Source organism: Abrus precatorius, unplaced genomic scaffold, assembly GCF_003935025.1.
Source record: "Abrus precatorius isolate BTA unplaced genomic scaffold, Abrus_2018 Scaffold2, whole genome shotgun sequence".
Lineage (NCBI taxonomy): Eukaryota > Viridiplantae > Streptophyta > Magnoliopsida > Fabales > Fabaceae > Abrus > Abrus precatorius.
The window spans coordinates 31,190,650-31,262,738 of NW_020874362.1; the positions used below are offsets into that span (position 1 = coordinate 31,190,650).

The window sequence follows — 72,089 nt, forward strand, 5'->3', positions numbered from 1 at the left end:
TATATATAAGCCGACTTGTCAGACTTAATAAGTTTTATAAATAGTTTAGGGCTGACTTGTTTACTTAAACAGACCTTAAAAAAAAAAAGCATAAACCTTATTTATTTATTAAAAAGGTTAGGCCTAAACCAGGTCAGGCTGCAGGTTCCTGTCAAGCGATCTGACTGTTTCCATCTCTAAACTTGACTAAATGATAATAGGAGTAATGAATAAAAGAGATGTGGTTGAATGCTAAAAAATGTAGAAAAATAATTCTATGTAACATTCGTTTAAACTAATTTTATATAGTGATGAATATACAAATTTTATTAATATTCACTTAAAATGACATTGAATAATTTATCAATACAAAAGTTGATTTTCATGATGAATTGAGATTGTGAGAGTAGGTGTAGAAGTCTTAGTCATGAAAATCATGAACTTCAAATATAAATTTTGTAGAGAATCTTAAAGATCTAAAATGACATTTATTATTGTATTAATTTAAATTTTTTTTATTATAAATTGAATCTGTATCAATGCATGTGAATGCAAACTTTCTTAAAATCACTATAGATACAAGATACAAGATTTGCTTGAAAAATATGAAAAATTAACCATTAATATAATTATATAAAGACATAAAATAATAAGTTTTGAAAGTTTCAAGAGCAATTCTACAAATTTTTTTTGAAGGATTAATTTATGAATATGTAAAAACTGATATTATTAAGTTAGAGGTCAAAGATATAAACTGCTTATATTTTAAAATATACATCTAACAGGTTTAAAAAGATTCACTCACTTATGGACCACTTAATTGCTAACTCATGTTAACTGGACCCTAAAATGATAATTTTGATGCATAACTACTACTTTAATAAAATTTTATTTAAGTTGTGTGATATCCATTTTAGGTTTAAGAATTTTACGTTCAATTTCATGATTTTTTTTTTCAGTGTTAACCTTCTCAATCCTTCACATAATGTGCCATACTTTGCAAATGTAGGACTCAACATATTGCAAGCATTAAAAAAATTCCAGAAATAATAACTTCATGCTAATAAACAGAAGTCCAACAATCATGACAAAGACTTGTACACTTACATAATATTCTATGAAGAAAATGCATCTTCCCATTAACACTAAAAAAACATTTGAAATTTAAAGAAATGAAGCAGCAAATCATAAATATATTCTATCAAAGTAAAAAACGAGATGAAGTGTTTTAAATTTTTTCAATGTACATCACTTTGAGTGATTTCATGAAAGTGTGTGTTTATTTATGAAAGTGTATTTGAACTGGAACTCCACCCGTTTGTTATTACTAGGGGTGAACGTTAACCGTAGACCCGATTAATACTCGTTCAAACTGAAATAAAATTACAAAATTAGCCATTTTGGGTTGGACTTTGGTTAACGCAACCGATTTAGTCCCTCAAATTAAATTATTACTTTTCATGTAGGTGAGCATAACTACAGCTAATAATACTACGCCTCCTTCCTCTCTCATATTTGCTTTTCTCTTAGGCACAGCCGGGCATCCTTAACTATCAACAACGTTCTTCCCTTCTCTTTCATTTTCATTTTTTTGTGTTGCACTGATGATGTTTCATCTTTCCCCAATCATGCTTCGTCTTTCCCCAACTGTATTTTATCTTTTAAATCAGTTTAAACCACCCAACTAACCCGCTGCTTGTGTCACCCACCACCCATCCAACTCTTAAGATTAGTCAAACAGAAGTGGCTCAAATTGATAAGAAATTAAATTATTTCAGTTCCATATTTTTGAACTCAAACCCACCCATACCCGACCACTGCCCAGGCTTAGTTCCTACAATTCAACTACTGCCCTTAATGTAATTTTTCATCACATCAAGCATCCTCGAAAATTGATAACAGACTCACTTTCTTTGTAACGGACACTTTTATTTTAAAAATCATTCTTCTAAAATAAAATTTATATAATTGCACAAGTCTCATTAAATTTTAATTAATGGTCAGTAACAAAAAATGTTAAAAATAAGCTATATTAACAAAACTGACGGTTTTGATTAATTGAAAGGAAAAAAGAAATCATGTTCTCAACGTTTTAGGTCAATTTTGAATTTTGATGATTAGATGGGTAAACCAACTGTTTTATTTGTTTAGAACATCAATTGTAAATCACTACGGTTTAGAGAAAATAATATTTAACCTTCGATTTTCAAGCAAAAATTGAACCTCGAAACCAGCTACAATCCGTCTCCTAAGACCAGCAAAGCCATTCGCTGATACCTATCCATTGTTTTGCTTGTGATCATTGACGTTGTTAGGTGCGTTGAGTCATAATATTTTCATTGTTTGACAAATTTTATGGTAGGGAAGTGTGCGACGGCTCCACAATCTCCAATTCATATTCTTCACCAAATTATTTACATATGGATTTTTTAACAATTAACCTTTGGAATTGATGAACCGCATCAGTTATTAATTGAACCTACCCTCAAGGGATTAGCGACTGTAGTTAGTTTATGGACTCGCCTCTTTGAAAAAATTGAGCCCGGTATAGGAAGGTACTAAACAAGAATGCCAATGCATGATCCTGAAAATAGATCATCATTGACGCCTCCTTTGATAAAGTGAATAACCAACAATGGCAGACATCAGGAATGTCCATAGAACCTGCTTACAATATCAAATAAATAGAATAAGCAAATTGATAAAAACAAGTACAGTGATTTCAGAGTCAGGTGAAAAAAAAACCAAGCACTTTGGAATAGGGTTTTGGGAGTACCGTATTTATAGCAAGCCACCTTTCAAGTCTTCTAATCCTTGATTGCATCTCCTCAACAATCCCTTCAATTGGAGAGACTAACCTGCTTGGTGAGGATTCAGAAGCCGAACTACACCCCTGTTTATTTCAACATAATTCCACTAAATGACGATGCCTAAAAAATGATATTACATGCTTCAAACATGCAAAGGGTTGTCCAGTGCCGTGTAGGCATGCATAGTGTTAGCATAACAGAGAACAGAAAGGAGTAGATCCTGAGGTGCTATTAGGTTTAGGATAAAGCATGTCAAATAGCTGTACTACCCTTTCCGATCTGACTTCACTATTACATTGGGTAACATTAACACCTGAGACTAATTTTAAACATCTAAGGATGTATTTGGTGGCCAGATAGGATAAAAAAGTTAAGATAAAAATAAAATAGGATACGAGCCTAAAAAGCTTTTATCCTATATCCAATATTTGATTTACATCAGATAAGTCAACATATAAGATAATACTATTCTATCTTGTGTTTTTGGTGATCAAAATAATTTTAGTGTATGATAAATTTTTATACAAATAACAAAATTAACCTTCTATCAAAATTATACTAACTTCTAATATATTTTAAAAAAATTTACATATAATTCATTTATAAATTATAAAAAATTGTAATGGGTGCCATATATTAGTGGTAATGGAAGGTGACAGGCGACAATACTGGTGATAAAGGGTGGTGGGTGGTGGCAATGGAGAATGTCAAGTGGTGGCAATGAAGAATGCCGGACACATTGATATTGAAAGGTGGTCGGTAAATATGCAGTGGTAGCAACGGAAGGTGCTAAGCCTCGACAACAATGGGGTTGTTGGGTGACGGAATCATTGGAGGGTAGTAGGCAACTACGATGATAGTGAACGGTGCTGAGTGATAATAGTAGATGGTGTCAAACGGTAATAACAGTGGAAGGTGCCAGATGGCAATGGTGGAGTGCCAAGCAGTGATAATGACAGTGGATAGAGGGAGTCAAATGGTGAGGGTGGAAATGGTTGGGTGTCAGTGGAAGGTGTCAACACACATCGACAACGGAAGTTGTCGAATGACATTGGTGAAGGATTTGGTATTCCAGCAAGAGTGTAGGGTGTCAAGTGGTAATGGCAGGAGTTTTAAGAGATGGTGGTAACATTGGATAGTGCCAATGACAACAATGATAGGTGTTGGCAATGGTGACAACGTTAAAAGTCTGCCTAGTGTTAATGGGCAATGGTAGAAGGTTCAAGTGATGGTGAAAAGTATTTTTTTTCCCGAGTCATTTCTAATCCAACACTCCCCTCAAGATGAAGTTCATACTAGGTCAGTAAGATAGAATAATTAACAGGATAAATTTATTATATTTGATTAGTTAAACAAATGCTTAATTAAATGCAATATGATAACTTATCTCCCTTGTACTGATTACCAAACAAGCCTTTAGATGATAATTTTTTATTCAAAAATAAAGTTTATTATATCATAAATACAAAAGCATAAAAATTGATTTTTCCTAATAAAAACTTGGCACTTCTATATCCTAAAAATCAACACTAAAGGTTAATGTTAATAAAACTTGTATATATGCACTGGTTTGCTCTATAGTTGTCCTGGGTAGTGATCCAAACTTCCTCAATTGAAAGATCTATGCCTCCAACAACTAACATATGTCAAAATTATCACTTTTCTTTCTCTACCATTTAATATTAAGTCTAAAGTTCATGAGTGGATGTATTCCAAGAAGCATGTTTATACCACTTGCATAAAGATTAGTGGAATTAGTTAGAGTATCTAGAGGATATCTCATAATATCATGAACATATATTTAGAATAGTTTAAGAGTATCTTTAACAATCTATTAGGAATAATTTCCATATTTCTTCATATTTCATGATTTGTTTTTTCTATTTAATTAAGATTACAGTCTAGTATTAGTACTATTAAGATGTCCTACATTGGTTAAGAATAGAGTAAGAATACTCCTTATAAGGGCTAGGATAGTTCTCCTCCTATGAGTTAGCTTTTGAGAGTGAGTGAAGCCAAATTTTTTAACATGGTATCAAAGCCTATTCGGATTGAACGTTGGGCTGCCCACAGATGTCCAGTCTTGTTGGATCCACCCACACAGATGTCCAGTCCTGCAGACTTCACGCACCAGATGTCTAGTCCTGAGCGTGAGGAGTGTGTTAAGATATCTTACATTAGTTGGGAATAGAGCTAGAATATTCCTTATAAGAGTTAGGGTAGTTCTCCTTCTATGAGCTAGCTTTTAGGAGTAAGTTAGGCCCAAATTTCTTAACAAGTACAATTAGTGCTTAATACTTTGTTTTATGTATTACGTTAAACTACATAAGAAAATAATTATCTTGCTATTGATTTTTGACCAAATTCAATAGTATTGTGTGATCCATGTATGGATCTAACCTCGTGACATAGGGTTTAATTGTTGTTGTAGTCACTTTTATCTCTCTCCTCCACTAAATCCCTTTAATTTAACGATAGCATTAGAGTTATACCATTCTCCCTAATGTATTTTGTCTATTATGCTCTAGAGTTTCCTAATATTTGGAGCTATATAGTAACAATATCATTGTTATGATGTCTCACATTGTCTAAAAATAGAGTAAAAAATACTTTTTATAATGACTTGAGTAGTCCTTTTCATACAAACTAACTTTTGGGAGTGACTTAGGCCCAAGTTCCTTAATATGGTATTAGAAGCTATCTAGTTTTAATGTTGGGCCACCATAGATGTCCAGTCATACAAACCTCATGCACTAGATGTCCAACCTTAAGTGTGAGGAGTGAGTGTTAAGATATCTCACATTAACTAGGAATAGAGCCAAAGTACTCCTTATAAGGACTTGAATAGTCCTCCTCTTACGAGCTAACTTTTGGGACTAAGTTAGGCTTAAGTTTCTTAATAATTTTCTTCTCGCCAGTTATGCACAAATTCTAGTCACACCTCTCTCAAGTTCATCGAGAGCTTTTATGGAATCCCTGGATTGGTTTGTCCATCTACTGGGTCATCTTTTTGACAAACAGGTTCTTACCTTCCACAACAACTTTTTGTATAAGCTTCCCCATCAATCACACCATTAGAATTGTCTCGTCTAAAATGGCCCTATCTATGGTGGTTTAAAGTTAAGCCAACCTCATCCTGCCATCTGGCAAAGCTGCCCATCACCACCCAACAATTTTAGGCTGACAAACCCATTGTAGGAATCACTTGTCCAAGTTGGCCCATTTTTTGTGGTTTAAAGTTGAATCAACTTCATCTCACCATCTGCCACTGTTGCTCACCTCTGTCCTTTTAATCCTCACAGTTTCTGGCCAACAAGCCCACCATAAGGTTCATCTCATCTATAGATTGGCCCATCTTCACTGACTTCATGATAGAGGATCCACATGTCATTATTGTCCTTTGCTACTAGTCTCGCTGTAGCTCCTAAGACACATGGAGGTACGTTAGGCATCATTCCTAGCTGCCATTTACAATACCATGCTTGTTGCTCTCACCTCATCCAATCTACATTGTTTAGGTAGCATGTCATTGATAACGGTTGAGATTGCATATCAGCTACAAATATGACTAAAATTGAATTTATAAAAGTCTAGGCAATCCTCACCTAACAAAGTAGCTTTTGAGTAAAACCTAAAGCCCAAACTCTGATGGTATCTAAGCCTATCATAAGATTTGATATTGGGCTACCCTCAACTGTCCAAAAATCAACTTGGCCCCATGGATTTTTAAATGCACTTAACCTGACCCTGCAATTTTTCCAGTGCAATATTAAAAAAAAAAAAATCTTACAATCTCCATGCTCCAAATGTCAATCCTGGGTGTGTTCAGATCCCACATCCACTATAGATATGACTAAAGTAGAGTTTATAAAGACTCAGGATCTTAGGTAGCCTTAGCTTGTGTCAAACACAGTCTGGTGGCTTACTGGTCATTGTCCCAGATTCAATATGGCCTTGTCTTTTGTCCCAAACACAATCTGCCCCAACGGTCTAGTCCTAGACTCAATCTGGTCCTGTCAATCCCCAACCCCATCCCAGGAGCTGCCTCTATCTAAAGTCCCAGATACAATATGGCCATGCCCATGTCTATTCCTCACTCATTAACATTTATTCTTCTAGCTGCAATCAGGTTGTCTACCCAGATGCAATTTAGCCTTATCTATCTCAAGTGCAATTCGGGACCCATCCCAAACCTATATTCTACTTCCAATTTTTGGGTTTCTTAATTGTTTTTTATGCTATTTGAAGCTTCCAAATTTTTTTTTCATATTGCTTTGCAGGAATTTGCATTTATGACCATTCCAGCAAAATTTCTTCTTTCTTGGCAATTTAGCATTCCAATCAGCTCTTAAAAGTTGCTGATTATTCTTTCCATCTTGCTTAGTTGTTTTTCCAGTAATACTTATCCATCCAAAGTCTCCACCATCCCTAAATTGCCCTTCCACCCATGTTTTGTGGGGTGCATATTATATCGTATGGTAGTAGATTCAGTTATTACAAGATACCATGATTATATCTTAGAATAGTGTAGAGTCTTGGATAATCTCCTCAGAACAGTTTTCATATTTCTTTATATTTCATGATTTGATTCCATCCATATTTAATGAGGATTACAAGTCTAGGATAGTTTGAATAAGAGTTAGTAGTTTATCTTTTGTATCACATAAAAATACATGAGAATACTATTCACTTTCTCTTTCCCTCCTCCATTACTTAAATCCCTATACTTTCAACAAAGTTAAGTACTTAAATGGCTTGTATTTGATGAAGCCCTAAAAAATAGACCAGAATCTGACCAAAGAGTAAAGGCTACCTGAGATTGAATAAATTCAACAATCTCTAGCAGCCTTGCTGATTGCTGAGAATGAATCCCACCAGAAGTTCTCTCTATTGCTGGTAGTCTTTCCAAGATTATATCAAGATAACTCTACAAAATAACAAACAAGAACAATAATAAGTAACCACCATCCAGACATCATGATGTACTTGATTGATTCAGGACCTGCAATATGCACCAGAGACAAAAAGTGAACTACATTAAAGCACAAAAGTCAACACCTTAGTAGTATATGAACCATCCAATTTAAGCATTGAACCTGCTGTTGCCACTGCATCTTTATTAACACCCTTTATTTGAATGTATGGGCCAGGAACATCTTGTAGATGATCAACCTCAATCAGAATCTACCGCAGGAAAAAAAGAAGAAAACAACATAAACGAAAAGCTTCAATGGCAAGTCAGAAGCTCATTAACCATAAACATTTATTCCAATGCATATGCAACAGATTTGGTTTAATTTGCTACCATGCTCATTCATCAAACAAATTTATGCATTGTATTTTAACATGTTTAATTTGCTTATTTCTTATTTCCTTTATACTACAGATTTGGTTTGATTTATTCCTTATTTCTATATTTATTGTAATAGGGCTTGTGGGAAACCAAGTAACTTTAGGAAACAATAATTTAGGAGATTTATTTATTTTTGTAATCTGTACAAATATTTAGGAAATATTCCATGATTCAAGGGAGCCTAGAATAGAATAGGGAGTTATTATGTTTCCCAAAAAAGTGTAGGTCTGCTGTATATATTTGTATAATGTCTCAATGAAATATACAGGAAAACAATTAACCTATTCTTTAGAGGGCTTGTTTTGATGCCCATGATTTTAGCATACTTTTTATGATCGTAGTTGTATATATAGACACATTGTACCCTGAAATACCGTTCAGAGTACTTATTTATTCTTTGTATCTTGCATCTCTCCTATATTTTCCATTCTCCTTCAAATTCTTGTTTTTCAACCTATAATTTTGCATTAATAACCACTTCTATTAAAAAAGAGTGATCAAAAGCTCCACTTTTCAGAGTCACAATAGAAGAGGTATCAATATTTGGTTAATAATTCAAGAATTCATAATGATAAATCTAATCTTGAGTTCTGGTCAACAACTCAACATAATCCTTTATCAAAATTCAGCTGTTAAAAATGACTTGAATCCCCATAGCATGATGATCAGCCAAGTTTAAGTTTAGGAAAGAGGCAAACTGGGAGAAAAAAAGTCAGGATCAAGTTCCTTTGAGTCTTACAAATTCTACAAAATAATTACTGGAAACATGTATTTTCATCCAGATGCAAGTCATAAGATAAGTCATGCTACCTTTCCATCCTGATAGATGAATGCAGATGCTTCAATATAAGCAACTGCTTGATACCTGACAGAAAGTGTTACCAATCAATAATTACCTAAACATACTGTCAACCGAATAAAGAAAAAGGAAGCAATCAAGAATTGTGTTACAGATTACAAGATCTATTATAGGCACTATTTCCTATACAGTACAGATTACAAGAACTTGTAACTTGAAGAAATAATACAATGTATATATAAAGCATAACAAGCATGTGCATAATCCTAAAACTGGCCTTAAGCTGGAGCACATATATCATATGCATAAAACTTGTTGCAAACAAAGTCCAGTAGATGTCCAGTCAGGGATTTAGTAAACATATTTGCTTGTGAATAGTAAGAGTTGACAAAGGCCATAACACCTCACATGAATGAACCTTTCCTTCAATCTCTGCGTTTGGTCTTTCCATGCAAAACTATGCTGGAGCCAAAATGCAAAGCATCTTGATTGTCACAAATTAATTTCATGTTCTTTACATCCCTCAATTGAAGCATCTAAAGCCACTGCTTTAGCACATAAATTGACAGATTGCTGCAACCATCAATGCGGCACTTAGTAACTGCACTGGATCTAACAACAATGTTTTGCTCCTTCCTTCTCCACGGAACCAAGTTTCCCCCAACAAACCCACAATAACCTAAAGTTGATCTTCTATCTAATGGCAATCCTGCCCAAATCAGTACCATTATAACCAACTTTAGCATTGCCTTTGTTATCATATAGTAACTATTTTTCTGGTGCACTCTTAAGGTATCTAAGAACACAAACCACAGCATCTCATTGACTATCATAAGGAGCATTTAAAAACTGACTTAGTTACAACAAAAGTAATGCCTAGTGTAGTCACTGTAATGTCAGAAATTTGGCTTTCTTGCTTTCCTTCATTCTATTCCTCTCAATAAATAATACATAGCATGTACAACTATTAATGACACTTGATCCTAATTCCTGATTTGTACAACCAAAATTAGGAATCCTAAACATACACAATTAATAGGCTGAATAATATTCCTAATTTATAATAGGAAATAAATATACATATAACAGAACAGCAAATTGTTAGAAAAAATAATAATGGTCCAGCAGATTCCTTCCCTAACATCCTCCCTCAAATTGATGCAGGTGATCAAGGAACATCAATTTGTTAGTGAGAAACTGTGCAAGGGACGAGGAACAGCCTTGGTAAAAATATCCGCTAGCTGAAGTTGCAAGCTGTGAGGAAGAAAGACAACACAAGTATCAAGAGTCTCACGCATGGAATGACACTCAACTTCAATATGTTTGGTGTGTTCATAGTGGATTTGCAACAAATTGTATAGTTTAGTATTGTCAGCATAGAGAGGGGTAGTCTCGGGTTGAGAGAAGCCAAGTTCAGCTAAAAGTCCACGAAGCCAAATAATTTTAGAGAAGGCTATAGACTTAGCACGATATCAGACTTAGTGGAAGACTTAGAGACTTAGGCTTGCTTTTTACTCTTCCAAGAGATGAGCATAGAACCTAGAAACATGCACCAACCTGTGACAGATCTTCGAGTATCTAGACAGCCTGCCCAATCAGCATCATTATAACCCACCATATTAAGAGATGTCCCATTAGGAAAGAACAACCCCTGATGAGAAGTACCTTTCAAGTAACGAATGATATAGCGGACAACAGCTGGGTGAAGGTGGCAAAGGGTGTGCATAAATTGGCTAATTTGCTGGACCGCAAATGAGATGTCAGAACATGTAATAGTCAAATAATTAAGACTACCCATTAATTGCCGATACATCAAAGGATAAGGCAGAATGTCACCCTCATCACGAAGATATTTAACATTAACTTCGAGAGGAGTATCCATAGGAGCAGCACAGTGAAGACCAGCTAAGGAAATTAAATCTTCAGTATAATTGTGTTGATGGAGAAAAAAGCCTTTGGGGTGAGAATGAACCTCAAGACCCAAAAAATAATGAAGATTGCCTAGATCCTTCATATGAAAAGAAGCTTGAAGCTGCTACTTAAGGTGCTGTATGGATGCATGATCATAGCCAATAATGACCATATCAACATAAATAAGAGGAATAATACCAGCTGCCATGGTTTGAATAAATAAAGAAGAATTATGTGGACTTGAGTAAAAGAAAAGCCAAGGAGAGTAGTCCGAAAATTTTCAAACCATGCTCAAGGTGATTGCTATATGTATATAAAGAACGTTTGAGCTTGCAGACACCTATACAAGAAGAAAACAAACCCTGGGAAGGGGTCATATAAATATCTTCGACTAAGTTACTATGGAGAAAAGCATTCTTGACATCCATTTGATGGAGAAACCAGCCTTGGGAGGCAGCAATATAGAGTACAATTCTAATTGTAGTCAATTTTGCTACAAGTGAAAATGTTTCATCATAATCCACCCCATATTCCTGTTTGTTACCCAATGCAACCAATCGGGCCTTGTACCGATTAAGAGAACCATAAGAATGAAGTTTCACAGAGTGCACCCATTTGCAGCCAATGGTTTTGACACCGGGGGAATGGAACAACACCCCAAGTATAGTTTTCTTGAAGTGCCAACAACTACTCTTGCATAGCTTTGACTTAACACACATCCTTAACAACTTGTGAATAACAAGTGGGAATAGGAATGCTAGATAAAGTGGTAGTAAAAGAAGTAGGTGAATAACCACAGCTATTCGGTGGACAAGAAATACGGCTGGATCTATAAGTGCTATGGGCGTAGAGTTAGGTGACAGTTCAGGCACAGGAAGGGGTGGGGCAAGCTAGCATCTAGTATATACATAACCTGGTTTAAAGCATTTTGTAGCACAAGAAACATCCCACTCTACTGTAATCATTTACAAAAAAGTACATCATGGATAGTACCATCACAACCTCTGCCCCATGCACCCCGGTAGTTGGACTCAAACCAAACCAGGGCAAATGACTTAACTAACATAGATGGTGAAACAAATTGAAAAGGAAAGTTGCAAGAGTTCTGAAACAGTATCATAAGAGCAAACTATTGAAGTCCTACATTGTATCTAAAGTAGAACTTATAAAGGTTAAGAAAATCCTCATCTTACGAGCTAGCTTTTGGGTTGAGTTAGGACATAAACTCAAATTTACAATGGTATAATAGCTTATCATAGATCTGATATTAGGGTCACCCTTGACAGGAAAAAAAATTTGAGCTCACTAATTTTCTCAATGCAATTAATTTAGCCCAATGGATTTCTCAGCACAACCTACCTGACCCTGTGACTTTCCTGGTGCATCCTACTTGGCCCCATCCACACTTTTCAGCATGTCGATCTATATCATCAATGGAGCATAAAAGTGTATCAAATTCAGAAACCAAATACAATCCTGCCTTGAAAACCTATTTTCACTTTATCATGGTGTCCGAGACTATCTGATCTTGATTCAAGGCAACCTACAATTATCTAGTTCTGCAAACTTCACATTCCAGATGTCTAGGTATGAGGGAATGTGTTGAGATCCTACACTGGTTTGGTATATGCCATAGTACTCCTGATAATGACTTGGGCTTACTCACCCCTAGAGCTAGCTGTTAGTTACTTAGGTTGGAGTTAGGTCCAGTTCATCACAACATCAACAAGAATCAAGATGTTACTCTACTCATGTACAATTGTCACACTACTAATTGTTCTTGAAGCATTTGTAGTTCAAACACCACAACTTAATTCATAAAACAAAAGTTTTATGTTTACTGAAAATCTACAAATGGGGCATATAACTTTTTTTCACTGAATTGTGGCTTACCCAAGATTAAGAAGACCAGCAACTGTACTGATGCTAATATCAAAATCCACTTTAGGCTGAATGATGAAGTTTCCTTCTCTGATAGGCTGACAAGTAGAAGATAACATGAAAATTTTCAAATAAAATAGAGCACCAAAAACTGACACAATAACTAGACGTTGATGTACAATTGTGTTGAGGTATCAGCAGGTAAATAACGGAAAGAAAAATAATGCTCCAAACCTCCCGTATCAGTAACGCAAATCTGCCTTCACATATTCTGACACGAATACAATCACTATCTCTCAACTGCCCATTGGAAGGGATCCCAGGAAGCCTTATGTAAATATCAATAAATTTCTGCACTGAACTGCAAAATTTTGCTGGATCAAGAATTGCAAGAATATCTTGATAAGCTACCTGTTATTTATTGCTATCTTTAGTAAACATGTTGAACAAAACCTTGTCACATATTATAATTTATAAATACAGATAAACCTCTTACTTTTTTGTTACTCTTTAATACAAATAATGAACTCTCAGGAGAGAGCACAGGGTCAAAGTCATTTCGAATTTTAAGCTGCAAGTAATATTAAAAAGTGACATGTCATATATCTATCATTTCTCCAAAAGCAACTGTCCATCATCTATAAGAAAAAAGAATACTAAAAGACAATAATGCAAACAGAAAGAGTTGACTATGAACATCAACTAAAATAAGCAAGTTTTATATTGTTATTCCAGTGTCAGTAATCATGGTCATGAATGAAAACTTTTGCAACCGAAGTATATCTCAAGATTTACAGAATTACATATTACTGTCACATAGGCACAGTTAAAAGCATTATAAAAGGTAATGATGTATAATTCTTGTTTACATGGAATTTTTAATGGTTCAGTGTCTAAAATCATCAAAGCTATTAAAATTAAGACTTCCGAAGTAGTTTTAAAATCATTGGGGGAGGGGGGCAGATGACGCTATCCACTAACATGTGCATGAACAAGATGAGGTTCAATAAGCTGCTGGAACATAGGAAACACTGTCATCATGATCTCATTCTGGGAAATAAAACATCCCACTCTACTCTTATCTCTTTGAACTCGTGAAATCAAATGTGAATGAACACCTCCAACCTGTTTCAAAAAAGAAAATCAAAGCCATAGGTTTTCTTGGCCCCAATATAAACAAATAGAAGATAAATGAAGGGGCCTTCAAATATGGATGGAAACGCATTCTTACCACAGCAATCCACAAGTCAAGTGATATTCGGATATCAGGATGCAAAGCATAGACGCCTTCAAATATAATCTGATCAAAATTAACAGATAGGCTATCAAGAACCATAGTGAACAAATAGAAACTAGAACCAGAATAGCAATTATATCAGGAATTCCTTGTATAAACTAATATGCATCAGGCATATAATGTCATGTTATTATGCACATATGTAATTCGTTTTTATGGTATCCTTGATTTGTCAGAAAACTGGAAATAAGTAAAAAATGGGCAAAGATATCTTTTTAGAGGTGAAGTGTACGTGTACAGTGTACCATAGCCTGCAAGCTATGAGGAGCTAAGCTCTAAGACAGTAAATTCCTATGCAGCTATTGGGATGGTAAGTGGGAACTTCAAAGAAATAGGCAGGTCAAACATGCTATACTATTAAATCAGTGTTAGATAAGACCATTCCAAGGCCTACATCATCATCATCAACAACAACAACAATCAAGCCTTATCTCACTAGGTGAGATCGGCTACATGGATCACACAACACCATTGAGTTCAGTCAAAAACCAAAATTTCAGAAATCTGGTTTACAAGGCCTACATCAAATATCTTAAAATTTTGGCAAAGTTGTCCCCTTAAATATCAAACTTCTCAGACCAAGTGATCAGGAGTTTAATTCTTGCTTCCCCATTCTTCTACTTAAAATATAACATCAGCAAAAGGTTTAAGTGGGCTTGCATTTTGTTCAAACTTTAAGCCCATACAGCTTTCACCCAACATTGGCACCTAAGAGTATTTGCACTTGGAATGGTTGGCTATCTCAAGTTTGGCATTAATCCATTACAATGTGAATATTTAGTCCAACACTGAATTCAAAATCTACAAAGATATGTTCTCATGGGGTTTGTAAAAATGCAATCAATAAATTATTAAATCTACAAACATAGTTCTAATACAGGTAACAAAGTTTGAGTTTTGGAGCACTAGTTTAATGACTGACCACTCCACAATCTTCAGATACTTCAAGTTCCTTGAAACCACTCCGAGCACCACTTTCCAAGTCAAATAGAGGTACTTTTGTTCTTCGACTGTTTCTTATGTCATCAATATTCTGCAAGGGACTCAAATAAGAATGTTAAACAATCCATTAGTACAATGGCTGAAAAATATCAAGAAGCTTTGACTAACCAAGCATTGAAAGCAAAGAGATGCTATCATCATCCTTTTTTGGTGAATAGAGATATGAATACCATCTTATTTGAGCAACAAAAATGGAGAAAGAAAATAAATGAATTTTGCAATAGCAAATCTAATCAGTGCTGAGGTAGGAAAAAAAAATTAATTAAAAAGTGTTATTAATACTTTTCCTTTATGATTTTCAATGCATCCACAATGTGATATCCTATAAAAACTTTATATCTATTGATTCATTAACCAGTGACTGAACAAGACCCTTTTACGATAAGACAATACAACTGCTATTCTTTACTTCAAGATGCAATTACTGAAATGAATCTTGAGGTAAATAATATCACAAAGAACTTGGTTTTATATCAAGCTCAATGATTTCATGTAATCCATGTATCTGACCTCATCTTGTAGCATTGTTGTTATTTTTGTTATAATAAATAGTTATAGGTTCAGTTATGTGATTTAAGAAGCAATTATTTTATGTATGTTTGAATTAAAGACAATTATTTGGTTTTGTAGGAGCAGTTATGTAATTTTCGTATATAATATGCATTATATGAAAATAGAAGTGGAGGCATGTATTTGGAAGTTCTTTGGACAGAATTATGTCTAGAGGAGTTGTTGAAACTCGGGGACAGTTTCTGTTGTAATTATCTATACAATTAGTGTTTAATCCCAAATTCTAGTTTCTATCAGATTGCCACCTCATTCAGGATAGGGGATTCAAAATTTTGGAGAAACTGATGGAATGACTTTCAGGCAAACTGTACACTATGCTACATACTACATTGATCATTACTTCAAACCATCAAGGGGAGGAATTCATGAGAACCAGAAGGGGTAGTAGCACAAAATGACATGATTTTGTTAAATAAAAAAGGAAAAAACAAAACCTCCACAAAAGTAGTAGTTTCAGGAAGAGGAATAATTAAAAAAGTTCACTTCACAGAACACAAAAATCCATTTATCTAGTGAAGTCAAGTACACAAGAAGTTATACATAAAGGAAAAGCATAAATTAATTATAAAAAATATATAAAGTAACCCAATCAACTGCATAGAAACTATTCAATTACTTTACCTTTGATAGCAATGATAAATCAAGAGCGCTGAAATCATCATATTTAAAATCCTTTACTTGTTTATAATAGCTTTCCAGGGAAACTACTTCACAACCAATTATATTAGCCATTTTATGAGCCAAACTAGTCTTTCCAGACCCACTTGGACCTCCTGAAAAGCATAACTTTCTCTGGATCAGTCATTTTTCAGAACTACAGCTATTACATGTATGCTTTGAGAAGAGATACTCCACAATATTCAATAAATCAATAACCAAAAGAAAAAGGAGAAGAAAAAGAACCTCAATATACAAATTCAAGCAGAAATCATTGGGCCTAAAACATTCAATTAATAGAAGGGTCAACAAGGGGTCATTAAATCCAAGTAGCTCACAAGCTTAAGGAGAGCCAAGCTCAAGCCAAGAAAATGGGTTCAACTTCTGAATGAGCTGATGATAAGGCTATTTTGGTTCAGCTCAACTCACTTCCAGCCCCAACTGCAAGCATTTGAAAAACTAGCCTGGTATATCCTAACACAAAAATACCTAAACTGACCTTGGACAGTTCACTACCTACTTCTCAATTTCAGATACTGAATACTAACCTGTTTAGAAGGCCTGCACCCTATTATTCCATTTGTTATGAAATGCCTCCTCATCTAGATTCTCTTTTTCACAAATTTATACTTAAATGTTATCACATTTGCTGTTAGAGATGTTTTCTGAGATACAGCTAGTTTTATACATGGTTCCTTGTGGCAAAGAAAGACAGAAGTATGCAGGGAGCATATCTTCATGGGTAAATGGGAACCAACTAAACTGTCCCCATTTTGTGTCCCCTTCCCTGTCTCCCCAGTTAGAAAATGACACTTCAGCTAAAAAGATGTTAACAACTACAAAAAAGTAATAATTTTTAACTGCAATTCCTTTTCTAAGTGAGGGGATAGCAAATGAGGGAGTAAACAGGGATAAGTGATTTTCATCTGGGTAAATGGGGAGAGACACACACATACAAAGGAAGGAGAATGAGGTATCCATATTACCAATTCCGACTATGACCGGGACACCTTTATTCTCTAACAAAGCCTGGAACAAACATAAATAAGCAGATAAGATTCAAGCATATGAATACCTTATGGAATCAAAATCTTCAAAACATAAGGATTAGATGAAATTTTCAAGCTTCTACTCCTTACTTGTATTGCTTGAACTGCCAAAAGCAATCCCCTATCCAAGTCATATGAATCAGGCATTGGAGCAAGCCTAATGCTATCCCTGAAAGATGAAGGATCTGTGGTTGCTTCATGAGAGAAGTCTCGATGTAAAGGAAATCTTACATAACATGCAGGAAGTTATCTCCAAATATCAGAAAAGGTTTGGGCTACATCTTCCAATGCAAGGAAAAATACCTAGGACTGAATGGCCAGGCTGAGAGGAATCTGAAGGTATGAAATGCCACGTAGCCATAACAGGATCCATTTTAGATTTTGTCGGGGATCGAGTCCACGGCTGAGATAAATCTTCAAGCCCAGTAACAAGGTTAGGAGAAACACGAATTGGCTTTGGTGCAATGATTGCTGTTTCTTGATTACCAGCCACGGTTGCACTAGACACAAGTGGTGGTGTACTAAGACGTGGTACACCTGCAAGTTAAAGTAAGAAGAAGAAACAATGGCCACATTATTCACTGTTAATACAAGTCACAGCAACACATGGAAATTTTTTTAATCATTATCTTGATAAATAAGACAATACACTGAGAAAATTTAAGTCGATGTAAAGCTAAATTGAACAAATGTTGCCCTTAAAAATTATTTACTATTGTAGCATTCATCATCACATCCAAAGAAAAAAAAATATCAAACAATAAGAAAATAACTGAATTAATAGAATATGCACAAACGATATAAAAAGAACAAGCTTCCTAATCCCTACCTTTTCTTTCAAGAATCATTTCCAGATATGATTTAGTAATCCAAGGTCCATTGATACCCATCCCCAATGCTTCTGTTCCAACAGTCTGCAGAAAATATTATTTTTTCCATTTTTGAATAAGTAACTCAGCATATTATCAAACAAAAAAGGCTTAATGAAAGTAAGCAGAAAGCAAAGAACATCGAAAACAACCAGCCAAAAATGTTATTCAATGTAAAATGGAAGTTTATAAAACATTCACACTCTTGAGGACAGAGAGTTCAGTGTGTGATGAAAGAGTATCAACTCAAGAAGAAATAATCGCTTATTGTTTACAGTTTTGTGAGAAAACTTTTAAAAATAATTATTTTGCTGAAAATGATCTCATTTAAACACTCACTAAATCAACTCAAAAGAGCAAAATAAGTTTTTGTCTTAACTAGATTTTCAGATTTAAGATATTAGATGGTCAATATTAAATGGAGAGCTGTTAGAATCTATTAGAATCTTGTAAATATAATAACTGTATATTTTGTAATTATGTAATCATTCCTATAAATTTGAATAACTCTGTTGTGCCCTAAACTACACAGATTCAATATTTTCTTTCTCAACATGGTATTAAGAGCCTAAGGAGAGGCAACCCTAATCCGTTTTTTCCCAGTAGACCCACTGTTCACTGGTGCCAATTTTTTTTTGGAAACCGTTTCATCTCCGGTTTCTAACATTTCACCCTCCTGTTCCGTCGCCGCCGCCGCCTAACCTCCGATCACTACGGCAACCCTACCGTTGTGGTCGCCTTTGTCAAATCAGCCGAACCCCACTGACTGCGCTGATAGGTGTAAGCCACCTTTAGTGAAGGTTTATCAAAGGAAGCCTAAGGCTAGGACACCTGCATAGGATTTGAATTGTTAGTCATAACTGTATTAGTTATAACTGTATTTTGTTTCATGCTCTATATAGTTAGTTCGAAAAGGAGGGAGGGTATATGGGGAGAAATCAAATATTGTAGGGAGAGATTGGAACTCTCGAAATTCCAGTGGGAGGGTGTATTATATCCTATTCTCTTCTCTTATTCAGAAAAGATTCAATAAAAATTCTATTCTTTGTTCGATACCTATCAATTTGGAATAAGAGCTCCATCCAGGAGCTGTGGTATCGATAACGTTTATGCGCAAAATAACTACCAGAATAGAGTCAAGAATCAAACGATTGGAGCAATGTATGGAGTTGTGGAACCGCGATCAAGAAGCTTGGAATTGCGAGCGAGAAGAGGATCAGAATCAAGAGGAAGAACGATTCCGACGACTACTGGAAGCGTTGGTGAAATCCTTGGTTTGCCGTTCTGAAGAAGACACGGGAAATGACGCAGTGCGTCGAGTGGCGGAAGAAGCAGAGCGACGGGCAGAAGATGACGCCCGGTCAGAGGCGGCAGTAGGAGGGCAACCTGTCAAAGTGAGTGAGCGGTGGAAGAAGATGAAAATTCCGATGTACGAAGTCGAAGAAGATGTGTTTTGGTGAGTTAAATAAATTGGAATGCTATTTTCGCTTGCAAGGAGCCGAGGATGGGGAGAAGCTTCAGGCGGTGATGGTGGCCCTTGAAGGTAAAGCTCTAAGTTGGTTTCAATGGTGGGAGTCATGTCATCCGCACCAAAACTAGGAAGAGTTTAAAGAAGCAATTATTGGTAGATTTCAGCCTGCCATGGTACATAGTCCTTTTGCAGCTTTATTGGCTTTAAGGCAAGAAGGCACGGCGGAGGAATTTGTTTCTCAATTCGAGAAGTTCGCAGGAATGCTGAGTGGGGTAGGAGAGGAACATTTGATGGATATATTTGTCAATGGCTTGAAGGAAGAAATTGGAGCTGAGGTGAAATTGTATGAACCTCCGAATCTATCAGCAATGATGAAGAAAACTTTGATGATTGATCAAAAGAATGCAGCAATGATGAAGAATGGAGTTGAGGCCGTAGGGAAGCATTTGAGCAATTATAGACCATCATCTTTCTCTCGTACGGTGATTGTGGATATAGGGTAGAAACGGGGAGCGGGAGGAACACATGCTGAGGTAGTTTCAACGGCATCATCTGCTGGTAGTAATGGAAGTGGGTCTGGATTTAGAGGATGGGATGGTGATTTCAAAAGGTTGTCCAATGCAGAAATGCAAGAGAAAATACGAAAGGGGGAGTGTTTTAGGTGTGAGGAAAAATATGGGCCAAACCATATTTGTAAAAATAAACAGTTAAAAGTAATGTTGTTGGAGGAAATGGAGGGTATGAATGGGAAGGGGGGAGGACAATTCAGAATGCGAGGATGCAAGAGGCATTTCCTTCCTTCCACCTTGAGGATAAGGTGAAGCTTTTGGCACTGGGCATTGATAGGTGTAGGCCACCTTTAGTAAAGGTTTATCAGAGGAAGCCTAAGGATAGGACACCTGCATAGGATTTGAATTGTCAGTCATAACTGTATTTTTTTTCATGCTCTATAAATAGTTAGTTCGAAAGGGAGGGAGGGAGGATATCTGAGGAGAAATCAGATATTGTAGGGAGAGACTGGAACTCTCGAAATTCTAGTGGGAGTGTGTATTGTATCCTATTCTCCTCTTATTCAGAGAAGATTCAATAAAAATTCTATTCTCTGTTCGATACCTATCACGTGCCTTCATCGGAGTCCTCACGCGCCACCCCCTTCTCTATTGTGTTTTCTCACTCGCCATCCTCTCTCTCCGCACGTGACGGCGCGTCTGACATCCTTTCTTGACGCTGTCGTCTAGGGTTTGCTCGCCCCTCTCTTCTCTACCTGTATCAGGTCTCAGTTAGTTGTTTTGACATCTATTCGCCCTTGCTTTGCCCTTTTTCGCTGCTGTTTGGGCATTTTCTCCCTCTTCTTGCTGACCAATGTCTACCTCCAATACTCCAAAAGCTGCACTCAGATTTTTACCAACCATGTCACTGCACCTCTCTCTTCTGAGCAGTTGGGTGGTAAGCGCTACTCCTCCTAGGCTTCTCACATTGAACTTTGGCTTGTTGGACAGGGTTATGAGACACATCTCACTCAAACAGCAGACGATGTCCCAAAGGCCGACCATCCTACGTGGAAAAAAGTTGACGCTCGGTTGTCCTGTCCATTGCTGCCATACGTCATTGGCCTCTCTATCAGTTACATATCAAGAATGCTTTCTTACATGGTGATCTACTTGAAGAAGTTTACATAGAGCAACCTCCTTGCTTTGTTGCTTAGGAGAAGTCCTCTGGTCTTGTATGTCACTGCAGAAATCTTTATATGGTATCAAGCAATCACCCAGAACATGGTTCAGCAAATTCAGTACTGTGATTCAACAGTTTGACATGACTCAGAGTGAAATTGACCATTCTGTCTTCAATCGTCACTCACCTACCAGTTACATCTACCTGGTTGTTTATGTTAATGACATTGTCATCACGGGTAGTGATCATCGTGGCATTGCACAGGTGAAGCAGCATCTCTTCAAACATTTTCAGACAAAAGATGTTGACAAACTCAAATATTTTTTGAGAATAGAAGAAATAGTCCAAAAATAGGATCATCATTTTTCAAAGGAAGTATGCAATGGATATTCTAGAAGAAACAGGAATGTTAACTTCCAAGCCAGTCGACACTCCCATGGATCCCAATGTCAAGCTCCTGCCAAATCGGGAGAGCCTCTTCTAGATCTTGAAAAATACAAAAGATTAATAGGAAAGCTGAACTACCTCACTGTTACCCGTCTAGATATCTCATTCACAGTAAGTGTAGTAAGTCAATTCCTCAACTCTCCATGTAAGGAACATTCAATGACTCGCATTGTTCGATACATCAAAGGAGTTCCAGGAAAGGGTCTTTTGTATGAAGACAAAAGACACATATTTTGATGCAGATTGGGCAGAATCTCCCATAGATAGAAGATCCACCTCTGGATTCTGTATATTTGTCGGAGATAACCTTGTCTCTTGAAAAAGTAAGAAGTAGAATGTTATAGTCCGGTCCAGTGCGGAAGCGAAGTATCGAGCTATGGCTATAGCAAGTCAGGAGCTTATATGGCTCAAACAGTTGCTTCAAGAGCTAAAGTTCAAAGAGGTCACACATGTCATTTATATATGATAATCAAGCCGCCATGCATATTGCCTCAAATCCAGTATTCCATAAGAGGACAAAAGCACATTAAAATTGATTGTCACTTTGTCAGAGAGAAAGTCATGTTCGAAAAAATATCTACTAGTTTTATCAATTCCCATGCTCAACTAGCAGACATATTTACTAAGTCACTAAGGGGTCCTTGGATTAACTATATATGTAACAAGCTTGATGCATATGACCTATATACTCCAGCTTGAGGGAGAGTGTTAGAATCTATTAGAATCTTGTAAATATAGTAACTGTATATTTTGTAATTATGTACTCTTCTCTATAAATTTGAATAACTTCGTTGTGCCCTAAAACACACGGATTCAATATTTTCTCTCTCAACAAGAGCCATTTGTTAAAACTTGAAAATTTTGAAATAACAAAGGACTATGATAATTAAAGTTCTAGAAAGTACAAATCTATGCAATCAACTAATAATAAAACTTTCAAAAATTATAAGATATGAATACTTTTTCAAATCAATTTTTCATTATCATTAAAAACCCTTCTCATAAATTTTCAGATTTGAAATGCCACAAGAAAACATGCCCTCATTCCTTTTTCTAAAAGGTATACTTTTCTTACTCCTTTCTCATGGTCCATTGTATATATTAAATTTGAGCTTGGACCTAACTCAACTCAAAAGCTAGCTCATAAGCAGTGTTATGACACTTATTTGCATGAGAATTTCTTTAACCTTTATGGGCTCTACTTTAACTAAATCTGTAGTGTATGTAGGATCTCAACATGCTCCCTCATGCCCAAGATTGGATATCTGAATCAAGGAAATTGTAGGACTTTCTTGTTTTTTAATTGCATTGGGAAAGTTGCAAAACCAAATAGAACATTAGGAAAACCATGAGGCAAAGTAAATTGTCCAAAGAAATCTACCAGACCAGGTTAATTACACTAAAAGATCCGTTATGTTAGGTTAGTTTTTTACAATCAAGGGTGGCTCAATATCAAATTTACAACAGGCTTTATAAACTCTACTCCGATCATATTTATAGTTGATATGGAATCTCAACACTATAAAAACCATGGTAGAGCTAATTGTGGACTCCTAGGATCAAGAGTGAATCCTTAAAAGTTAAAAAAAAAGAAAAAAAAAATAATATAAAGGCTTAATTAAATGTTTGGTCCCTACAAAAGTTGCATAATTTGAATTTAGTCCCTATAAAATCTTTTGTTAGGATATATTCCCTACTTTTTTACAAACTAGTGTTTTTAGTTCCTGTAGTATACGTGGACCATTGAAATCCTGTCAAAGTTAGTTTTTGGTTGAGAAAAGAAGAATTATAACCAAACCTTGTCTTTAAAAAACACTAGATTCTTAACTAAAAAAAAATTACTTTATTGTATAGGATTTTGCTAACATAACCTTTTTAAGCATACAGAAGTAGAAAGATTTTATTGAAAAAAGTGCATTTATTATATTTAAGTTATAAAGGCTAATAAATACTTCAGTTTAAAAAAAAAAATTTATTAAACTAGTTTTTTAAAATCAGTCCTAAGGGCTGAGATTAACATTTACTTATTTTATATTTTCATCTTTTATCTTATCTTCAAAGGAATGAATGAAGTATCACGGTTAGCATCATCATTATAATTTCTTGAATTGTATAGATATCTTTTGAAATATGAAAATACATCATTTCTCATTAGTCCTATAGTTTTGGTTATATACTTTCTTATACATTATATAATATACTACTTAAATACACATTTAGCCACTACAATTGGTAGCTCCACTGTCACTCCATCACTACCACCACCATTGTATGGATATTGTAGGACATTTTGTGTTGTTTTATCAGGTACTTAAATGTATATGCAGCACAAAATTGTGATTGTGCATCAACCAACAAAAAATAGACAACGCGTTGTATTGTGACTCACCTACTTGTGTTGTTCCTCAATGTGCATCAAACACACCTAAGAGATCATCTAAGATACTCTAAATTATTCCAAAGATACTTTAAAGATATTATGAGATATCATCTAGATATTCGATTAAGTATAATATCATTCTTAATAGAATGTTGCATAAAATCAACATGAGTCACTTAAAAGTGAAGAATAAAAATGCAGGCAAGAAGATTTGATTTGGAAGGGACATAATCTGGAGTTATAAGGAAAAGTTCATACCTTTCTATTAGTTCCTCTCATCACCATGAATCTCTCACCAAGAGCATCAATAGTTTCAAAAGACATTGAAACCTTGCCATTATTGACAGTTGTAGATGCACGTTTATAACTAACCACAACAGTGTACCCAAGTGCCAATAATCCACCCAATGTCATTCGACCAACCTGTTCCATTATCAAACATGAAAAGCAAACAAAAATCTGCTAAAAAATAATAGGCTCATTTTTTCGAGATGAATAACAAGACAAGTTCAATGGAAAAAATGCTAAAAGATGCATAATCGAGGAACATTAGAAGTGTATGAAGAGTAAAAGGAAGAGGAATTATGACAAAAAAATATTTTAATCAAGCTTAATAACAAAGAAAAAACACCACTTATACAAAGACGCAAAGTCAATTTTTTATCAAAAACAATTCAGAACAATTTTTTATCAAAAACAATCGAGTACAACAAAATAATAAAATACCGAAATCTTAAAATATACATGATATGACTAGGGCCCCAAATATCTGAATGGACTAAACTAAAGGAAGATGCAGCTCAATTATTAATACAGCAATAAAATGAACTACGAACATATATACCTAACTGGCACAACTCACAAGGCAAGGTAGACAACTTGGAAAGACTCGACCAATTGTTGTAACTTCTAGGCTATGTATGGAAGTCATGTTTAGGAGGGGAAGGGAGAGGTTAATGGAGTTTAAACCTTGTTTGAAAGTTAATTAGAAAGGGAAGGGTTAGGGAGTTTTTTAAAGTTTTTCTAAACCCTCCAAAACCTCCGAACATTAGTTTTTTTAGTTCCTCCATTCTGGGGGATATTCTCTCTCACACTCTTTCACGAGAAGAATTCTAATTTTTAAATATATATATATATATATATATATATATATATATATTAATTTTTTAAGTGAGAATTTTTTTAAAAAATTTATAAAAAATAAAATTATTAATTTTTAGAAAGAGAAAAATATTTATTTTTTATTTTTTGAAAAAATAAAAAAGATAAAAAAAAATATGAATAAAAGATATAAAAAACAATAATATTATTTATATGATTAAACCCCTCATCACCCTCCCCTCTCAATATTAAATATTCAAACAAGGAAGAGGTTTAACCTCCTTCCACCTCTCTTTCCCTCCCTCTCCTCCTTTCCCCTTCAAATTCTTTCCCTTCTTTCCCTCCCAAACTCCTAAACAAAGCCTTAGAGACTATGACGACCCAACCGAGCATGTAGAAGGAGGAGAATTCACCCCTGAACTAGCATGAGCAATGGGATGAAGGTGATAAAGGTCATGAGACTGACATCCAATGTCAATCATCTGCCCCATACATTGATATTGCAAAAAAATAGAATCTTTAGTAAAAGAGACAACACAATCTAAAGTGCGAGACGACTAACGAATAAAAGATTAAAAGGATACCCAAAGACATATAAAACATTATCAACAAGTAAGGATGGAAAGAGATAAATAGTACCAATATCCTAAGATTATGTTTAAGAACTATTAGCCATAGTACCAAAAGCTAAATAACCAAAGGTAGAGAAAGAAGAAAAGGAGGATTTGTTACTAGTGATATGATCAATGGCACCATAATCAAGAAACCATGAACCATACAAAATGAGAAATACCTGCAAAAAATTACCAATATGCGCACCAGAGGCTACAGAACCAGAGGCATGACAATCTTCATACCAACAAAGGAAGTCATGGAGGATATCAATGGAGCGTGGTGTAGTAAAAAAGTTGGTAAAAACAAAGACATCAACCTTGGGAGTGGTTAAAAACACATTGGGCAGCCAACAAGAGAGGCAAATCCAAAATAGTCTTGATGAGGTGAGTCAAGTGAACTTAACAATGGCTGAAAAAGTTGTTGGAAAACCAGACCAGTGACATTGATGATGAACAGGGCACAGCGAAGGGAAGACTAGAAACCAGAATTGAAACATGGTTTCTGGAGAAACAATTTTACCAATGGGCAGTCTGTCAACCGAGTACACATGGATATAATATTAGCCTTTTCCTAGGTTCTAGATATCGTGTTAAGAGAGAAGAAAATGAAAGAGCATTGATGAAATCCGTGTGTCTCAACCATAGTTGTCAATTCCTGATAGCTGTGCGTAGCATATGACCCTCAAAACATTATAGCGGAATAGCATATAGCAAGATAATCGTTATTTTAAAGTTTTTTATATGGATATAAAATATATACATATGCAGAGAATTAGGTATATAATGCTAAAAAAATATTCTTGAATAACATATGAATAATTGTCAACAAAAGACTAAAAGAGAAAAAAGTGGATTTTCCAGGAGAACATAACAGAGGCATTACTGTAGAATCATAAAATAGAGAGAATAAAAGAAGTGGATTTCGCCAAAGAAGTCATCATAGATGAGTGACTCCACTGGATTGGAGATTGTTGCAAAGCAAAACAAAGGAGAGATGAAAGAAGGGATCATCGAACAGAGAAAGAGAGAAGGAAAAAAGTGGAGAAAAAGTGGGGTTTCGTCATGTGCATCCAGTTGCAAAGCAGAATAGCAATAGAGATGAGAGGACAAGGTGTCAAATAGAGAAAGGAAAAAGAAAAATGTGGGGAAAAGTGAGGTTAGGTTTTGAAAAACTAAGACTATTTTACCCTTAAAAAAGCCTCAAGACTGTGATGATAAGGGAAAAAGGAAAAATCAACTTATTTTAAAAAGATTAGAAGTCTTTTTACCCTTAAAATTTCAAAAATTGTTTCATTTTGAGGGAAGAAAAAGAAAGTTGGTATCTTTTAATATGGTGGCGCTATTGTGCCGCAAATACAGCCGAGATAGCCATGACAGTAAAAATGCTTTGCTATGCCAGATTTGTGGCAGCCAAAAGCCACTCTGCTACACATCACCGTTATAATGCACTATTGACAACTATGGTCTCAAGTACACAACAGGCTGAATATTTATATTGATAAAATATCAGCAATGATTACAAAATAATTACAGAATATCCCGTTACCTAATTACTATAATTACAAAGATACTAATTTCCCTAATAAACATATTTACACATATTTAACAGTATTCAATGATGTTTCTCTAGTCTACATCGTTCAAACTGCAGTCATTCTCACAATATAAACATTGAAGTGAGGACAAAGGTCAATTCTAATCTGGTAATCCATATTTTGCAATAAGACAATGCCAGTTATACCTCTAGCAAGCTTTCTTTGGAGCCAAAAATTAAGATAACAAGAACCTATTCTTAAAAAGGAAATTGCAAGCCCATAAAATATTAATGCTGTTGCATCATTGTAATCTAGATATCAAAATCATTCCTCAGCCAGTCTGCTGTATTGATCCTACACTGTTGTGCTAATTTCCACCCAGTGATGAAGATATTCAAAATTTGCAAACTGAACAGTGCTGAATAGGAAGGATGCTAACTTTTACATTTAATGCTCCAACTTCCTAGTCTTATTGCAAGAAACAGCACCTAAGTGTTGGGATAGGCAGAGGGAAAATGATTAGCAAGTCAACTGCTAACCTTTTTTATGTGGCCTACTAAGCTTAAGGAACACATTTGCAATTTACTCAGGCACCAATTTTTTGTAAGCACGGAAGGGGGATAAAATCCATGCCTTCTTGTTAATACACACTTTTGGTGTAATCAGCAGATTTAAACTCAATCTCAAAGATAGATAAAGTCCTTTGGTGATGTATCCTTTAACTAAATGTTGTACATATGACATTCATCCCACTCATGCTTCTTGTTATAGTTTTATTATAAGAAGAAAGGAAAAGAATAGGATGAAAAAAAGAAAAGGAAACATTCATACCTCAAACTCAGCTTTAGGCCTGATAATGAAATTCTTGTCAACAATCCTCTGGTCACCAAGTGATAAATAATATCTAATTCCAGACTGCCGCACTTTGATCCAATCATTTATCCTTGCTTCTTCACTCGCCGAAGGTGGTCTAAGGTACATTTCGATAAAACTGAAAACAAGACAAATTTTTCATCAAAAATATTTTAAATTCTACATATTAAAACTGTAACAAGAAATGGCTAAACATAAAATACACTAGTGAGTAATGACTGCCAATCTCATTTTCTTCCGACATCCAAAATACTAACTTATCTGTTTGAGCTTCATTTCCTTGAAAGGCAGACCCAAAATGTCCATCTGAAGACTGTCCCAATATTTAAAAGTAAAAAACTTAGTGTATACCAAACCTCAGAAAAAAATATTTAAAAGAAAAAGACTACAAAGATATTTGCAAAATTTGTACTAAAGTGAGACAGAAGAATAATAGAGGTGAAAGGATAATCTAGCCTCAAAAATTAATATTTATAGTTCCTGACAAAACCCAAAGGTAATAATATCTAAGAAGTAAAGAGTAAAAGGACATGCAGATAAATAATATAATTCGTGCAGAATTTATGCTATCCACTATCAGGGAACTGAGCTCCAAGTTAAACATTCCTTTCTGTACCAATCTAACATTGCTAATAACTTGTCACTGCATAACTACGTGTTTGTAACAAAATAACTGTTGAGACAATCTAAAAAGTATAGCTGATGATCTAACAATAAAGACAATGGACAGACAAGCAATGAACAATCTTGATTTGACAGACTTACGGAACATGACACCACACAAACCTATTCAATCAACATTCAAATGTGCAACACTAGCCTAATCTTGTAATCCAGCTTGATAAAGAATAAAAGAAAGAAGGCATCCCACATCATGTGGTTTCCACCACCCTAAGACACATACAGTGTATGGATATGAGCAGTGTCGTCAACATCAAGTGGTGAAAAGATTGTACATTGTGTATTTGTAACACACATCATAAGATCCTACCAAAATTATATGTGTAATTTAACATAAAAAATAAATATGATAATATAATTTACTCATACTGTAATAATACCCCTAAAATTCAAATAAGAATTAAATAGTTAATAACCTGAGAGTTATTTTATATTTTTATTATTATTATGTCAATTATATTTTGCATTTGATAATTAATAGTAGTTACAGAAAGAAAAAAGAAGCAGAAGAAGAATAGGTATGCATAGCTGAAGATCTATAAGAGGTTGTAATTATATTTCAAATGAATGCCCAAACAAGCCATATTTACAGGTTTAAGAACATGTAGGATCCAGTAATTCTACATGTAAACTTGCAATCTTGACAACACAGACTACATCGTGAAAAACATGATTTTCTTAGAACAGATTAATGATATGTTTATAACAAGTTCACAAAAAGTTGCTGCTATGTTCTCTATGTGAGTTATATATGGTAGGCTTTTTCAATTCGGTGGGTTTAAAGAAGATAATCAATGTTTCCCTTATTCACCAAATTGCTTTCTTCTTGATTTGGCTGTGTGAAGTAAAGCAACAAAACCCATGTTTTTGAGCAAAAAGTGTTCAGGCTGAAACCCAGTGTACCATCTTTCAGCTAATATAGATTTGAAAATAAACCTACACACAGCAAAAAATCTAGGGTTCCAAGTTAAACAGTAAAAAAAGACAGATGGCCACATAAGAGAAAGAATAACAAAGTTTAAAAAGTTAACTAATTGACAAGGGGGTAAATAAACTCAGCTATTCATGAACTATCCTTCAACTCACTAAATGTTAGTCTATTCAATCAAGCTTGTTTGTTTAGCTAAACAAATAATTCAAGCTTGAAGATATGTTTAATTATCCAATTGAACCAAACTTGAGTTTTTTAGGCTTCATATTATTAATAGCTCCTAAATAAATTTGTATGTGGATGGATTACCTGGGAGAGAATTGAAATTTTATTTATTGTTATCTTATATCTACTACTTACCTAACTTCAATTTTCAAAAGTCATATTTTAAATGAGTGACCTTTAAATCTCCAAATATTTCATCTTTGATAAACTTAAAAGTAAATCAAGGAGAAATTTGATTAAGGGAAAAAAATTTCAAACCATAAATGCATTAAGCTCAAATTTCATTGTTAGAAAAGCCACGCACAAGCTTTTAATTTAGCTCAACTTGAGCAACGTTTCTTTCTTACAAGTCAAGCTAGAACTTCAAGCACGCAATTTGACTAGCCCGTTTATACCCTCAGTCATAGACAACTATTGATCAGAAAAATAAAGTCACATACAGGAAGGCTATCATTGGTACTAACTTATGGATGATAGACACACCTCACTTCTGCATTTAACCTTGTAGATTGCTTCTCTGAATGATGAGACAAAGCTGTTATTAATTCTGATCTGCCAACAAAAGACAGGGAAATAAAAGTATTAGCTTTGAAATTTAGCAGTGAGAAAAAGGAAAGAACCAACCTGTGCATGATGAAGATCTGGCTCAATGTGCTTCCTAAATAATGGAAAAATGCTATCTATAAGGTAATCCAGTGAACAAGAATCTCCAATGTCATAGCGAACTTTAGAAAGCAGGCTAAAATGAACACCACCAACCTGATTTATCAAAAATATATGTTCTGTATTACTTTCATATTGTGAAACTTATAAGCAGTAGCATAATGAAGGCCGTAAAATTATTAAAACATTAAGGAGGAAAAACATTACCACAGCAACTCGAATATCCAGTAAAGACCGCAATTTTGCATGCAATGAATATGTACCATCAACTATTACCTAAAACCAATTGATCAAAATTAAATAAACAAATGAAAACACAGAAATATTTCAAAACTACAATTAGTTTAGCTTAACACCCCAGATGGAGCGCTCTTTATTGTTTTATAGCCAACACGTCTCTTCTGCTGGTAGTCAAACTCTGGGATTAATGTATCATTGCCTTTAGTCAAATCCTACCAGAAACAAAAAAGCCGGTTAACAAAAGTATAAAAGAAAAAGAAAACTTTACACAAAGCAAGATGTAAGACTCATTTCCATTTTTTACTAAAACCATAAGTTAGTCCTAAACAGTACATATTAATTAATTGATACATAATCTAATCTGTTTCCATCCAAAAGAACAAAAGCAGATAATCACTTCACCAACAGTCTAACATGATAAATCAGCTTCTACTAACGCCTTTCTTTTCTTTTTTTCTTTTTCTCTTTTGGTGTTTTTACTTGTTAGTGTTGGTAAGAATCAGATCTCAGCTTGATAAGGTCTAAACATAAAACATAAAATTTAAGGGCTTAGATAAGATCAGCCTTGCAAACCATCAGGGCAATTTAAACCACGCTAATTAAGAAAAGGCCAGACCAGTATTTTAGACAAGGTAAAGTAAAGGAGAAGCACATGCAAACCTCAAGATTCTTGATCAGGGTATCAAAATCTATAGAATCCAGATCATTCCCCTCATCAACTCCATCACAATAATTCTCCATTGATATAACAGTACAACCAATAACAGATGCCACCTTTTCTGCTAAGCTTCAGGATCAGGAACCATGAAATTGAAAAAAAAAAAAAAAAAACAGGGAAAACTAAGGCAACAGCATACACCACTTCAGCAAAGCATACACAAAAAAATACATTGACAACACTATCTTTATCTTACCTTGTTTTACCAGAACCACTTGGACCACCAATACCAACTGTAACAAGGCCATCCTTTTTCTCTCTCAGTTCTTGGATAGATTTTACCAACAAATAATATCCATGATCAAAAGACTGCACCATTTCATCGCCATTTTAGCAATACTTTCCACAAATTTCACGAATCAAGAGAATTTAAGCACGCAAGAGTTCAGTATACATCAATAGCAATACCATTCAAACTGCAAAATATAAATTTTGCCATAAATCAAAATAATTAGTAAATCTCTCTCTCTCTCTCTCTCTCTCACACACACACACACACACACACCGCACACGCATACAAAAGCAAACAAATACACAATTATAAAACAATAGTAAATTGATTATCAAAAAGGAAACCAAGTTCACTATTCAGCTATTACGTGTGCTTATCGATACGCAAAATTATCAGATGTTTAATAAAGACGCAACCTACAAAATTAAGTTTCGAACCCTAAATATAAAGAAAGGAGAAAAAAAAATACACCAAATTCGGTTCATCCAAATCGCAACCAAGGCGTAGGGAAGCAAAGGCTGCCATATCAGCGAGAAACGAGAAAGCAACAATGGGAAAAGCGAATACGAGGTTGGTGCATGATTTATATACCACATGAAGAGGGAGAGATTGAAGGATGGAGGATGAAGACGAAGAAGTTGAAGGCTGCTGTTGGAAGTAATCGCGTCCTCCTTCATGGAACACTCGCTGAACAACTTCATCATCCATTGTTTTTCTCGATCAACAAAACTACCTCTTCTCGTTTGCGGAAGAGGAATCAATCTTCGGTTTGGTGGAGTGTGATGTGATGGAATCTCTCCAAAAGCAAAAATAGAATTTCGTTATTATTTTTTCTTTTGGTGCCAGAAAGATAAAATTATTATACAATTAAGTATTTGGAATTTCAGTTTTCGTGAGAGTAGACGTGCGTGTCCGTCCTTACCACCCAGTTGAAGATCCCCCCTTCTTCTGCACGTCTTTTTGCTCATTACGTTTTTTTCATTTTCACTGATCTTTTTGAAATTTTGAGTTTATACTTTATTGTTCTCGACTCAACTAGCGTCTCTATGCACTTGCTTTTCCTTCTTTATTTTTTTCTTCAGTTTTTCTTCTCTTGCACGGTTCCGTTGGAAAAAGAAAGGGATAGAAAGAAAAAGAAATATAAAAAAGAGAATCTTTTTATTATTTTTTTAAGCCATAAAAAATCAATGATTCAAAATTACAATCTTTAAGAAGTAGGTGTGTATGAATTAAAGTTTATAAAATTAATTTTAAAAAAATTTATTTAATAACCTTAATTTTAATTGAAAGTGACATCACATTCAGTAACTTATTTTAAATACTGTAATTTAAAAAATGTTTTTGGAAGGTAAATATTATTTTAATAATATATTAGAATCATTGTCTGATATGATAATTTTCAACGACAAGTCATGTTTATGATTGATAATAAATTTTAAAAAAATAAATTAAAAAAAAAGAGTGTGAATAGATCCATTATTTTTTAAATGAGTGAATAATGATGATAAAGATTTCAAAATAGATTGATAAAACTAAAAATAGAAATAAAGAAGCATAGGAAATCTATGAAATATTGTTGAAATATTTTGAAATATTTATCTTTACCATTTTTAGGTGTCGTGGAATAAAAAGAATACAAACAGAAAATTAGTTACATTGATTCCATCCCTAATCTTGTATCCGGATTATGGCTTATAGAATCTGGGGTGGTGTCATCCAGCTTCTTTGGCACCGTTTTTCTCTGATGTTTATCTTGGCCATGCAGTCCGCTGCAGCATTGCCTTCCTTGGAGATATTTATGATGGACACCTTTCAGTATTGTTGGACGAATTGTCTTATTTTCTATCACCAATTCCTTATGTGGGTGGAGTTCCAATTGTGTATTCATATCAATAGACTTGACTGCTGCCTCCTAAGAATCTGATTCACATATAATGTAATGTTCCTGTATCTTAACGTCCATGGGTATTATAACACATCCCTTGTTGCTAGCAGCTCAACCTTAATTATACTGTCTTCCCTGTAGTATGCTATGAATCCTGTCACTTGCCCATATCTGATCTTACCACACTCCCTCCTCCTATTCTGCTACTTCGTTTTGGTTTCGTAGTCCTAGGAATAATGTCAAAATTCAATAGAACTCACCAGAATTCTTCATTCACTCATGATTCTCATAGAGAATATAAAGGAAAACTCAACTCAAAATATTTCATCATCATTCAAAGTAACAATGGGTTCTATATATAGTTTCTTATTTTCAACTGTTTTACCCAACCGTTTATTTGGTGTCAAAAACTCTATTTTTCACTAATTAACTAATTATTTTACAACTAATTACATATTTATTCCTATTTTTAACTGCTCTTACTATGTATTATTATAATCTCTCCCTCCGCTTTTAATAAGGGCTTGACCTCAAGTCTTTCCACTTACTCTCCACTCAAAATCTAGGAATTGCTTTTGTAAATCATGGAGTTCCCTCCAAGTTACATCTTTAGGATTTGTTTCCTCCCGCTGCACAAGTACTTCAGTAATAGCTTGATGGTGCTTTTGTTTCATACGTCTATCCAATATAGCTAGTGGCTTAGGTAGCAAGTCTCCCTCTTCATTAAACCTAGGTAGTTGAGCAGTAATTATGTGATTGCCATGATGTCTCTTTAATAGGGACACATGGAAGACATTGTGGATCTTATTGTCAGTTGAAAGTTTCAATTTATATGTCACTTTGCCTATTCTTTCCATCACCTTGTAAGGCCTATAGTATATGGCTGATAACTTGTGGAAGTATGAGTTTGCCAAGGAATGCTACTTGTGCGACTGTATTTTCAAATAAACCAAGTCTCCATAGTTAAATTCTCTGTAAAGTCTTCCTTTGTCTACATACAGCTTCATTCTCTCCTGTGCCTTGCTAAGATTCTCCTGTAGCAATTTGTCAATTTCTTCTTTGGTCTTCACAATATAGTTAATAGCTTCAACCAAAGTCTCGCCACTATTAACTAAATTAGGTAATATAGGGATATAGCCATATAGTGCTTCAAAGGGTGTCATATGAGTTGTTGTATGAAACTTAGTATTGTACCACAATTCAGCCATGGCTAAGTGGTTGGTCCATTGCTTAGGCATGTCACCAGTAGCACACCTTAAGTAGGCTTCTAATGACTTGTTGAGATTTTCAGTTTGTCCATCAATTTGTGGGTGGAAAGCTGTAGACTTCAGCAACTGAACCCCATGTGCTTTCATCAACCCTACCCAGAAATTACTCAGAAATATTAGATCCCTATCAGAAATTATCTCCTCTGGCCACCCATGATGCCTCACTACAGTGCTCATGAATAAATCTACAACTTTAAATGCTGTAAAGGAATGTCCCAAAGGTATGAAATGAGCATAATTAGTTAGCCTATCAATGACTACTAAGATAACGCTCATCCTATTAGACTTAGGCAGTCCTATAATAAAGTCCATTGTAATGGTTGTACAAGCCCTGTTAGTAGTTGATTTATTGATTTGAACCTTTGACATGTTTCACACTCCTTGATCCATTTCTTAACTTCCCGTTGTAAACCCTTCCAGTAGAAATGGTCTTTAATTCTTCTATATGTAAGGTCAGAACTGGAATGTCCTCTTATTGCTAAGCTGTGAAAGAAACTAAGAATCCTTGTCTTGAGACTTGGCTGACATCCAATCACCACTTTGCCCTTTCTTCTTAATATGTCATTTTCAAAAGTATAGTGCTTAAGAGGTTGTTGAACTAACCTCAATTTATCAACTAGCTTCTGTAATTTTGTATCAGACTTTTAAGAGTGAATAGCTTCAGTCATTAGCTCTGTAGATAAATGTAAGACAACAACTAGGCTTCCCTTACCCTACATTCGAGACAATGCATCAGCGACTTGATTTTCTTTTCCCTTTTTGTATTCTATACTGAAATTCAAACCCATTAACTTCTGTAATCCCCAATTTTGCATTAAGGTTGTAGGTGGTTGTGACAACAATTGCTTCATTGCTTTCTGATCAATTTTAATAGTGAAATGTTTCTCCCACAAATAGTGTTGCCATTTTTTTGTTGCAAATAGCACTACATAAAATTCCTTTTCATAAGCTGAGAGCAACTTGTACTTAAGTCCCATAGCCTTGCTAATGTATGCAATAGGGTGATCATCTTGAAGGAGAACTGCACCAATACCTCCACCAGATGCATCTGTCTCAATTGTAAATGCTTTTTGAAAGTCAGGTAACAGCAAGACTGGTTTAGAAACTAATAAATTCTTTAGCAGTTGAAATGCAATTTCAGTATCCTGAGTCCAGTTGAATTCTAAGTCTTTCTTCAACAACTCAGTCAAGGGAGCTGCAATTTTACCATAATTCAAGATAAATTTTCTATAATACCCAGAAAGACCTAAAAATCCTCTTAGTTCCTTGACAGTAGTTGGGGTGGGCCATTGCTGAATTGCAGAGAGTTTATCTTGGTTAGGTTGAACTCCATTCATGGTTATCAAATGTCCCAGGTATTCAATTGTCTTCTTCCCAAAGCTACACTTCTTAAAATTCGCAGCCAAACTATTCTCCTCCAAAATCTTTGTCAAACACTCCAAATGCTCTAGCCAAGTCCTTGTATAGACTAATATATCATCAAAAAACACCAATATGAACTTCCTTAAATACTTCCTGAATATATCATTCATGAGGGACTGAAAAGTTGTTGGGGCATTGCACAATCCAAAAGGAAGTACAATCCACTCATAATGCCCATAATGAGTTCTAAATGCAATCTTGCAAATGTCTTCGTCAACCATCCTAACCTGATTATATCCACTTTTGAGATCCAACTTCGAGAAATAACAAGCTCCATTTAATTCATCCAGAAGATCGTCTATAAGTGGCATAGGAAATTTGTTTTTGATGGTGATAGCATTTAACTTCCTGATATCAGTACAACATCTCCATGACCCATCCTTCTTTTTGAACAACACCAGTAGAGATGAATACTATGGTTTTCTCTGAAAAAGTAGCTGCTGCACTTGTTTCTCAATTTCCTCTTTCTGCACATGAGAATATCTATAGGGCTTTGTATATACTGGAGTTTCAGTTGTCAATTAAATTTTGTGGTCATACTTCCTGATAGGTGGGAGTTTGGTAGGTTTGACAAACAAGTTTTGAAAGTTGTCCCATACAACTTGTAATTGGTGAGATTGGTCTTTTGTTAAATCCTCTTGATCAGCCTTGTTAGCCACAGTTAGGAAAATTGAACCTTGTATAGCAATCAACCAGCATGTCCCTTCTAACAATATCAGTTTTTCAGTCCATTCTTGTAGCTCCAGACATTATTGTTCTCCTTGAAGAGTCACCATTTGACCTTGATGACTAAATTTCATAGTAAGAGTATTGCAATTCCAGTGGATTTCTCCCAATGTCCTAAACCATTACATGCCTAAGACCACCCCAAAAGTGCTGCTTGACAAAACCAGAAAATTTGCTGTAAAGTTATGGTTATTGAATTTCCAATTTACTGCTTCACACTTCTTAGTGATTAAAATCTTCTTATCCAAGGCTACCATCACAGGAAAATCTTTGATGAACTGTGTTTTTAAACCAAGAAGTTTGACCCATTTCTCACCAATAAAATTATAAGTGCTTCCAGTATCCATCAGAAAAGGCACCATCTGTTTCTTGATCAATCCTCTTAACTGTAAGGTACTTCCTCCTGCAACTCCTTGTAGAGCATTTAGTGAAATATGCACATCTGCACCTTGAGCCAATGCTAAGCTACTATTGATCAATTCCTATTCTTCATCACAACATAAATCAACATCTCCACTATCATCTAATTCCTCTTGAGCACAAAAAATGGCATTAAGCTTACTCCAAACCTTACATTTTGACCTATGATTCTTGTCCCATTTTTCACTACAAAACTGACATAATCCATTTGCTATCCTTTCACTGATTTCCTTTCTAGATGTAACAATGAAATTGTTCATCAATGAATCGATTGTTGTAGGAGCATTGTTGGAACCTTGAGATACATTCTGCTGAAGACTAGTGATGGGATGACTTATTTAAGAATTTGCTGGAGTTATCCCTGATCTGGTGAATCTTGATTGAGTCTCAAAGGTCCTGAATCTCCTTTGCTGAATTTTTTTCTCCATTTCTTTCAATATGTCTTCTTGCAATCATGCCAAATGCACTGCTTCTTGGAGAGATTGAGGCTTATGAACCCTTACAGATTTCTCCAATTCCAGTTTCAATCCAGACAAAAAGAAACTAAGAGCTAAAGATTCAGAAACAGATACCTGAGCCAATAGAGAGTCAAATGCTTCTAGATAGTCGATCAAATCACCTTCTTGTTTAAGTCTAGAAAGCTCAACTACTAGATCGTTAAAAGAACTATCATCAAATCGGTATGCCAAATCCTGCAGAATTTGTTCCTAGGATTTGTCCTTGAAAGACGTTTGCTGCATGTAATGGCGTTGCCACGAAAAGGCCTTCCCATCCATTGATAACATAAGCAATCTGCCATGTTGATTCACTGGTGTGGATTCCAACTCGAAGAATTGTTCTACCTTTGCCTCCATTCCCGAAAATTCATACCATCAAACGAAGGAAATTGGATTTGTGCTCTTGCAATCACAGATTTTGAAGAATCGCCACCATCGTCATCTGGAAGTATGATCTTTTGCCCACCATTAAACGCATCAATCAAAGAAACAAGAGTGTCGATTGATTTCTGAAAAGAATCTAGCGTTTCTTTCGTAGATTCCTAAGCCTCAATGAACGATTTCTCAAAAAATTCCTTGTGGTCTTCAAGTTCCTTAGTCGCCACCATTGTCCCCAAACGTAGCGAGCCTCTTGATACCAATCTCAAAATTCAATAGAATTCACCAGAATTCTTCACTCACTCACGATTCTCACAGAGAATATTAAGGAAAACTCAACTCAAAATATTTTATCATCATTCAAAGTGTACAATAGGTTCTATATATAACTTCTAACTTTCAACGGTTTTACCGGTTTATTTGGTGCCAAAAACACTATTTTTTACTAATTAACTAATTATTTTACAACTAATTATAGATTTATTCCTATTTTTAACTGCTTTTACTGTGTATTATTACAAATAAATTCCACTATCTGTTGATGCTCTAATGTTTTGGGTAACACTTTGCAGTGTCCACGCCTTGGAGGGCGTGTCATTATTTCTCTATCTCCGTATCCAACGTACAACAGATAAGGATTTTTGTGTTCTAAATTAAATAGTCTACCGTACATGTAACTTACATACTAACTCTCGTAAAAGTTGATTTTAAATGTTACAGGTATTAATCATAAAAGACAAAAGACAGTTGACTCAATGGAGATTTATTTAAATTCTAAAATCTCTACTCCCCTCTCTTCATAAAACCAACTCAGTTATTACAATTATTAAATAAAAAATTAAAATCTTTTTAAAAAATATATATGATACAAATTTATATTATATTTATTTTTAAAAATAAAAAATTTAAAAAATAAACATATTCTTAAAGTATATTTAATTTTTATTTTAAAAATAGTTTTTATTTTTAAAAATAAAATATAAAAAAATAATTAAAAAAAGAAAAGAAGAAAAAAAATCTAAGTCTTTGAAATTTACTAAAAACTTTTAAATATAAATTTGGATAAATTATTTTAACTCTTATTATGTGAGTTAAATCTAAAATTTTTATAGTTACGTCTTAGTATTATGATTTTTCATGAATAATTATATTTTAATTTATAATATATATATATATATATATAATTCCGACGAATGAATATGTATTTATATAGATTGCCGGCAGGCGAAATATATACATATATGTATACAATGTCAAGACGAAATATGTATAGGTATATACACTATAATAAAAAAAATTAACAATAATTTTTAATAATAATAAAAATAGTCATTAAAAATTTTATTGATAAAAAATTATTTGTTGTTATATTTAATGTCGGTAAAAATTTTACTTATTATTACAAAATAATATTGATAAAAACTAATTTATTGTCATTGAAAACTTTAATTTATAATAACAAATATTAATGATAATTTAAATGGCCACTAAAATAAATTTTAAAATTTATTTATTTATTTATTTATTAGCTTTTATTATTGTCAATAAAAATTTAAATTATTTTTATTAATACTTTATAATTTTTAAATATTAATAATTTGATTACTAAAAATTTTGTCATGTTCAAAATTAAATCTTTTAAATTTATTAGCTTTTAAGAGGATTGAAATTTATTTCGAGACACAGACTCTAGTAATCAATATATAACTATATAGATTTGTGACCCTTGCCTGCTTTAGCAACTTAGCCAATGCAACAACATCTCACACAGTATTACGTGTGAGACTCTTTCTTTTACATTTGTAATATTGTTAATGCATCAAATTCATCTGGCATTTCTTGTTAATAAATTTGGATCTTAGATTTGATGAATGTAAATTAATGAAAATACATAGGATGAAGGACCTTTGCTAAAATTCTAAGAGGATTAGAATATATATATATATATAACAAATTGGTGGTCGTATTAGAGAAAATAGACAATGACAAATGATATAAAAAGTTTAGAGAATTTTTTTATGATAAAATTTGTCGCAAAATGGCAATCTATACATTTAAATCGTGTTCATTCTGTTTGCTACATGCAATACATAAGAAAAATTCTCCAAATTTTTACTCTTCGGCACCCACTGCATACTCAACATCAATGTTGAAAGTATACCTCAATATCCAACTACTGCTCACTGATTATAATAAAGTGTTTTTAAAGCATTAATATCATTGACAGACTATGTAGTGTTGTATTCTACTGCAAAGCAAAGTTCATTGTAGGTTCACCAATTTTCATGGATGACAGACTAAAAATCATTACAATTGCCCCAATCAGCATCCAAGCTTACTGTCAAAATGTTACAAATTATGTCTCTTACTATAAAACAAGCAGCATAAGAGAAGTCTAAAATTCCATACAGTAGGTTATCAAAGATATAAGCCAAAGTAGTGATAGGCTGCCTATCACTCACAACTTGTGTAAGTTTCCAAGTTTTATATATAAATAAAATTAGAAAACTTCAAAGGGAGCTTAACAAATTTGTTTAAGCACTTAAAGAAAAATGAGAAGAACACCATAATAAATGAATCATACTATTTTTACTAACCTTTAATCTGTGAATGTTTGGTTGCAAGACCCACCATGGACCTTTTTTTTTATATATAATAATCTGAAAAATCCAAACCAAAAGTTACATAAGGACTAAACATAATTGGTGCGGTCTTCCACTAATTATTATTTCATCAATTTATTTATATAGAACACGGTAATAACAATAATAATAAAAAATAACCACACAGAATTGTATTGATTTTATTTTATCAATCTCATTTCAATATCATAAAATAGTAGCATGTAATATATAATATGACATGTAATTAAAATACTTATTGAACTAAACCATGACATGAAGTTTCTGAATCTCCACCTCTTTTACTACTTAACTTTCAAAGAGTTGCTACACATAACACAAATACTAGAGAATATTGCAAATTAATAACAATAATTCTATAATTATAGTAGGTAAATATATGAAAAACATAAAAACTACATGAATGGGCATTATATTAACATATAAAAATAAAAATATGATACCATGAGAAAGTGCACACTTTTCATTAGCACCATGTGAGTGAAGTGCTTGTCACTTGTTCAAGGCCACTATAAGCATCAGGAATCTAGAAAATAGTATGTTATAAGAAAATAAACTTGGCTTATACTAACACCTTTTAAGAAAAAAAATAAAATTTAGAAGCTTAATTTGAGAACTTTACATGTCTAAATGAGCTTCCACTACAATTTTGAGTTCCAGGTAACTCAGTAGTAAAAAATTACCAATAACTTGTCTCATGAAAGACAACTCTGACAGTAACTTGTCATGATTTTGTTTCATCAAACTCATTTCAGCATCATATTTTTCCTTTAATTCTTGTATCTCTTGCTCTAACCTTTGGATAGCTTTATTAGATGTATTATCCATAACAATATTTTTTAAGGAAGATTTACTACCCCATAGCAAAGAAAGAGTTGGACCAAGTCTCAAACCATGAACATAACCACTTCTTTCATTTCCCAACACTTAGGAATACACATTTCCTTTCCAAGCAACACTTCCAACAATTTGTTCATTTGATGAAGTCTCACCATTGTTCAACTTTTCTTGCATAATTTTCTAAGTATAACAAACATTGCAATTCATAACATACTCAAGCTCATTTACAAAATAATATAAATATAATTTATTAAAGAAAATTTCATAAAAAAATCTTACTATTGTTTTTGCAAACTCTTCATCTAATGGGCTACCATCTTTATGTTTTTTATGATGAAAATTTCTGCTAGTGTAGACTCTATTCCATCTTTGGCCTAATATAAATCAAGTTAAATTAATTGAAGTCTTACCACAAATGTATATATATAATATTTTGTAAATTTTTAATAATACCTTTTCATCCATCAAAGTTTCAATGCTTTTGGATCCTCTACTGTGAGACATCTTTTACTTTGCTCTATTGTCTCAATTTGCTTAACTATGTTTCTCTCATTACAATAAAAATAATAATTAATATTATATCATGGCAATATTATAGTAAAGTGCAATAAGACTCTAATCTGATACGATATTGCAATGAAAGCACTTTATGTATACATGTTCTAAAGACAACCCATATTAACATCATAACATCATCTTATGGTTATAATAAACCAAACCCAAAATAATGTTTCAACTAGTAAATTTCACTAGATCTCACATAGAAAAGTTATTACTTTTGCTTTATCAGAAACCCAATAAGAGACAAGACCAATCCATTGATCCTTTTGTTTTGGTCAATTTTTCAACAAGGCATCTTTTGTCTTATACTTAGTCATATAAAAACTCTTCAAATAACATTTATAATCTTTCCATTTTTTGCCAAGCAATTTTTTGACAAATTCATCACCACGTGCAAGGATCAAAAACTTCTTTTACAAATAAACAATAAAGTTAAAAGCTCATATCATGCATGATAAACATGAATCTAAGATTAAATGAACAATAATTAAAAGCAATTATTTCATACTCACAAATTCTACCAACTTCATATTTTTCGTCTTTGTCAAAAACTCTCCAATCATCTATATTTAAAGGTGTTAGTTCAAGAGTTCTACTATAATGCCAAGAAAGCTAGAAAGCTTTTGACCTTCCTTTCCTATAGCTTGATTGCGATTATTGAATTTTACATCTATTATTTTTCCTGTAGGCATATTTCATATATCTCTTAATAAGGTTGGACTACGAACTTTCTTTATATTTGAAAAACCTAACATAAAATCATTTAAATGTCATAATTGAATTCAATCAAACAAAAAATATAAAGCAAGCAATTATTCATTATAATAATGTCACCTGATTCATCATTTTCCTCAACATTAGTGCTATATGAATTATTCAATACTCTAATTTAACCATGAGAGTTATAGTGGACATTTATTAATTGCTCTATATAAGGCCACACTTCTTTATCATGGTGTTGTTCTTCAACAAACCTAATTTTACTTTTCCTTAACTATTATGACAAATTTTCTTGCAATATTCTTTAACATTAGTACAAAGATCATGATGTATTTAAATAAAATAGACAAAGAAATATATGCATTTTATACCTATTCTAACTATCAACGTTTCATACAACCTATTATAAACAGAACTAGAAGAGAAAGTGTGAAGACAACTGCATGATTATGAAAAGAAAGTGTGAAAATGATTAAATATAAAACTCAAATAAAAAATATAAATATTTGTTTTGAATTACCTATTTTATTCAGAATCATTATCATATTCATTGTCATTTCCTTTATTTACAAGAAGGTTAGACTATAAACTCGCATCAATTACTATCCCTTTAACATTGCTCCTTACCCAATCGTTATTGTCATAGGGACAAATCATTCATGATCACGAGCATCTTATACAAAAATTACTTGTTGAGCTTGACTTGTAAAAATAAAATATTCATCATTTGCTCGATCGCCTAAGTATGTTAGGTGTGAAAAGTTCACAAGTGTGAAACCTAAGTCATCTTCCTTAACTCCTTTACCCTGTGTTATATCAATCCAATCACATTTGCATAAGACAACTTTAAATTCTTCAAAGTAATTCAACTCAACAATATCCTTCAATTTACCATAATAAGTAATATTTCCAGACCTAGGAGCATTGTTACTTGTATTTGCATAACTTTCAATTTTTGATACAACCTTAATACCACTATTTTGAGTCTCCATTGCTTCTTCACGTTGTTTTGCTCTAAATCGATACGTGTTATTTACATAAAATACTTTGAATCTTCTAGCAATGTAGTTTGGACCTTGTGCTAGAGCTTTTAGATCATTTTGGATTTTAGAAGTAATGTCCAACTCATTAACCTAATCAATAATAATTTACATTAACTAAAAATATCAATATAAGTACTAAGATTTAAACTTACATTAACTAAAAATTAAATAAATCACACTACTTACTTGATGTTTGAACCATTCATGAAATGAATCAAAATGCATACGATTAAGTTGATGTTGTGTAAGGCGATGCTTATGATGTAATCTCAGTAATATGTTCACTACACATGTAACTCACATGTATCAATAATGTCAAACACACAATTTAATATAATAAAGATATATCACTTACTTTTTATAATTTTCAACAATGTCAAACCCACAATTAAAAAGTACATATCGATGTGCTTGCAACCATGTTTTATCATCCATAAAAAAATGCTTCTATTTTGCCATACGGTTGCCCAATAGTTAGAAAAAAAAAACATCATTCTTTATCATTTGCAAGATATCCTTCTACTATTAAACTTTAGAACATGCACGATTACGAATATATAAGAATATTTTTTCCTCTCAATTGGGTACATCCAACGATAATGAACTGCCCTTACAATCTTAGCCTCAGTTGCTAAATGAATAACCAAGTGTACCATAACTGTAAAAAAATGGTGGAAGGAAGAGTTTCTCCATATTACACAATGTTAGTGTAACTTTTTCTTCAAGTAAAATTAACTCTTCCACTTTTAGGACTTTGTTGCGAAGCACCCGAAAGAATATACATAACTCAATCAAGGTAGAACTCACTTTTTGATCTATTGTTCCCCACAAAGCAAGAAGAAGAAGAAGTTCTTGCATTAAAACATAACAGTCATGAGTTTTTAACTTTGATATTTTTTGTTTACGAATGCAATGTGAGATATTAGATGCATAGCCATGTGAAAATTTAGTATTTTCCAATACTCTATAGAAAAACTTCTTTTCTTCTGAAGACATTATAAAATAGGTGGAAGGTAGGAATGTTCTTCCATTAACTTGTTGTTGAGGCCACAAACTTGGTCTTATGTTCATATTCATCAAGTCCAAATGAGCTTCTAAGTTATCTTTTGACTTTTTACCAAGACCCAACAATGTATAAATCGAGTTGTCACACACATTTTTTTATGTGCATTCCATCAAGATTATGACGAATCAAATTACGCTCCCAATTAGGCAAATTAAAAAAAAATATACTTCTTTTCTTCCATGTGTTTTTTTATCACTCCACTCACTTGACTCATTTTACCAAGAGTGAACTTTATGTTTCTAACTTGATGGAGAACCATTGACCCTAATAATGGATGAGGTACAGATCTTAATTCTTTTATTCCATCAGAATACTTTACATCATTTTCATACTCAATCTCATTTTGATTTTTTCTTGACCAATCATCGTCCACATTAAGTACTCATCATATAATACATATCCACATATATTTCAACCACTTAATCCAAACAAGCATCTTTTCACCCATTATTTATACAAAAGATATCTCAACCACATATTCTCATAAAATATTCATGTAACCGTGCTCTATGAGCACAAAATAAATACTGTATTATAATGATAAAATATAGCTCTCCATACCTCGAAGATGAGCTCACAGAGAGATATTGAGAAGGATCGAGAGTCAAATATAGAGATTCTCCTAAATACTAAGAGATATTCATAAGAAACAAAAACAAGAAAAACAATAGGAGAAACTCAAGTTTAATCTGAAGAAATTTACTTAGGATTGTTTAACTTCAACTTCCAAGCTTGACTTTGAAGGTAAATCGAAGTTTCTGAGGCTTTAATCTAGGTAAAAGAAAGAAAGAGTTCAGAGAAAGCTTGAGCGAGGTGACAGTTGGGAACATTTGTCTTATCTCGCTTGAGTAAGAATCATCTCGCTTGTCGAGATATCCCTGCAACAAAGTATTCTTGCACGCTTAATCTCGCCTAGGCAAGATTTACCTCGTTTGAGCGAGATCTACTGCACCAAAATTTTTACAAAAATCCTCTGTACTCCCTTCTAAATGCACTCTAATGCTACTTAACATTAATCAAAATATAATTTACCAAAAAGTGGAAGAAAGATGTTACACTACTCTCACCCTTTTAGGAATTTTGCCACCGAAATTCATTAATTCTAGAAAAAATGAGGATATACTTCCTTCATTTTGTCCTCAGGCTCCAAAGTAGCATCTCTTTCATCATTCACATTCTAGATCACCTTTACTAATGAAATCTCTTTTCCCCTTAGTTGTTTGACTCGAGGATCAACAATCTTTACAAGGATAACCTCATATGACAAATTCTCTTGAACTTGGACAGGATCAAGTTTAATCACATAAGAGGGGTCCAGAATGTATTTCCTTAATTGTGACACATGGAATACAGGATGCAAATTAGACAGATTTGGAGGTAAGGCAATATGATAAGTCATGGGACCAACTCTATTCAGAACTTCGAATGGTCCGATGAATTTAGGAGATAACTTTCAGGATTTCAATGCCCTACCGACTCTAGTAATGGGTGAGACCCTAAAAAATACATTATCACCAACTTGAAATTCCAATGACTTCCTTCACTGATCATGGTAACTCTTCTGTCTTTATCTTTGCTCTAATCATCTTCACTTGATCATTATGTTTTTGCACTACATCGGGAGCATATAGAATTGTCTCTCCAGCTTCATACCAACATAAAGGAGTTCGACACCTTTTTCTATACAATGCTTCATATAGTGCCATGCTAATACATGCATAATAACTATTATTATACGTGAATTATAGCAAAGGTAGACATTCATCCCACACTCCTTGTTACCCTATCACGCAAGCTCATAATAAACCTTCTAAGGATTGGATAATGCGCTCTGTCTGCCTATCAGTTTGAGAATGATATGATGACCTAAGTTTCAACTTAGTCCTCAAAGCTACTTGCAAACTCTCCCAAAACTTTGATGTAAATCTTGGGTCTCGATTTGATACGATGCTTAAGGATACTCCATGCAATTTGACTATCTCAATAATGTACAGCTCCGCCAACTTCTCCAATTTATACTTCATATTGATTGGAATGAAACGTTCAGTCTTTGTTAGACGATCTACAATCACTCATATAGCATCTTGATTCCTCTTTGCTTTTGGTAATCCAAACACGAAGTCCATAGAGATACTATCCCATTTCCATTCTGGAATCTCCAATGGTTGTAATTCTCCTGGTACTCTCTGATATTCTGCCTTTGATTTCTGACATGTTAAACATTTGGCAACATACTCAACTATCTCTCTCTTCATGCCATACTGCTAGAAATTTCTTCACAAGTCGTGATACATTTTTATTGCTCCAGGATGGAAACTCAGTTTACTCTTATGCGCCTCTTCCAATATCATTTGTCTCAATTCTTTATTTTGAGGAACACATACTCTACCCTTAAATCTGATAAGTCCATTTGAATCGCAATAAAACTCCAAGCCTTTAGTCTCATCATTTGTCTGTACCCTATTTTGAATATATTGATCTTCTAACTGAGCATTCTGGATTTTCATTAGGAAATCGTTATTCATCTTCAAAGTACCCAGGTATAAGCTTTTGGGTCGCACTTCTACCATCAAATTCAAGTCTCTAAATTCTTCAATCAAATTTTACTTCTTTATCATCATGACAAAAATGTGTAAGGATTTCCTGCTTAGTGCTCTCTATAGTATTCACCTTCCTGTGATGGTAAGATAGATGAAGTCATAATCCTTGAGAAACTCCATCCATCGTCTCTGCCTCATGTTATGCTCTTTTTGGTCGAATATATATTTCAGATTCTTATCATTGCTGAATACTTCGAACCTCGATTTGAACAAATAATGCCTCTAGATTTTTAATGCAAATACCACTACTGCTAATTCTAGATCATGTGTTGGGTAGTTGACTTCATGAGGTCAAAGTTATCTTGAAGTATATTGATGAATCCACATTTTACTAAATTTTTATACATCATTTATTACTTTTTATAGAAAAGAATAGACTTAGATAGTGTAAATAAGATGAATATTCCAATTAGGCTAAATAATATAGGTTTCTTAGTTTTTGGTTAATTTACATTGATTTAGATAGTTTATTTTACATGTTTTGATCATTTGAATAATGTGGCAGGAATTTCCAAGCTTATTTTGAAGAATTATTAGATTTTGAGGATTTTGAGGTGAAAGTAACTACTTTCAAAATTGATAGTGACAACTACAGCAAGCCACTTCCAGCAAAGGGACCAAAGTGATCACTTTCAAAGCTTAAAGTGACAACTACAGCAGCCCAAAATCCACTAAACCTGCGCGTGGTTACTATGATCTTTCATAGTAATTACTCAAAAGCATGCAGAATTGAAGGTGTTGCGCGTAGTTACTATCGAAATTCATAGTGACAACTCCAGAGAATCCAAAATGTCCCAGTGTTGTGCGTAGTTACTATGAATATTCATAGTAATCACTCCAAAGAGGAAAAACCCAACTGATGCTGCGCGTGTTTACTATGAAAGAATGAAAGTAATTACTTTGGGCGGCGCCAGCTTTAGTATAAATAGATTTTTGCTAGATTAGGGTATAGAGTTCTTACGTTTTTTCAACCTTTTCTCTTCTTTACAAAATTTAGGATATTTTTCAGAGCTTAGGGCAACCTTGGGTGACAGCTAAGGGTCTAACCTAGGGTTTGGTTTCTCATTTCTCTTGCTTTTACATTAATGTTAATGAATTTTCTGCATTTCCCAACTGCGTTTTTGACCCCTATTTCCATGGAGGGCTAAATTTTGTGTAATCCTTAGTAAGTTCACATAGATTCTTGAGTTCCTTGAATTTAATGATAATATAATTCCTTTCTTCTCATGAATTACTTCTTCCTTGTCTCTTGAATTAAATTAATGATGAATGAGTGGGGTATTGCTTAATTAACCCTAATTCGTTCAAGGAGATTCTAAATTAGAGATTGCTTAATCCTAGATTTAATTCTAAGGTTGCGTAACTTTGGGATGAGAGATTAGAGCCTAACAAATTGCGTAATTTCGTTGGGACCATAAGGTTGATTTTCGCTTGTTAAATTAACCTAATTTATGGGAGAGAGGATGAATGTTAAATCTTCAGTGGAATAAGGATAGAGTCTTTGTGGATAAACTAAGGATTGCTGCTTTCTATTGTTTGAATTAATTAAACTCGTTTGTTTGTTACTTTTTATTTTGATTTGAAACCACAAAACCCCCCATTTTAATTGCTTGTTCAATTAATACATTCAACATGTTTAATGAAGATTAATAGCCAATGTTCACAGGAGACAATCTAGGGTAACCCTAGTACTCCATTAAGTTGTTTAAATTTTGATGAGGATTTGCGACAAATCTTTTAAACATGTCAAAAAAAAAAAAAAACCCATCATCATATATGCAACTACTATTTCGGATTGCATCAAGACACACCCAAGTCCTTGTCCCGAAGCATTACAATACACTTCGAACTTTCGCTTTGGGTCTGGCAAAATCAACACTAGAGTTGAGGTTAGCTTTTTCTTCAAGTTTTGGAAACTAACTTCACATTCCTCATTCCACTCGAAGTCTTTTCCTTTTCTTGTCAATTTCGTTAAGGACAATGCTATTTTAGAAAATCCCTCATTAAATTTTCTATAATAACCAGCCAATCTAAGGAAACTTCTAATCTCAGTTGGAGTTGTAGGTCTCGACCATTGAGCTACTGCTTTTACTTTTGCTGGGTCGACCGTAATTCCTTCCTTTGAGACAACATGTCCCAAAAATTAGATTTGTGGAAGCCAGAATTCACACTTTGACAAATTTGTGTAAAGCTGCCTTTCACTTAGTATTTGTAAAATAATTCTTAAGCATTCAACGTGCTCCTCATGATTTTTGGAATAGATCAGAATATCATCAATAAATACTACCATAAATTGATCCAAGAATTCATGGAAAATTCGATTCATGTAGTCCATGAACACTGCTGGGGCATTTGTCACACCAAATGGCATCACCAAATATTCGTAATGACCATAACGAGTCCTAAAGGCTGTCTTGCAGATATCTTCCTTCTTCACTCGGATCTAATGATAACTTGATCACAAATTGATCTTTGAAAAATACCGAGGCTCCTCATAACTGATCCATCAAATCATCAATCTGAGGAATATGATACTTATTCTTAATTGTTATTTTATTTAGTTGACGATAATCAACACACATTATCATGCTCCCATATTTTTTTTTTTTACTAAAAGCACTAGAGCTGCCCATGGCGACATGTTTAGCCTAACAAATTGCCTTTGCAACAAATCTTTCACTTGCTTTTTCACCTCGGCTAATTTCACTAGTGACATCCGATATGGTGCAATAGATACTGGGCTTGCTCCCGGAATCAAATCAATAGCGAATTCAATCTCTCTTTCTGGTGGCAGTTCTGTTACATCTTCTGGAAAAACTTCCAGAAAATCTTGTACCACTGGAATATGTTAAGCTTTCACGGTCTTATCAACCTTAGCAAAAAACAATACCATGAAAGCCTTAACTTCACTCACGTCTCTGGCTTCAACCATATTTAGGAGTCTAGATTTTCCAGTGTATCATCACCAAAAATTAAAGTTTTCTCCTTACAATCTAACAGAACATGATTGAATGACAACTAATCCATGCCCAAAACAACATCAAGTTGAGAAAGCGGTAAATAGATTAAGTCCACACATAAATTTTTACCATGAATCATCACAGAACAACCTAAGCACATAGAAGAAGTCATAACAGGCTTAGTTGTAGGAGTAGACACAACAACATTACATGACAGAGAAAATACTGGCAATCCAACATAATTCACACAATCCATAGAAACAAAGGAATGTGTGGCACTGGAATTAAACAAGACATCACAGAGTCTATCATTAATGGCCTTGTACACTCAGCTTCGCTCCACTACTTGCTCTGGATGTAGGCCGGCTACTTCCACTGGCACTTCTACTCTGATGAGGAGCTGACCAACACTTATTTGCAGAGTGCCCTATCTTCCCACAGATACCGTAAGCTGGTGGTGGCTGCAAATAGTTCTTCACTAGATGGGGTCCTCCATATCTGAAGCATCTCAGTGGTCCTCTTGAAAAACTGGAACCACTGCTACTCCCTCCACAGAAAGCAGTTCCCCGGGACTGAGGCTGATTACCACCAAAATAAGGTCCTCTAGGGAACCTTGGAGGTCTGCGATCCTATGTCACTGGTTCCCCAATCTGGCTGTCTACAGTCTTGCCCTTGAAATTTGCCTCAAAGATTTGGCATTTGCTTACCAAGGTTCGCAGATCAGTTAGTTGGAAGACACTGACGCTACTCGTATCTCCGACCTCAGCCCATTCTCAAATTAGGCGCATAAATCTTCATCTCTATCCTCGTGCTGGAAATGAGGCTAGTACTTCATAAACTCATGAAATTTCACAGTGTACTCTCCCACAGACATACTTTCTTGTTTCAGCTCAAGAAATTCCCAGGCCTTCTGTTTCTTCAAGTCCCTAGGGAAGTAGTTCCCTAAGAAACACGCCTTAAACACTTCCCAATGGATATATCCTTCTTCTTGTGGCAGAGTTTGACTGCAAATCTCCACCAGTCCTCTACTTCTCTGCCCAACATAGGTGGCATAAACCACCTTATACTCCTCACGACATCCCATCGCATTAAATATTTTCTCTATATCCACTATCCACCTCTGAGCACCCTCTGGATCAAATTTTCCCTTGAACTGCAGAGGGTTATGTTTCGTGAACGAAGAGAGTCCATGATAATCTGTTGGTTCCGCATCTTGGTTTTGCACCAAGTTCTCTAGGACTTGCGCCTTGCGGGCCAAAATCTCATTAGTAACACTAGTAAGTCCACCTCTACTGGCCATAATTTTATTTCTATAAAAATCATATATCACATGTCAACTTTTATTCCAACACATTTCATATCAAATTTAGAACATATAAACATTTCAAACATCTCAACCAAATCAAACAATTTCTAGTCAATAACACAGAACACATAATCTTGATGAACTAGTCCTATACCCAGGCTCGTTTAGATGAACTGCCCTGATACCAAATTGTAACATCCTTCTCTCAAAATTCATACAATGTATAAATTATTCTTAATTGTTTAAAATAAAATAAGATATAGTACCTTGTACAGATAGTTCGATATAAATCAATATAAATAATACAACAGTAATTTTAAAAGGCTGAACTTAAAACATAATCAAACAATTCTAGTTAAGAAATTAACCAAGCATTCCATAAATCAAATATAATAATTTACAAACTATTTGTCAAAATAATAATTACATCACCAAAATATTTACATTCCAAACACAAATATAAGTCTCAGAGCAGTCTTTCCCAAAAGCAACTACTGAGATTAGAGAGAAAAGAGAACAAACTCAGAGCAATTTAGCACAGAACTAAAGTTGTAATTACGACGTTTAGATTCCACAGATTGAACGAAAGATTTAGCCTTCCATTGAAACACTTACTCCACGCAAGGATGAGAAAAGAATAAGAGAGTTCAAGAGAAAGTAAAAAAAAAAAAATTCTTATTTTGACCAAGTCTCAAAATCTCAAAGTATCTAATTACTTCCTCAAATTCAAAACCTTATTAGTCTATTAATAGGTTCTGATTAAGGTAAATTAAGTGGCTAAAATACGGGCCTCAATAATATCTAAAAGCCCAAATATAATTATTAAATAACAAGGGTCCAAATGCAATCTAGTAACAATATTCAGCAAATCTGCCTCAACTTCAAAAAATCAAAAAATCAAAAATAACTCCAAATCCAACGATCCACATATTCAAGCCCTGAATGTGTAGAATCCAATGCAATTGGAATCAGCCAAAAATGATATCTATAGAAAAAGTTATGGCTAAAAGAGTAGTCAGAGGTCAGAATAACCGAAAATACGAAATTAAAGCATTTATTTGTAACAAACACAATTTATTCAAATAACTAGAAAAGGATAAAAACTCTAAAAATAAAGCATATGAAAATTGTTTATTAATCAAAATAAAACTATAAATATAAACTTAAAATATGTCACATCAAATTCCTCCACACTTAAGATTTTGCCCTCCGGGGCAAATCACAAAATCAAACCATAGGGGACTTAAAACAAATTAAGCTATGTACAAAGGCCATCAAGTTCAAATATCATGGCTAGAATGGAAATCAATCCTCACACTTCAAATTGACAAATGAACTTATCAATTCAAGTGAATGAACCATAAGAGATAGAATCCTCACACGATATACTCTCAATCACTTTAATTGTATAAGGTAAAGTGTGTCACTCAAAATGCACAACATGAAGCATGATCATCCATAAGGCCCATTGCCTACTTCTCCACTAGAATTCATACATACACACAAAAATCAAGAGGACTTTTCTAGGTTATAAAAGGGCATAGTAAAGGTGGAAAAATTACAAAGGTAATCAAGTTAAAACCAAAGAGGATATAAGAACAATGAGGAATGAATCCAAAGAAAGTAAGCATGAAAGTAAATCTCCTAAACAAAAATATAATATAATACAATCAAAAAACAATCATCTTTTACTTTTGCTAGCCATCCAATGTTCATTTTCCTTTTTATTGCTTACTTTTTCTTTTTCTTTTTCTTTTCTTTGTTTCTCCTCTTTTTTTTTTTTGAGTACTAATTTTTCTTTTCTCTTGCATTTTCTAAAGTAATCTCTCCCACACTTATTTCTATGATCATTTCCAAAACAATTCCAAAGTTCTTGTATCTCCTAAGGTTGGGTCATTTTATTGTTTTACACATTTGGCTTGAAATGAGCTAAAATCACAAGAAATAGGACAATTAGGCTCAAAGGGGCTTAAACAATGGAAATAATGCAAGGTTGGCTTTTTGGTTAGTAGTTTGCAAGAAAGAGGCTTGTTGGCTACCCTCATGTAGTAAAGGACAACAATATGAGGTGTGCTTTATGGAAGAACAGATATGACGGTCTCTGGTCACCCTTCCTTATGAAATAGTTTGTAACACAACAGCTAGTTGTCTCACAAAAATAGTAAGCTTTTCAATTCTGCTCTCAAGTCTGCTAGAATTTGCTTTCATATGGTTTGGCTATTGCACATTATGCACCTTTTTCATTGGTGCCATGACTCTTGTATTAAACTGCTGAGAGTTCTCTACCATGTTGTCAATTAGTGCTCTGGCTGCAGATGGTGTCTTGTCCGTGAGAGCTCAATCGTTTGCTGCATCAAGCATACTCCTCTCCATTAGAGCAAGGCCTTCATAGAAGTATTGAATAAGCAGTTGGTCACTAATCTGATAATGTAGACAGGTTGTGCATAGCTTCTTGAATCTCTCCCAGTACTCATAGAGGCTTTCTTGGTTGAACTGTCTGATGCCACTGATCTCCTTTCTTATTGTGACTGCTTTGGAAGTAGGGTAGAACTTCTCTAGGAACATCCTTTTCATGTCTATCCAACAAGTGACAGACCCTGGCTGTAGGTAATATAGCCAATCTTTTGTTGTACCATCCAAGGAGAATGGAAAAGCTTTCAGCTTGATGCGGTCTTCTGGAATTCCTTGAGGCCTCATTGTTGAGCAAACTATGTGAAACTCCTTTAGATACTTATGAGAGTTCTCACCTGCACTACCATTAAACTTAGGCAACAAAGGATTAGACCATATTTTAACTTAAATGGAATATCTACATCAGGATATTGGATGCCTAAAGGTTGGTATGTGACATCTGGTGCAACCAATTCTTTAAGAGTCCTTTCATGTTAATTATTAGCCATAATATCATAATGCACAGATATACTATCAGAATGATCACAATTAGAATGCTCACAATTAGGGTGCACACCAACACTATAAAGGGTATCATTACAATGACTATGCACACTACCTTCCAATTTAAGTCTATTTAACTTGTTCTAAGTGCGTCCAATCTCAGGATCAAATGCTTAATTGACCAGAATTGGTTCTAGTCATGAATCAAAAAGCAGATCGATCGAAGTCAACAAGATCAATAAAGTCAAAGACAACCTAATTGCGCTATTTTCTATTTTTACGATTTTTTAAAAAAAAATACTTTTTTGTGATTTTTTTCTAGTCCTAAATCAAAAATAAATTAAAAATTTAAATAAAAAAATTATTAAAAATAAAAATAAATTTAGAAAAGTGTTATAAACGATGAAATTTGTGATTTTGAGCAGCACTGCGCGTAAAATGAATAATAAATAATAAAAAAATGTAGTGAGATAATAAAAGAATATGCTCCCACAGTGTTCTATCACGGTTCCTAGAATTCTAACCTAATGATTTACGACATACATTTTTATCTTGGGTAATTTGTAAGCCAAAAGGTAAAAGGTCACTAGAGTTAAAATCTATTCCATAAAATCATCATCAATCAGTAGGTAGTCTACTAGATGTATAGACTTATATAGATAAGATCTGAATTTCTCGTGATAGACGAACAGGACATTCATTCAAATTGCTATCACTATACAACTCCTTTAATCCTAAAGTTTACTCAAACTCAGTATAAGGCCTTACTCATGTTATGCATGATTAGTGGTGTGTGAGGGAATAAACAAACCTTATACAAATCAAATAATAAAATTATGCAAGAAAAAAAATTAACCAAATAAATTACAATAGAAAATGTGATAAAAAATAGAAATTAAAATTATTTTAAATTTATTATTTTTTAATTTTTAAATATTAATTAAATTTTATTTTCAATTTTTTTAATAAATAAAAAAAAATCAAAATTTAAATTTAAATTAGCAAATTGGTTAGAGAAAGTTTGTTTTTTTTTTCTTTCAAAATTTAAATTTAAAACTAATCTATCTAAAAAAACTAATCCTATCTTTAAAACCAATTAAACTAAATCAAATCTAATTAAATCTTAACAATAATTTAAAATTCAAATTTAAAAATATTTAAAAATTATCTTTTTTAAAATCGAATCTAAACTAAATTTGAAGGATCCTTATTCATTGCTCTCATCTCTGCAAAATCTCTACGAATCACATAATTCTGCAACAATACGCTATTAATCCAATATTTAAAAATATAAAATCTGAATCTAAAATTCAAAATTCAAAAGGCACTAAAACAGCAAAATTCAACAAAACAAAAATAAACTCACAAAATTTGAAATTAAACACACCTATAAAATGAACAAATAAGAATATTGAATTGCAGCAACAGAGACAAAAACGAAAAAAAGATGAAAACAAAATTATGAATTAAAAAGTGAAAATGCAATACTAAATCTTAAAATAAATCAAAACTGACAATGAGTCCTCAGCAACGACATCAATTTGATGGATGATGCCAAGTTACTATCAAAACAACTAAGTTTTCTACAGATTTTGTAGTATAGAGTCAAACCTAGGTCAATTCATAGAGAAACATTTTCAGTTAAATTCAATTTAAAGTTTTGTTTTAAAGAATGCAAATAAGGTTTTTGGGGGGTTTTGAAAATTAGAAAATAATTAAATTAAATTACAGACAAAATTAAAGTGAGTAAAAATGAATTAAGAAACATCAATCCACATAACACCAATTACGTGTAATTCCAACTATTACAGTATCTAAAGATTTAAATCCTCGTTTGAACAATCACCCAATTTAATTATTAATTCAATCAAATATCCTAATTGAATAGAGTTACAAATTAAATCAAATAATCATTTAACCTAATTCGTATTAATTATCAAATCAGAGTATCAATCGAGTCCTAATTTGAATTCTAAAAATAGAAAAGTTAATTACGATCACAATACACAATTCTGAGATTAGACAGAAAAGAGAACAAACTTGAAGTGTCAGGCTTGTGATTTATTATTGAGTAATCTATAAAATTTTATACTTGTTAAATGTTAATTGAAGGTTTATTTGGTATTGGAATAAATTTAGATGGAGTTTGAAATTATTTATATAAAAAAAATGTAAACAGTACTGTATGAATAGTGCTGAATGAACAATAAAATTGCCTATGAATAGTGCAAACCGCGTATGTACAGTGACCGCTGACGTCATCAGTGACATCATCATGACGTCATGGCTGACGTCACATACGCGTACAGTGTGTGTACAGTACGCGTGCACAGTGTTTCCGCACGTGAATAGTATCCTTAACATTATTTCCGGCGTGAACAGTAAGGCGATGAACAGTGTTCCGGTGATGAACAGTGAATTTTGAAAATTTTCTATAAAAAAGGGGGGCTTCACACAAAATTTTCATTCCTTTACTCATATCCAAGATTCTAAGGCCAAATACCACCATTTTCTCTCATACTAAACCCTCCTAAACTTAATTTTCTCGTCAGATCTGAGATTCTACATCTATTCTGAAAGATTTGAAGTAAGTTTATTTAAGTTTGAAGCTAGATTTACCATTCGTTTCTCTTCTCCTTCTCTTTCTCATAGAAGTTCATGGTGTTCTTAGGAGAAACTTTGTTCTAAAGCCAAATCTTCGGTGAATATTGCTATAAAACAAGTAATATTTTGAACGGTTTAATATGCTATTTCAAGATGTTTTGATATGATTTTGTTAGATCTATTGAATAAAAGCTATTTTCTAAGCTGTGACTGCTGTTAATTGATTTAAAATGCTGAGATTTTGGCTGATCTATCTTAAACTTGCCTTAGCTGAGCTGTTAAAAATAATTTTAGCGGTCTGCATCATGCTGAAATATATGTTTTGCATCATTATAGAGCCGAGTTACATGTTTAGGTGGGTAGACATGTAACGGTAAGTTCATGCTGAGATGCTGTGCTGTGCTGTCTGGATCCAGATACCGGAATAGGTCACTCCCGGACTGGCTCGGTTCCTTCTGGATTACTTAAGTTGTGAAACCAGTTAGAAACCGTTTTCATGCTGTGCATTAGATGGGCTGGAAATGCATGGGGCTATTGCTGTGAGAAATATTTTGCTCTACATATATGATTTTATTTTATTTTTGTAAGCCCACCCTTGCATTTCTTTCTATGTCGTTGTGTGCGTGTGTACTGCGATGATCGTATAGTGGTACGTGAGTAGATATAACAGGTGTTGCATCTACTTCACAGGCTGAAGGGCCAGTGAAGAAATGTTAGAAGCTGGAGTCAAGTAATATTGCATCAAAGTTCATTTTCCTTATATTTTAAGACCTCATGTAGAGGGAGCTACGTAGTATAATTTTGGGTAGTTTGAATATTATGAACTAAATGTAATATTATGTTGTTTTATTGGATATTTGTTGTAAGAAACTTTGTTTTATTTTTAATGAGTAGTGAATTTCATACTTATATTCTCTATTATTTATTTATCTTAAATAAGTATGTGATGTTGAAACAATGTTCTCAGTTCCTTAAAAAAAAGGGGTCGTGACACAAAGCAATTTAACGCAGAACTCAAGTCAGAATTACAGCATTTGGATTCCACGTATTGAACGAGAGGTTTAGTCTTCCATCGAAACACTTACCCCACGCAAGGATGAGAAAAGAACAAGAGAGTTCGAGAGAAAGTAAAAACAAATATTCTTATTTCGACCAAGTCTCAAAATCTCAAAGTGTCTAATCACTTCCTCAAATTTAGAACCTTATTAGTCTATTTATAGGTTCTGATAAAGGTAAATTAAGTGGCCAAAATGTGAGCCTCAATAATATCTAAAAATCCAAATACAATTATTAAATAAAAAGCAAATCAGTCTCAACTTCAAAAAATCATAAGAAATCGAAAACAACTCCAAATCCAGCAATCCATATATGCATTTTGAAGCCCTAAATGTGTAGAATCCAATGCAACTAGAATCAGCCAAAAATGATATCTTTAGAAAAAGTTATAACCAAAAGAGTAGTCAGAGGTCAGAATAACTAAAAATATGAAATTAAAGAATTTATTTATAACAAGCCCAATTTATTCAAATAACTAGAAAATGATAAAAACTCTAAAAATAAAACATATGAAAAGTATTTATTAATCAAAATAAAAATATAAATATAAACCTAAAATATGTCACATCAACAACCTTCTAAGAGAATCATGGTCGTGGTAGGTAAATAGATACGTGAGAACTGTCAGAGTTCTAACGGTACCTCTGTATACACACACACACACACACACACACACAAGGTCTGGTGTATTCTACTCCTAGGAAAATCAAAAGGGATACTACAAGAGAAATTCATCTCTATCATAACAAAAACTTTAGGTTTATCTTTTACAAGTACAGCAAATTTAAAATAATTTACTCTCTAATACTCATTAAATACATAATCTAACCTAAAATGTATAAAACTATCTATTAATCTAATCCTTCCTTGAGGCTCTGTCATCCTGATTCCTTGAAATTACTAGTAAGGATGAGCATCTATTCTATCCTTTTTCAAACATTATATCATAAAATCATAAATTATAGTATAAAAGCAACATATTCATCTTCATACTAATTTTTACATAAGCACATATTCAAACACACATCATTCATAATTTATTATCTTTTATTCATCCCCTCATTCCAATGCGCACTCCTAGTGCATTGTTATCACAGATACCGATGCCTCTAGCATTTCTTGAGGTCTTACTCAACTAGGTAAATAGTTGCTGGTTAGCCCATGTACATAGATACAACATGTACAATAATCGGACCCCTTAACAAAGGCATAGTTAGGAGTCTAGTCAGGAAACGAGTGTTAGGCCATGTGATGCATTCGCTTTCAGAAAGAGTGTGTACACATACGCGAATGTCACTTACTATCCTATGTTTTCCCCAAATTTTCATCTTCTCCAGGCTTAATACACCTAGTGTATCTCTGTAACTATTCACACTAGATTTCATATATGTCTAACTCTTAAGTCATTCTCAGAATTATTCTCTTTCTCATTCTTAAGATCGTGCTTAGTAAAGCACTTTCAGACTAATTTCATTCCACTCATATCCTCGTGAATATAGGTACAATTTCAAACTTAATCATTTCATCTCATTCATACATACTCCATACAATCACATAATAATCATTCAGCAAATTCAATCATCGTCCACATTAAGTACTCATCATATAATACATATCCACATATATTTCAACCATATAATCTAAACAACCAAACAAGTATTTTTTCACCCATTATTCATACAAAAGATATCTCAATAACATATTCTCATAAAATATTCATGTAACCGTGCTCTATGAACACAAAATAAATAATGTATTATAATGATAAAATAGAGCTCTACTTACCTCGAAGATGAGCTCACAGAGAGATTTAGAAGGATCGAGAGTCAACTATAGAGGTTCTCCTGAATGCCAAAAGATATCCATAAGAAACAGAAACAGGAAAAATGATGGGAGAAACTCAAGTTTAATCAGAAGAAACTTACTTAGAATCACTTAACTTCAACGTCAAAGCTTGACTTTGAATGTAAATCAAAATTTCTGAGGCTTTAATCTAGGTAACAGAAAGAGACAGTTCAGAGAAAGATTGAGAGAAAGATGTGAGTTTGAAATAGAATGAATTTCTTATGCGAAAAATTTCTTAAATACCCCTCAGCCCCGCGCATTCTCGCTTGAGCGAGGAACAGCTCACTTGAGCAATGACATCTTGCTTGAGTGATGGCTCTGTCGCTTGAGCGAGATATGCAGACAATGGTCTTGACCACTATTTTCTGATATGCTCTCTTGAGCGAGATTCATCTCACTTGAGCGAGATGTTGTCCAAAGAGCATGCTATTTTCCTGTGGATCCTCGCCTGAGCGACCTATCTATCTTGCTTGAGCGAGAATCATCTCGCTTGAACGAAATAGCCTTGCAACAAAGTATTCCTGCATGCTTAATCTCGCCTGGGCGAGATTTACCATGCCTGAGCGAGATCTACTACACCAAAATCCTTACAAAAATCCTCTATACTCCCTTCTAAATGCACTCTAATGCTACTTAACATTAATCAAAATATAATTTACCAAAAAGAGAAAAGAGGATGTTACACAATGCTAGGAAATTTATGGCAAAAATTAAGGAATATTCTAAATTGAACATTATTAAGAAGTCCATTTTAGAAAATTTACTGAGTAAGTTGTGACTTAAAAGTCTTATTGTTGTAATCTATTCATGATTATGTGATAGGACTGGCAAACATAGTTGTAAAGCTAAAATAAATGAATATGAATGTGAGTGTGTCTTTTCTATTATAGTTCATCATGAACTCACTTCTTCTTAAATTTGGCTAGTTCTAGTTGTTCATAATACCCTTAAAGAAAAATGAAACTTTCTGAAAATTAAGGTTATGTTGGTTTAAAAGGAAGGGAGATTGAAAAATATGAAAGATCACTCTTTCCATCTCACGTTTCATAATGAAGCTAGTAGTAGTAAGACAAAACCAGGTAAGAAGGATAAAAAGAAGGATAAAAAGGACAAAGCCTCACTGAAAGTTCATAAAGGTGGAACTCATAAGGATCAAAGATATTTTTTTCTGTAAGAAAGTTGGACACGTTAAGAATGATTGTTTAAAAAGAAAGAGTTGATTTGAAAAGAAAAGTAATTACAATGTTTCAATAAATTTTGAATGAAATCTTATTAAAGTTTCAAATAATACTTGATAGTTAGATTCTAGTGTAACTATTTATGTGTCACATGTTATTTATGGATTGCTTTCAATCCAACCCATAAGAGGAACTAAGAAGTTTCTCTATATGAGTAACAAAATGAAGGCACAAATAGAAGAAAATAGGTTATATAGATTGATCTTGGATAGTAGTTTTTGTTTAAATTTAGAAAAGTGTATTTATGTACCCATATATGCTAAAAAATTAGTTTATGTTTCAAAGTTGAATTCTGTAGGTTTTAACTTTAAGATTGAACATAATGTTTTTTCCTTTTTAAAATATATGTATTTTTATGATTCTGGTAATTTAATTAATGGTTTACATTGTTTCAACTTTGATGTTATAGCCTCAAATATTAGGTTATATATCTAAAGAAGGGTTGGTGAGGTTATTAAAAAGTAAAATATTACTTTAATTTGATTTTTCTGATTGGGATATATGAATAAATTGTATTAAAGGTAGGCAAATCAAAACAATATTAAAGAATTTAACCACTAAAAGCAGTCAACTTCTTGAGCTAATACACACTAATATTTGTGATCTTTTTGACGTTTCTTCTTGTAATAGTGAAAAATATTTTATCACTTTTAATGATGACTTCTCACATTATTGTTATCTTTATTTATTGCATGAAAATCTCAATTTGTAGACATTTTGGAAGTGTTCATCAATGAAGTGGAAAGACACTTAGATAAAAAAGTAAAGTAGTGAAGTTTGATAGAGGTGGTGAATGTTACAATAAATTTGATGAAAGTGGACATTACAAGTCTTTTTGCAAAATTTCTTGAAAGTTAAGGCATTTATGCACAATATACAATGTATGGTATATCACAACAAAATAGTATAATTGAAAGGGAGAATCATACTTTTATTAATATGGTTAGGAGTATGTTAAATTATATTAATATCCATTTATCTTTGTGAATGAATGCATTAAAGATGGCTGCATATCTCCTTAATAAGGTTCTTAGAAAAGCAATTTTAAAGATTCTTGATAAATTATGGATAGGAAAGAAACTTAACTTAAGACATCTTCATCTTTGAGCTTGCCTAACAAAAGTAAAAGTACATAATTCACATAAAAAATAACTTAATGCAAGGACCATTAGTGGTTATTTCATTGGTTATTCTGAAAGGTCAAAAGAATATAGATTTTATGGTCCTAATCATAGTACAAGAATAGTTAAGTTTCATAACTCTTAATTCATTGAAATTTGTTAGTTTAGTAGGAGTGAAAATGGTCAATTTTGAAAAATGATTTGATGCTATGAAAGATTAGTTAAAATGAATGGATGATAATAAAGTATGAAATCTAGTCGAGTTGCTTAAAATTCAAAACGGGTTGGTTATAAATTGGTCTTTGAGACTAAACAAGACTTAAAAGGAAATATTGAATGGTTTAAGGTTACACTTGTCATCAATTATTATTTTTAAAATGATGGCATTGATTATTAAAAGACATTCATTATAGTTTAAAAAAAAAGACTCTTTAATGAATATTTTAACATTAGTAGTTCATTATGATTTAGTAATTCAAAATGAGTTGGTTGTAAATTGGTTTTTAAGACTTAAAAGGCAAAATTGAATGGTTTAAGGTTAGACTTGTTATCTATCATTATACTTAAAATGATAGCATTGATTATAAAAAGACATTTACTGCAGTTTCAAAAAAGACTCTTTAATGAATATTTTGACTTTAGTTGTTCATTATGATTTAGAACTTCACCAAATGGATATAAGATTTTTTTTTTATTGATAATGACTTGGAAAAAAAGGTTTATATAGACCAACTAAGAGGTTTCTTGACCATAAGAAAAAATATTTAGTATGTAAGTTAAAAAAGTCAATATATGGATTTAAACAAGTTTTTAAATAGTGGTATCTCAAGTTCAACAATACAATTACATAATATGGTTTTGTCAATGTATCTACATGAAAGTAAGTGGGAGTAAATTTTTTATTTTAGTTGTATATGTTGATAATATTTTTCCTGCTGCTAACAATGTTGACTTATTATATGATGTAAAGTTTCTCTCCAACAACTTTGAAATAAAAGACATGACAGAGATATTCTATTTGACAGGAATAGAAATATTTTGTGATAAATTACAAAGAGTGTTAGGTTGTCTCAACGAGGTTATATCAACAAATGTTGGAGAGATGTATAATGGAAAAATGCTAATCAAGAATAGCTCTAATTCAAAAGGAAGACAAGTAAGTGAAATACAATGCTCTAAAAATGATTTGGAACAAAAGATAATAGAGATTATTTCCTATACATCATTAGTTGAGAGTTTAATGTATGCTCACACATGCACTTAACCATATATAAGTTTGTTGTTGGAATGTTAGGTTGATGTCAAAGTAATCTAGGAATTGATTATTAGAACAAAAAAAGTTTTAAGTTATTTACAAGGGACCAATGATTACTTGCTTACATATAGAAAATTAGATTACCTTGAAGTGATTGTGCTGGATGTGTAGATTTAAGGAAATTCACTTTCAGTTATGTTTTCGCATGCTCTAAGGCTACTATTCATGTATTGTGATTCCAAGACTTTATATCATGGCTTGGCATTGTCAATAATATAGTTAGGTCATTAAAAATTTATTGTGATAGTTCAACCACACAAAAAAAGTTTGATGTTTTCTCATCACATAATGTTTTGTAGTCATTTTACATCTTTCTTAAAGTTAAAGAGTTGTCCAACATAGAATACATATCTTTCTATCCATGATTGTGTGGTCAATTAACTCATGAAAATCAAATTTTCAATTAGGGTGTTCCAATTAATATCAAGTAGTGTAGACTTATATTCCAAAAAGGTAGGACAACATTTGTATTACAATAATTCATCCATTAATTTTATCTCCTTATTAATGTTTCATACACTATAAAAGGTAAGTTATAAAAATATTAAAAATACTTTGCTATCCAAAATCATACATCTGGATTGTTATACCATTAAGGTATTTCCTCTAATACCTGGAATAATGATTAATGAATCAAAATAATTATCCAAATCAGTATTAGAAGAATTGTTTAATGGAATCTCTCATCAGCTTTATAGTCATCATCTTCATCTATAGATCCTACAATGCAATTATTTATTAATATTTTTTTATAGCATAACAAATTAATATTTGATAATGTAAATCATATTACTTCCTCCTGTTGCATACTCGTAATCATCACTAATACGAATACTTAAGAGTGGTAAGTTTAATTCTAATGATTATGCCACAAAAGAAGAAGATTGACCAACCGCAACATTCACATATATCTTAACTACATTTCTATTATGTGATTATTGACACATATTTATCATGCAATCAATGTCTATATCATCACGTACATTCAAAATTATGTGTCATCGACCACTTGTCCAAACTAAAATTCATGACTACTAAACAATTTCAAGTTATTATATGAATCTTTCTTTTAATCATGTCAAATGTAATACTACTTTCTATCTTAATCATTTTTTTTCTTCTCTTCAAAAGTTATCCCTCATTTCTTTAATACATTTTATCATTTGAATATAAAATAACTGCAATTTCATTCATCTTGCATTCAAAATAAGTATAATAATAACAATTATTTTAAAATTCAACAAAATTATATTTATTATTTAAATAATTAATTAAGAAATCAAATTACATTTACAAAAATATAACCTACTAATTTTTACATTACTTTTAAAGTTTACTATTTTCACACAAAATATTCTAAAACCCTGTAATTATATTATTACTTATTAAATAAATGATTTCAATAATTATTCAAACTATAATCAAACAACAATATTTAATATTTAAATAATTAACAATCAATTAATTATATTACAAATATTTAATTATAAGTAAAGTTAATTTATAATTTCTTTTTAATTCATACATAAAATATTTTATCTAATAATAAATTTTATTCTTGATACAAAAAATTTTATTAAATAATTAAACAAGTAATAATCAAAATATATATTTTATTCATAATTATTTCTACTAATACAAAATAATTAATTTCCATTCAATAATTTTCTTCTATATAAAATTAATTAATTAATATATATATATATATATATATATATAAAAGAATTTATAAATTATATCTCAAATAAAAAATAAAATTACAATGACATAATCATGAAATACATCACCACTTAGAACATCATATCTCAATGCATGACATTGTTATGAAATAACAATTAAACATAAGAAATCACAATATTGCTGCTACAGAGCCATGGTGTTCTTATATTCATTATAAGTTGTTACAAGAAGGTCATACACAATTCATCCAATAACCATTGCTCCCTATCCTATATATCTTTAATCATCAACTCAAAATTAGATATGTTGAATTAAAGAACTAATTTGTATAATGGTCCATCTCTTATCTAATCATCATACCATAAGGAAAGATTCCTTGGTTCAAGTCACATTGAAATTCCTCTGAGTGTCTCAAAAGCTTTAGAAATGTTGCACCAAATGATTGAATCCCCTACCTTTTCTCTTACTGATAATAGGGTAGATTTATCTCTTAAATATTTCTATACAAGAACCTTAACTCATAAATGGACCATCTCATGCAACATCTTCCAAGTTCATTTACCTAGAAAGGATGTGTTGACTTCCCTTGCACTTCGTATACCTAAGCCACTATGATCCTTGGTTCTTGACACCTTATTCCAACCAACTATGTGTAACCTATGTGCATCTCTATTTTTGGATCAGATGAATTATCTAATTTTCTTGTTTATCTCATTACATATCATTTTCAGGAGCCAATAGTTTTGCATCATGTAAACTAGAATGCAATTCAAATTTGATTTTTCTTGACATAGTTTTCTTACTCTATTAGTAGGCTAGTTTTCCAACTAGCTATCATTGTATGTATCTTTTCCAGTATGGAATTAAAGGTGGCTCGTGTGACTTTTCCTTTCTTCCAAGAGAACCCATATTATTTGCCATACTAACTCTATTGCAGTTAAACCTAGTTTTTCCATGTATAAAATAAAAAGATATGATCAAAATGGTGTTAGAAATAATAATGAAAAATAAAGTGAAGTATGAGTTATAAAGATGAAAAGTTGAAAGTAAATATATGTTAGTGTGAGATAAGGACCACAATTCCTTAGTTAAAGACAATGACTTTTTAGTTTATAACCACATGATAACATAATGTGACAATTATTTTAAATAAGTTCAAGGTCATTATACTATTATTAAAATAGTGAATTATACTTATGTATTTTGTGTGATAAATAAATAAAAAATTATCTTATTATTTTAATTCTTCTCTTCCTACCTTTAACAAATTGGTATTAAGAGCTTGAGTTCAATTTTGAGAGTTAAGAAAAATACCTTGAAAGTTGAATGAAATATTTTGTGAGCTAAGAGATGGTAAATAATGACTGAAATATGTTTCAATTTACACATCTCACCAAAGAAAATTGTGATAATTAGTATTGATTCATGAAAGTTTCACTAGGGTCTCAAGATGCTTGAAAGATTGTAAAAAAATGTTTATAATAAACCCCAAGATGAGACTATTTTATCACAAAATGAGAGAGGCATTGATGAAGTAAAAGAAGAAAGATCAACAAGCACTTACTTTTATCTATCAAGACTTAGATGAAGTTATGTTTAAGGTAGTATTTAATGAAATCATTTTTTTAGAAGCTTAGATATTTTAAAGACTAATCTTAAAGGAGTTGATAAGGTAAAAAAAAGAGTATGTCTACAAACTCTTAAAGGAGAGTTTAAATCATTGCACATGAAAGAATCTAAGTCTATTGTAGATTTTGGCAACAAAGCAATAGTTGTTGTAAATCACATAAAATGATATAGAGAAAATGTGAAAGTTGTTTACGTAGTAAAAAAAAGTTCTTTGCTCCTTAACCACAAAGTTTGACTATGTGATTTGTACTTTTGAAAAATCAAAAGATTTAGACTCAATGTCTACGAACTAGTTGATAGGTCCATTTCAAGTCAATGAAGAGAGATTTAAGCAAAATAAAAAAAGAGCATTTTGAGTAAGTTCTCAAAACCAAAGCCTCTTTAAAAGAAAATGAAGGAACAAAAATCAAAGAAGAAGAAGACCTCGATGTGGAAGAGGTCATAACTGTGACCACGGAAGAGAAGATCATGATAATGTTGACAGTAATGAAGATAATTATCAATTCATTACAGGTTGTGAAAGATGATGAGACAAAGACACTTTTGGTTGAACAAATGAAAGGATGTAAGATAAATCTAATGCTAAATGTTTCAATTGCTATAAATATAGTCATTACTCTCGCGAGCGTAGAATAAATATTGAAGAAAATGTTAATCTTATTGGAAGGAAAGAAGATGAAGAGTCAAAATTATTGCTAGCATTTAATAATAAAAAGAAGGATGAAAATGCTTATGAAATCTTAACAATGGAGCAAGTAATCATGTGTGTAGTTACAACAAAACGTTTATAGAGCTTAATGAAAAGGTTAAATGGAATGTTTCCTTTAGAGATTTTTTCAAAATGCAAATCCAAGGAAATTTCCATTTTAATTTATTAAAAGATGGTAATCACAAACTAATCTTGAATGTTTATTATGTTTCTAAATTAAAAAGTAAAATTTTAAGTTTGTGACAACTTGTTAAAAGAGGATATGAAATTCTTATGAGAGATTATTGTTTGTGACTAAAAGATCAAAATTTTAATTTTATTGCCAAGGTGTTTATGTTAAGAAATATAATATTTGTTTTAAACAGTGAGACCATTAAAGTAAAATGTTTAAAGATTGGCATTAAAAATGAATCATTAGATACCTAATCTTTGATGCACTCAAAGTTCTTGGAGATGAGAAAATAGTGAGAGGGATAACTGTCATTGACCAACTCAATCAATTGTATAAAGCATGTTTTGTTGGCAAACATGCAAGAAGAAACTTTTTTAAAGAAGTCAAATTAATAGCAAAATAGTCTCTCCAACTTGTTCACACTGATGTGTATGGTCTAATTGATCTTGCCTTATTTTGCTAAAAATAAATATTTTTTTACTTTTTATTTCTTTATTTTAATAGGAGGATTTAGGTTTATTTTCCAAGGAAAAAAATACAAGACATTTGTAACTTTAAAAAAAAAAATTAAATCTCTTACAAAAAGAGAGTGGTTATATAATCAAATCTTTAAAAAATCAAATCTTTAAAATATGAGAGTTGACAAATTCACATAAAAAAATTTAATAATTTTTGTTAAAAGTATAGGATTTGTCGCCTTCTAAAGATGTCTAGAATTCTTCAACAAAATGAGATAGTAGATAGAAAAAAAAATAGAATTGTTCTTGATATAAGAAGATGTAAAATCTAAAACTATGTCCAAGGAGTTTTGGGTCAAACTTAATATTTGTGCAATTTATTTGTCAAATTACTCTCATACAAGGAATATAAAAAATCAAACATTTCAAGAAGATGAAGTAGAATGAAGTCAATAGTTGACTATCTTAGAGTTTTTAGGAACATTCTATCTATTCATGTTCCCTCTTAAAGAAGATCCATGTAACACCCCAGGTTTTTGTAATATCGATTATTATTATATATATACATGTATATAAATATGAATGGATGTTAGAGGGTGCACTTGATTGCGTAATGATGATGTCGATGTGTATGAATGCATGAGAACGAGTATAATTGTAGTTGTATATGATTGGATTGGATTGATTGAGCTGAAAAACAGGATAAGGGTGTAATACTGGGGCATTCTCGCTGTAGCGAGAGGGCCCTGGGTGGAAGGCGTGAAACTGTCGCTTTCTCACTGCAGCGAGAGGTCCCTCACTGTAGTGAAAAAGCAACAGTTTGTGGTGCATTTTTTGGTATAATCTCGCTGTAGAGAGAGAATATCGTTGTAGCGAGATTCTGCAGAAATCAGAATGCAATTCCCTCTGAGATTTTCGCTGTAGCGAGAAAGAGTGTCGCTGCAGCAAGGTAATGTCTCGCTGTAGCGAGTGTGTTGCGACCAAAAAGGAATTTAAAGGGGTTAGGGTTTCGGGAAGATTAATTTCTCACTTTTCCTTTGAGATTTCTTCAATTCCCTCACTTCCAAACCTTATTCCATCGATTAAATTGCCTCCAAAGTCTTTCATGAGCTAGATTGAAGGTTGGATTCGTGTTGGGGATGCTTGAAGGTGAGTCTTAATGGTTAGGATTTTGGTCTCTCTCTCCCATTCTCTATTTCCCTTGGTTTTCCTTGATCGTTATGAGATTCCTCCATGTATTTAGTACTAAGTTTTCATGAGGTACACTTCCTAGAGCTAAATTCGTGTGTGGGTCTTCATTTGAGGTAAGGGGGACTCTACCCTAACTCGTTTGCTTGAAAAAAAACCTTATGTGAATTCATGAAGTATATTTTGAAATTAATATGTATCAAAAGTCCCATTGGTAATTATATGAAAAATTTACCATGTGAAAGAAAAAGAGCTCAGTCAAGGTCTCTATGCATGTCTCTCCATCGGTTTTATCACAAGGAGGGATAAACTATAGAGATTATATGATAATTTTGTATTTTATATTTAACAATATTTGAAAATTTTACCATATGAAGTACGCAAATTATGAGAAAATAATTAGTCTAAGAGTCAAGACACGAGCAAAGAATGGACAATGGAGACTATAATATGTAGGAATGAAGCTATTAAATAAGCCTTTAAAAGTATTTGAATTTGTTAAGCAAATCACGCAATGACAGACATTATTGTTGAAAATTTTGTTAAGATAATTTATAATAGAATGCAAATTTTAATGACACAAGTCATTTTTGTATGATAAAATGTAATATTTGAAGTATATAGTTTAATTAATTACTTAATCAATATTTTCTTTATGTTAGACTTTTGCCCTAAATTTAGGGTTTATTTGGGAACACACCTTAATTAACTTGTTATTAAATAAATAATTTTGTATAATTTGTTAATATCTTAAATTTGTTCATAAAATTTTATATATTAAAAAAACTTATCGAAATAAGTACAAAATAAAACAACAGTAATTATAAATATTCAAAAACTTTTGAAAATTAAAAAATTATCATTGGAATCAATTTAATAATTTTTTTTTGAAATTTTTATAATAAGATAAAGTAATTAAAATGTTTGAAAATAATATCATAGAAAAATTGAAACAAATTTGATGACCTTCCACCTTATTCTACTCATTGTTTTAATAAATCTAATGGTGAGTTAACTGTTTTTATGATAATTTGTCTTAAGCTTTCAAATACTATTGTTGAAATAGTAAAAAAGGTTCAATACTATTATAAAAAAATACTAATTATACCATTAATAAGTGAAAAATGTGTTATTTAACGATCATTTCAGCTATTTAATTAAAATTTTGAATATTGAAAAGCTTTACCAAATACATTTTTAGGGTTAATGCCAACTTTTATAATTGAAATGTATGTCTAAATTAAAATTAAAATAACTAATAAAAAATTAAAATTCACAAAAAAATATACTTTTTATACTCTTATTTTTAGTTTGAGATTTGTGACCGTAACATATGACTTAATTAAGTAACATGATATCAAATTAATTAAATTGTATTTAGTTGGACTACTGGTATTTTATGGTGATTAACAAATAGTAAAAAAATATATTTTACTTTTAAATTTAAACATATAGTTTAGGTGAAAATAAGAATGAGTCCATAAAATAAAGTAGCTAATAATTTGTTATCTCGCTTATATAAATGACAGGGGCTTACTATTTCGTTGAAACTAAACATATATTGCTAAAGCTAAACATATAACGCTTAAGCTACTACATCTCTGGCTTAAGCGGATTGTGTATCGCTTAAGCTTATAATACTAACTTAAACCAACAAGTTAAAGCTTAAGCAATAAACATAGCTTAAAGAAAATAAGTCCAGCGTAAGCAAATTAAATAGAGTTTCAGCGAAGAAATTCTAGGTTAAACTAAAAATATTGGGCTTAAGCTAAAACTATCATGCTTAAGCTAAATATATCACATGCTTACGCGAAAAATAACACGTTTAAGCTAAGTTTAAACTGAACCTTGAAGTTACCATATGTGCTTATGCGAAACATATTAGC

The 72,089-nt window shown here is 32.7% G+C and overlaps 1 protein-coding gene across 13 annotated transcripts; it reads right to left on the reverse strand.

The window, feature by feature from the left end:
• Positions 1–1,930: 1,930 nt before the first annotated feature.
• Positions 1,931–32,996, reverse strand: LOC113860126. 13 transcript variants are annotated; one of them, XM_027492783.1, is made up of 27 exons: positions 32,882–32,996; positions 32,551–32,755; positions 31,924–32,036; positions 31,670–31,796; positions 31,126–31,221; positions 30,977–31,045; positions 30,731–30,865; positions 30,590–30,658; positions 28,527–28,582; positions 28,228–28,387; positions 24,405–24,569; positions 18,138–18,222; positions 17,612–17,845; positions 17,399–17,493; positions 17,246–17,288; positions 16,224–16,375; positions 14,953–15,063; positions 13,965–14,033; positions 13,715–13,858; positions 13,230–13,304; positions 12,968–13,144; positions 12,746–12,831; positions 8,953–9,007; positions 7,848–7,973; positions 7,603–7,716; positions 2,756–2,872; positions 2,130–2,643 (listed from the first exon to the last, which is right to left on the reverse strand). In XM_027492783.1, the coding sequence occupies exons 2-27, from the start codon at positions 32,665–32,667 to the stop codon at positions 2,578–2,580; spliced, it is 2,856 nt and encodes a 951-aa protein (XP_027348584.1). In that variant the 5' UTR covers positions 32,668–32,755; positions 32,882–32,996; the 3' UTR covers positions 2,130–2,577. The 13 variants fall into 13 exon arrangements, 12 of the variants coding, with proteins under 12 accessions (XP_027348586.1, XP_027348584.1, XP_027348581.1 ...); XM_027492781.1 differs by having other exon boundaries at positions 2,223–2,643; positions 17,399–17,502; positions 24,405–24,605; positions 32,551–32,753; positions 32,882–32,941; XM_027492785.1 differs by lacking the exon at positions 13,230–13,304 and having other exon boundaries at positions 1,931–2,646; positions 32,551–32,753; positions 32,882–32,944.
• Between the last annotated feature and the right edge of the window lie 39,093 nt (positions 32,997–72,089).

Excerpts from the sequence above, each read along its gene's own strand:
- LOC113860126 (XM_027492779.1), bottom strand. The coding sequence starts at position 32,927 with ATGAGCAAAAAGACGTGCAGAAGAAGGGGGGATCTTCAACTGGGTG. Across the intron at positions 30,659-30,730 it reads CAGATCTTCATCATGCACAG|ATCAGAATTAATAACAGCTT; the intron begins GTTGGTTCTTTC and ends TTTTGTTGGCAG. Across the intron at positions 17,846-18,137 it reads AATGATTCTTGAAAGAAAAG|GTGTACCACGTCTTAGTACA; the intron begins GTAGGGATTAGG and ends TTTAACTTGCAG.